The sequence below is a fragment of the Hemibagrus wyckioides genome, linkage group LG12 (genome assembly GCF_019097595.1).
Source record: "Hemibagrus wyckioides isolate EC202008001 linkage group LG12, SWU_Hwy_1.0, whole genome shotgun sequence".
In the NCBI taxonomy this organism is placed as follows: domain Eukaryota; kingdom Metazoa; phylum Chordata; class Actinopteri; order Siluriformes; family Bagridae; genus Hemibagrus; species Hemibagrus wyckioides.
Window position 1 is genome coordinate 3297451 of NC_080721.1, and position 72089 is coordinate 3369539.

General features: G+C 39.7%; 3 protein-coding genes and 3 non-coding genes across 7 annotated transcripts; 3 read left to right on the forward strand and 3 right to left on the reverse strand.

The window, feature by feature from the left end:
• Nucleotides 1–19371: 19371 nt before the first annotated feature.
• Nucleotides 19372–19444, reverse strand: trnaf-gaa (transfer RNA phenylalanine (anticodon GAA)). The gene has a single exon. It is a non-coding gene; the product is annotated as a tRNA-Phe (tRNA).
• Nucleotides 19445–22745: 3301 nt separating this feature from the next.
• On the reverse strand, nt 22746–22818 carry trnaf-gaa (transfer RNA phenylalanine (anticodon GAA)). The gene has a single exon. It is a non-coding gene; the product is annotated as a tRNA-Phe (tRNA).
• Nucleotides 22819–30792: 7974 nt separating this feature from the next.
• Nucleotides 30793–30865, forward strand: trnaf-gaa (transfer RNA phenylalanine (anticodon GAA)). Its single transcript has one exon. It is a non-coding gene; the product is annotated as a tRNA-Phe (tRNA).
• Nucleotides 30866–34216: 3351 nt separating this feature from the next.
• si:ch73-109i22.2 (SH2 domain-containing protein 7) lies at nt 34217–46367 on the forward strand. The gene is made up of 9 exons (XM_058404588.1): nt 34217–34393; nt 36437–36642; nt 37894–38057; nt 38194–38283; nt 38365–38545; nt 41022–41270; nt 41376–41709; nt 44977–45173; nt 45251–46367. The coding sequence occupies exons 1-9, from the start codon at nt 34366–34368 to the stop codon at nt 45383–45385; spliced, it is 1584 nt and encodes a 527-aa protein (XP_058260571.1). The 5' UTR covers nt 34217–34365; the 3' UTR covers nt 45386–46367.
• On the reverse strand, nt 46014–49896 carry ssr2 (signal sequence receptor, beta). The gene is made up of 6 exons (XM_058404590.1): nt 49775–49896; nt 48569–48729; nt 47530–47628; nt 47087–47195; nt 46703–46780; nt 46014–46462 (listed from the first exon to the last, which is right to left on the reverse strand). The coding sequence occupies exons 1-6, from the start codon at nt 49838–49840 to the stop codon at nt 46352–46354; spliced, it is 624 nt and encodes a 207-aa protein (XP_058260573.1). The 5' UTR covers nt 49841–49896; the 3' UTR covers nt 46014–46351.
• A 2206-nt stretch (nt 49897–52102) lies between these two features.
• LOC131362539 (uncharacterized) lies at nt 52103–55760 on the forward strand. 2 transcript variants are annotated; one of them, XM_058404591.1, is made up of 6 exons: nt 52103–52679; nt 53401–53524; nt 53948–53994; nt 54194–54582; nt 54681–54814; nt 54918–55760. In XM_058404591.1, the coding sequence occupies exons 2-5, from the start codon at nt 53481–53483 to the stop codon at nt 54810–54812; spliced, it is 612 nt and encodes a 203-aa protein (XP_058260574.1). In that variant the 5' UTR covers nt 52103–52679; nt 53401–53480; the 3' UTR covers nt 54813–54814; nt 54918–55760. The 2 variants fall into 2 exon arrangements, with proteins under 2 accessions (XP_058260574.1, XP_058260575.1); XM_058404592.1 differs by having other exon boundaries at nt 53480–53524.
• Nucleotides 55761–72089: the final 16329 nt, after the last annotated feature.

The following is a 72089-nucleotide window of genomic DNA, read 5'->3' on the forward strand; positions in this document are numbered from 1 at the left end:
TGCCAGAGGGTCTGACGTGCGGGGTAAGAGTGGTTCCGCAAGGTAGGCCCGCATCTCCATCATAACTTCTGATATATTTGAAGTGGTAGCAGAAGCCCTCAAGCTTGCTACCCTCTCATCAAAGTCTTCCCAAAACACTGCACCAGAATCTGGAAGAATCTCCTCTTAACTTTGAGTTTGGTTAATGCCTCCTGCAGCTGCTGTACCCCTCTTTTCTGTCTCTTCTGCTGCCTGGTGGTTGACAAAGGCATGCTTTTTGCACCTCAGGTCCAAGCAAGTAGCATCGCCAAGTTTCTCAATGAGTTCCACTCTGCCAAACCTTCTACTGATTTCTGACATCAGGGTATCCACGAGTTGTTTTTTTTTTTTAACAGTTTCAAAGATTTTTGTGATACTGGGCAACAATCCTCTGAAGACTTCTTGTCATCATAATGACTTTAGAAGAGGTCACAAACCTATAAAAATTAACAGTTCATTATTACACACACTTCATTTGTATGTAGATCATTTTAACTCACCTGTTTTATTTAAGCTGAAGTTGGGTTTAGCTAATATTAATTACTAATATTAATTATTTAAATCCATACTGTTATTTGCTTTTATCTTATGCAGCTGTGTCCTTTATGACAAATCTTTTTTACACAAATGTTAGACCAATATGTCCAGTCTGCAAAGAAAAATCAATTATAGCAGCAAAATCACAACTGGGGTCAAAATGAACAAACAGTAGGTACTTTGTGTTTGTAGGCTCAGTTTATTTTAGTAAGTAATATTTGTTTACAGACAGTCAAAGGCAGCGAAAAGGCAAATTAATTCATTTATATTTTTAAATATGGAATATTTTACCATTATTTAATATTGCACAATAAAACGAGACTGAGAGGAACAAGAACAGAACTCCCCCAAACGACCTATAGGGTGTTGCGCATGCGCAGTGGGTACCAAAACGAACGAATCGCTCTCCGAGACGACTCGTCGTTACCGAGTCATATTAAGGAGTCGTTCCACATGAACGAATCCTTAACACATCACCAGTAGAATAAACATATGTGTCTTTGTGTTGCTGAAAATCTTTCTCAGCCCTGACATAAATCTATTACTTTCTCTTTTTAGAGCTATAATTTAATCCTTTCTATTCCGCTTCAGTGTCGTTATGGATACGGATAATATCTTAGCCACATATTTAGTGTTCATCAGTAAGACCTTAGGTTAGAGCTACTGTACTTTAAAACATAGATATCGAGGAAGGAACTAATTCTACAACACTGTATAATAAACAGTATATCAGCTGTTCGATTTTTCACTAGATAGATAGATAGATAGATAGATAGATAGATAGATAGATAGATAGATAGACAGAGACAGACAGACAGACAAAAAGATAGACAGATAGACAGACAGACAGACAGATAGACAGATAGATAGACAGATAGATAGATAGATAGATAGATAGATAGATAGATAGATAGATAGACAGAGACAGACAGACAGACAAAAAGATAGACAGATAGACAGACAGACAGATAGATAGATAGATAGATAGATAGATAGATAGATAGATAGATAGATAGATAGATAGATAGATAGATAGATAGATAGATAGATAGGCAGACAGATAGATAGATAGATAGATAGATAGATAGGCAGACAGATAGATAGATACATAGATAGATAGATAGATAGATAGATAGATAGATAGATAGACAGAGACAGACAGACAGACAAAAAGATAGACAGATAGACAGACAGACAGACAGACAGATAGATAGGCAGACAGATAGATAGATAGATAGATAGATAGATAGATAGATAGATAGATAGATAGATAGATAGATAGATAGATAAACAGAGACAGACAGACAGACAAAAAGATAGACAGACAGATAGGCAGACAGACAGACAGACAGACAGATAGATAGATAGATAGGCAGACAGATAGATAGGCAGACAGACAGATAAAAAGATAGAGAGACAGACAGACAGACAGACAGGCAGACAGATAGGTAAAAAGATAGAGAGACAGACAGACAGAGATAGACAGACAGACAGACAGACAGACAGACAGAGAGACAGGCAGACAGAGACAGAGATAGATAGATAGGCAGACAGATAGACAGACAGAAAGATAGATAAAAAGACAGACAGACAGACAGACAGACAGACAGACAGATAGATAGATAGATAGATAGATAGATAGATAGATAGATAGATAGATAGATAAAAAGATAGAGAGACAGACAGACAGACAGGCAGGCAGACAGACAGGTAAAAAGATAGAGAGACAGACAGACAGACAGACAAAAAGAGATAGATAGATAGATAGATAGATAGATAGATAGATAGATAGATAGATAGATAGATAGATAGATAGGCAGACAGACAGACAGAAAGATAGATAAAAAGATAGAGAGACAGACAGATAGATAGATAGATAGAGAGACAGACAGACAGATAGATAGATAGATAGATAGATAGATAGATAGATAGATAGATAGATAGATAGATAGATAGATAGATAGATAGATAGATAGATTACTCTTCTCAGTGGGAAATTTACAATTTCCAGCAGTATCCACAAGCACAGGTAATAAGGTATTAAATAATAAAATAAACAACACTTGGGTACTCTGAGTGTGGGAGTTTTTCCACAACCTCTAATCATGAAAATGATAACAACCCAAGGGCGAGGTTATTATCTTATCTTGTGTGTGTGATCCCAAATAAGGTCCCTGTACAGCTTTGTGTGAACTCAGAGTGGTTCTCCACGGGCTTGACTATTATTCATAGGCAAAGTTTGTCTGTTTTTCATTTCCCTACAATTTGCCTTTGTTACCTGTTGTTTCTGAGAAAATGTGATATTCCATTAAAACTATGTATCTGTTTTAGTTAAGACATGAAATTCTGACCTTGAGGATGGACAGGATGTGGTCCAACTCGAGACTAAAATGTTGTGTAGGCTGCAGGCTGATGTCTGATTTCATAAAAGTGACTCCATTTGCTTTCCATTTAAATTGGGTTGAAGCAGGATGAGTGCAGGTGCCTGGTCATTCCTAGTCAAATGACCCACCTCATGATATGGGGTTATTCCAACAGCATGTCTTTCCTTATAGTAGATTTCAGCAATGTATTATCATAAAAAACATTTTAAATGTTAATGTCACCTGGATTCATGGGATCATAGCAACTATGATGGGTATACTAAACATCCATTCATCACATTCAGCACTTGACAGTATACAGTTGGGGGCAGTGGTAGCTCAAGTGGTTAAGGGTCTAGGTTGCTGACCGGAAGATCAGGGTTCAAGCTACCACTGCTGGGCCCTTGAGCATGGCCCCAAACCTCCCCCTGCTCCAGGGGTGCTGTATCATGGCTAACCTGGCTCTCTGAGCCCAACCCACAAGGATGGGATATGCAAAGAAAGAATTTCACTGTGCAGTAATGTATATGAAAAATAAAAAGAACTTAACTTCAAAAAGAGGATTTTGAGTCTTCCAAATGTCATATTACCTTTCCGTGCTTGCTTCTGGATTTTGTTCCTAAGGATTTAAATATAAATCAACATCTGGATTTCTTTAAAGCTGCTTTGTGCCAATGCTTAAAGTGTACATATTGTCATGTGTAACACTACTGACACCTAGCGGTTAGTTTTAGTACTGGCATAAACACATAGGGGGAAATTCCTTTGCCATGTTACAGTTGCTCTAATAAAAATAAAAATAAAAATATAAGAGAAAGAAAGAAATATATACAATATATATAATATTAATATATAATGATCTACTGTAATATTGCACACAAGGATTGTAAATTGGTGATAATTTTAACAGGTGATAATGGAAAAGTTGTATTGTACAATATAGAAAATGGTGAAATTGTAATGTGCATGAAAGGTATATAATTACTATAGCACCCATTATTATTTATTGTGCATGAAATTGCACATGAAAATGTCCCAACACTTAAAGGGAGGAATTGTACAGTTTAATTGCCACAGGGATGAAAGATCTCCTAAAGGGCTCTGTGCTACACTTGGCAGTGGTCAGTCTCTGGCTGAATGTGCTCTTCTGATCAACCAGCACACGGTGTAGAGGATGAGAAGGGTTTTGACAGCATTCTTCTCTCAACAACAACATGAACGGGGTCCAGCTCCATGCCAAGTACAGAGCCAGCCCTCCTGATTAGTCTGTCCAGTTTATTTCTCTCTGCCACCTTCATGTTACTTCCCCAACAGACTGCTGCATAGAAAATGACACCAGACACCACAGACTAGTAGAACATCCGCAAAATGGTGTTGCAGACGTTGAAGAACCTGAGCCTCCGCAGAAAATACAACCTACTCTGTCCTTTTTTGTAGAGCACTGTTGAGTTTAGTGTCCAGTCCAGTTTGTTGTTAATATGGACTCCCAGGTATTTGTAATACTCAACTTACTCTCCAAGGACAGACAAAGGAGAGGCTGGGGTTCTGGATTTTCTAAAGTCCACTACCAGTTCGAATATACATTCGATCACTACATCCCCTCCTTTCCTTTAGATGTGAAGAACAAACGATTCCAACGAATGATGTAAACTCATAGGTTAAATTAGATCATTATACAGCAGGCACTGTACTAATGATAACACTTTATACAACTTACAGCCTCAAGAATTGTTTACATTGTGCAGTAATAAGCAACAGATTACATTTCCCCATACATTTATATATTTAACTCAAATGCTTATGTAATGCTTAAGTCTATCAGGAGGCTTTGTTCTGAGTTTTTGATCTACGCAGTATTAGTGATTGCAAATTTTTAGCCGCTTCCCTGTCATCCATTACTGGAAGCGTTTCAGACGTTTTTGGTGATACTGCACAGTCTGTGGCCTGCGGAAGGTTTGTCTCGTTTTATTTACTCTGCACTATGTTCACATTAACAATTTTAAAAGGAGGTAAATAAAATGGTATTAATTATAATCTGGAAAAACAGACGATAGAAGTTCTTATCCAGAGCGACGTACAATAGTGCTGAGTCTCTACCACTGAATACATTAACACTGGTTCAGTAGGTCACAAAATGGATGGTGATGAAATTTTAGAAATCTAATTCTAATCTACTTTAATCATGAAATCAAAAGATAATTTTTCATTCTTTAATTTACTCATTTGAGCTAAATCAAATCTAAGACTATATTCATTTAAATCTTTACTTATTTTGATTTACATATATTAATCTCACTTATCTTAATTTGTACTTAAGCAATATAAATTACGAGCTTTCAGCTTTGGCAAAAGTTAACTATATAAGAAGAAGTGGTTAAAAAAAAAGTATATATGATGACCACATCTAATGTCCATGTTTCTAGCAAATTTGAGAAAGGAAAACAGGTCAGAAAGGTATGCATGTATGTCCTCACTAACTAGATAGGGAGATAGGAACAGAGTGTGCCTTGAGCATAGAAGAGAAGGTCGTAACAGGCCGCAGAGATGACAACAGTAAGATATGAGACTCATAGGACAGTATGAGGGTGCAAACGAACTGGATGTAAAATCTGAAGCAAAATTCATATACAATATACAAACATTAGAAGAAGCACAGTATAGGCAGACATCACAGAGTGATGAAAAGCTGAAGAGATATGATGCTTATGTAGGCCTGTAAGCTGTGCATGAATAAAGAACCATTCTAATGGCTGGTAATAACTAAAACCAGTGAGATTGATGTCAGTTCAACGCTGTTTGCCATTCCTTCAGTCAAATGTGGATCATAGTCTGGGCCACTCCGGGAAAGGGTCATCCGTGTCGTCCTCTTGGGAAACAATAATGCTCGAATTTCTTCAGCATTCATGAACTGACTACCTATGCAGTGAACTATCGCCTTTCTTGACGATTGTTGGTGCTCAGAGTGCGGGCACGCCCTAGACGCACTCGTCCCACCTCACAAGGCTTCAAGACACTGCTTGAGAATCGTCATTGCCGTCTTATCTCGCTTAGGCTCTGGAAGTCGTTTGCAGTGGCTCTCTCGGCGATCTTCACACAGTTTCTTCTTCTAAAATAGCTGAGGCACCAAGCAGGTGGTGCTCATGGAGTTAAAGGTACCCTGGGAAGAAAGGATGGAGGAGGCTCATGAGCGCAAGCTTAAGAAATATCAAGGCCTTATCCTCGAGAGCCAGCAAAATGGATGGAAGGCCGGACTTTACTAGCAGAGGTCGGCTGCAGAGGGTTTGCGGGGCAGTCACTCTGGAGAACCCTTGGGCTGCTGGGGATTGAAGGGATGGCCAGGAAACAGCTGGTAGGCAAGGTCACAGAACAGGCAGAAAAGGCATCTCAGTGGGTTTGGATACAGCAGGAGGTGCGGTGGCAGAGCCAACTTGTCATGCTTACCGTGGTTTAGATATTTAGCTCTAAGCCCATGCTGACCATATCTTTGTGCCATGACTGTGCTGTCATTTTAGCCCAGTGAGATGGGCCCCCTACCTCTAGAGGTAGCCTTGATGAAGATGGTGTCCAAGCCGTCTTGTTGTAAGAACGTGGTGGAGCTGCTGGAATGGTTCGAGATGTCCAGTTGGGTCATCTTGGTTCTGGAGCGACCCAGTCCCTGCATGGACCTGAGTGAGTTTTGTAGGCGGAACACTGGTCTATTGTCTGAACCACTGGTTCAAAACATCATGCATCAGGTGATTCAGGTGGCTCGTCAATGCTGTGACCGTGGAGTTCTTCACTGCGACATCAAGCCTGGGAACCTCCGGATCAACACTGACACACTGGTGGTGAAGTTGATCGACTTTGGCTGTGGGGACTTGTTGAAGGCCCTACAAGACTTTTACAGGTAATTTTGCTATACATATGTGATAGAACCTCCAGTTTATTTTCCTCCCGAGTGGACACGTGATGGACAGTATCTGGGATGTCCTGCTGCTGTCTGGAGTCTGGGTGTTCACCTATTCTACTTGGTCTGTGGACACTTGCCCTTTAAGACCACGGATGAAATTACAGATGGGAGCGTACCTACAGATCGTGCTCTGTCTCCAGGTGAGATAATGAAGAAGCATCACATTTACACCTGGATAATAAAGCTGTAAAACTTGGACAACAAAATGGTTTTGACCATCATGGTTTTTTTTTTTTTTTTGGTCACTGCACACACAGAATGCTGTAAGCTGATATTGTGGTGCCTGCAAAAAGACCCTCGCTATCGGACGACATCATCAGACACGAGTGGCTTACCGTGGAACTTCAGGAAGTCCTGGTTATACCTTAAGAATATACCTAATTCTAATGAATTAAAAGGCACACAATAATAGTGTACATTACATAGATTGTATTTGATCTCAATGAGTTCTTTAACAGAGATCACTGTGATAATGTATGTATGAAAAATTACTTAAATGAAAAAGTTTAAAATAAGGAAATATGGACTGATTTATATCCTAGTTTATTTTTTATACCTAACTGCATGTTGCAGTTGCTCCCCTAGTGATACTCCTCCTGTGGTCAGGACAAAAACTAATAAAAAATAAAAATAAAAACAAATAAAAATTCCCTGATAAAATAAGACTATTCCCTAAAGTCATCTCAGTATTTCAGACTGTTAATTCTATGAAAGATGAACAGAATGGTTAAAATTCTGTGAGAAAAGAAAGTGGTAGAATTTTAGGAGAAAATAAGCTCAAAAAAAAAAAAACCCTCAGGAAAATTATAAACCAGAGACGTATTAAATATCAATAATGTACAAAATAATTCATAATAGATCAATTAAATAGGTCAAATTTGTTGCAACATTATAAATAGTAAAAAGAAAAATATTCTAAATGTATCTGGTAACAAAAGTATGACCTTTTTTCATATTTTGTTAATCTGTATTAATTATAATTATGTATTAAAAAGTAATTTTTTAATAGAAATCTCTGTACCACCTTTGAAATCTCTTTAAAATGACTTTTGTTTTTAAAACAAAACTAACACCAATGTGGTATTCTGTGTGCAGTTTTTTTCTAAAAGTCTACTGGCTTCTGGATTGGTTGAAGGTCAAAGACTGACTTTAGATCAGAGATTTGTTCGCATGCGTCTTACCTGTTGCGAGTATTATGTTCTCTTGGGATTTTCAGGAATCACCAGAGACCATATTTCACTCTAAACCCATAGTGACCATGTCTTTGTGCCATGATCTATCATTTTAGCCCGGTGAGATGCGCCCCCTGCCTCTAGAGGTAGCCTTGATGAAGATGGTGTCCAAACTGCCTCGCTGTAAGAACGTGGTGGAGCTGCTGGAATGGTTTGACATTTCCAGTTGGGTTGTCTTGGTTCTGGAGCGAACCAGTCCCTGCATGGACCTGAGTGAGTTTTGTAGGCGGAACAATGGTCTACTGTATGTGAGACATCATGCATCAGGTGGTTCAGGCGGCTCATCACTGCTGTGACCATGGAGTTCTTCACCGAGACATCAAGCCTGGGAACCTCCGGATCAACACTGACACTCTGGTGGTGAAGTTGATCGACTTTGCCTGTGGGGAATTGTTGAAGGCCCTACATGACTTTTACAGGTAATTTTACTATACATATGTGAGAGAACCTTAGAGAATCATTTTCATGAAGGTTGCTGATCTTTATGGAGGCACTCCAGTTTATTGTCCTCCCGAGTGGACACGTGAAGGACAGTATCTGGGATGTCCTGCTATTCTACTTAGTCTGTGGACACTTGCCCTTTAAGACTAAAGATGAAATTACAGATGGGAGAGTACCTACAGTGATAAGCAGTCTACTACTAGGTTTTTAGCCTTTTAGGATTAGGTGATGCTTTGAATAAGTCACTTTAGATCGATGTCAGTTCAAAGATGTTCACCATTTCTTCAGTCATCCATGTCGTCCTCATTGTTGTGGGAAACAATAATGCAGTGAACTGTCGCCTTTCTTGACGATTGTTGTTCTCAGAGTGCAGGCACGCCCTATACGCACTCGTCCCACCTCACGAGGCTGCAAGACACTGCTTGGGTATCATTATAACCGTTTATTGTGGTCTTATTTAGGCTCTGGTACTCGTTTGCAGAGGCTGGTGTGAATCCATGTGGCTCTCTTGATGACCTTTACAGCAGTCTGTGTTGTCAGTAGAATCTGGAACGGTCCCAGCCACCTCTTTGCTTTCCAGCTCTTTCTCCTGAAATCCTTCACCATGACCCAATCTCTTGGTTTCAAATCATGCAGGTCAGTCTGCTTGGGCTCTGGAAGGGCCTCTTTTACCTGTTTATGTACTACAGACAGAGCAGAGGACAGGTTTGCACAGTAAATCAACATTTCATCTTCACATCCATCCTGTACCTGTATTGGGTGGTCTGAATGGGCCCTCCGCATGATCTGGGGATTCCCAGTGTTGGTGTGTTTTGCAAAGCTCTTTTAAGTTTTTCAAATGCCTGTTCTGCTTCTGGGGTCCAACTAAGTGCACTGTGGGCTAGTAAGCCCTTCCCATGAGCTATAGCCTCGAGGATTGCATAATCTAGGATGAACATCCTGCAATATGAGCACATTCCAAGAAAAGACAGCAATTGTTTCTCTGTGATTGGTTCTGGAATGTTTTGGATGGCTTCAACTCTACTAGTTTCCTAGTTACTAGTATCTTTTGCCATCTGCTGAGATTAAATGTCCTAGGAACTTCACTTCTTGCTGTACAAACTGCAGTTTGGATAGGTTAGCCTTGTGTCCCTCTTTAGCGAGGTCACAGTAGTGCGATTGTGTCGATTTCACCATGTTCTTTCGTAGGGGCTGCTATGAGACAATCTTCCACATATTGAAGGAGAACTGAGTCCTTAGTTAAAGTGAGAGACTCTAAGCTGTTTCTAAGGGCTTCATTGTAAATCGTTGGATATTCACAGTAGACTTGGCAGAGGCACTGAATGGTGTATGACTTGCCATTAAATGAGAACGCAAACCAAAAATTGATTGTCAGGCTGAACAGATACGCTAAAGAATGCGTTGGCCAAATCCACAACTGAAAACCATTTACTCTCAGGTGTTAGCTGAGACAAGATAGTGTAGGGGTTAGGAACATTTTTGGCTCTTTGCGCTACTGCATCACTGACAGCTTGTAAGTCTTGGACAAACCTCCATTCTTCAGGCTCACCTGCTGCTCTGATCTTCCTAAGATAGGTATGAGAACTTGTGGACCAGGCCTTTTATTTACTCGAGTTAATCCAACTTCTACTGCATAACGGTGTTCATCCCAAAACAACCTTTTTAACATCAACATCTCTGGCTTATCTAACTTTCTAAACCATTCTGTTTCATATTTATCATCAGGTCCCCGTATATGTAAGTGTGCAGTACAAGGTAAAATCCTCAGGACACATGTACTTTGTCAGTGGTCTAATGTAATGAAGTACAATTACTTCGTTACAGTACTTAAGTATTTTTTGAGAGTTTTTGTACTTTACTTGAGTTTTTCCATTTCTGTCAACTTTTACTTCACTACTCTTTTGAAACAAATTCTATCCTTTTACTCCGATACATTATCTGTTCAGCATTTTCGTTACTTACTCCAAAAAACACCTGCGTCCAAATTTGTTGTAAAGGACGTTTGTGGTCAGTGATGACTTTACTCTTGGCATGTCTGATACAAGCAGGTCATGAGCGCATAGCTGCAGCATGGCAGCCACAACATCATGTAGCAGTAGTGACACTGCCCCAGCACTCAGTACTGCTTCTCCAACGCCTCCGCTATCAAATAACTTGGAGGAGGATCATCCATGGCCATACCTACAAGACATGTTTCCCTTTGTTGGCGTGAAGGATTCTTCATACCGAATGAAGTGCCTCTTATGTGTGCCGAAAGAAACCAAAATACTGGCATTCAAAAACTCACCGTCAAACCTGAAGAAACACGTTGAGGTAAGTTAAGACAGTTTTAGTTTAGCCAAAACAGTTTTAACTTATAAAATAAGTTATGTGGTTAATATGCTGTATTTAGTACTTATTAGCTAATGTGTCTGTGTCTGCCTAGCCATGCTGTATAGGTTGGTTGATGTTAGCTAACATTGTCTTTAGCTATATTTGTTATATTACCGTTACACAAAGCCGACATCACTTGTCATTTGGCTAGTGTGGTATGTAACATGGCGTGAGTTAAATCGTCACTGGATAGTTGTGGTTTCTGTTTTTCTGTCACAGACAGCCCAAACCATTGTCGATGCATTTGTATAGTTGAGCTTTTCTCTAAAACATCTTTCAGTAAATTTTTAAATAAGGTTGAGTTACATGAATCATGTGCCCTAACACAAGTTGGGTAACGTTTTGATTTGAACATAATGACATTGATATTCCCAAGGTAGAGTGTACATACCTGTTAACTTTACACACATTTAGGATGATGAGTAAAAAAATCTGAATTCACTGATCAGTATATGAGACTTGAATGGATATTGTTAATCTCAGTAAAGGAAATGTGTTGCACAACTTAATGCATTGAAAACTTATTTGAACACCAATAACTGGCTTTGGAATTGGGAAGGGGCTGGTTGGTCATCATGTCTGCACAAATAAAAATGGCAATTGACTGTTATAGAATAACTTTTAAAAACTAGGTGCTAAGTTTTTTATGCTTAAAAATGCCTTTGTCATTGTTTCAGAGAAAGCATGCACACCACCTAAAAAAATATGAAGAGCTAACATCAGCAAAGAGAAGAAGGACCCTTATGACTCCCCCCACCTGCAGGCAGACCACATTAGTAAACACCAGGGCCATGCCTGGTGCATTGAAGTCCATTGACAAAGCTGTGGTGAAGTAAGCGGTCTTTGGGCTCCAGCCATTCTCTGTTGTAGAGCCAGAATCATTTAGAGAGTTTGTGAAGGAACTCTAGCCTAATGCAAACATTTTATGGAGGCCAACCCTGTGTTCCATGATTGAGGATGCTTCTAAGGAAATGAAGAGGATGGTGATTGAAACCATGAAAGTAGTTGACCATATCGCCACAACCACCGACTGCTAGACTGCAAGAAGGCGTAGCTTTATTGGAGTTACTGCCCACTGGATAGATCCTGAGAGTTTGAAAAGATGCTCAGCTGCCCAAGCCTGCAGACAACTTAGAGGTTCACACACATTTGATGTGTTGGCAAGCGCCCTAAACGACATTCACTCTGAGTTTGAAATTTGGGGGAAGATTGTCAGAACAACAACAGATAATGGTGCAAACTTCCTTAAAGCTTTCCAGGTGTTTGGGGAAGATGAGAACAGTGGAGTCAGTGGTGATGGTGATACAGGAGACGAAGAAGAGGATCAAGAGGTGGGTGAAGATGTGGACTTTCAGAGCTTCTGAATGAGGATGATGGCTTTGAGTACCAGCTCCCAAAGCACCAGCGCTGTGCTTGTCACTTGCTCAACCTCATAGGTACTGTTGATGCAATAAAAGCAACATCCAATGAGGGCTACAAGAAACTGTACCATTCAACATTTGGCAAGTGTAATGCACTATGGAACAAATGTGGAAGATCCACACTTACAGCCGAAATAGTGGAAGACATTTGCTCCATTCTGCTGCTGCGCCCAAATACCACAAGGTGGAACTCCTTGTTTCTGGCAGTGGAAAGACTGCTAAGGATCATTCGAGACAAGGGAGAGGCAGCCATCAGAGTCATGTGCACAGACTTAACTGTTCCAATGTAAGTAAGAATTTTGTACGTTTTCTTATTTCACTATGCACTTGACTACTCTTTCTTGGGCATACTTTCTTTCACCTTGTCTTATGATGAGTTGCATGAAACGGTTTTATTTTTATAAAAGCATACATTTTGTTTTTATCACAGGTTCAATCCGGCTGAAATTGCATTTCTCACAGAGTATACTGCTGTCATGACTCCCATTTCCCAAGCAACCAACATCTTGCAAGCAGAACAAATGTTCACATGGGTTGGCTGCTGCCAACAATCAACCTGCTGACCACCAAACTTGAACGTGTCAAGTTACCACTGAAGTACTACAAGCCTCTGATGGATGCCCTACTGGTGGGAATAGAAAATCGTTTTGGCCACATGGAAGAACCAACCCTAGGTGATGCAACCAGGTCCAGCTCATCTGATGAAGATGACGACTTCTCTGCCCTGCAAACACAAGACAGCTCCAAAGAACTGGATGGGTACTTGTCCTGCGTAGCAGACCACACAGACTTGCTGAAATCCTTCCCAGCTGTCTGCAAGCTATCTGTGAAGCTGAACACACCTCTGCCTGCCTCAGCAGCCTGTGAAAGGTTATTTAGCTGTGCAGGACTTGTCTTCAGACCAAGGAGAGCGAGGCTGGATTCTCACAAATTTGAAAACCAACTTCTTTTGAGGTTAAACAGGAAGTTTTTCAGCTTCAAATAAGGACTGCATTGTTAATGTGGGGAAGAAATGAAACAGAGGACTGAATGGGTTTAGGAGTAAGAGGGAGGGGTTTAACAGATGGACACAATGCAAAGACAAGAAAAACTGGATATTGAATTTGCCAAATATGATTATAATTTCTAAATGTCACAGGCAGTGTTGGGTCCAAGTTACAAGGGCACATGTATGAAAACACTGATACTTTACAGTTCATTAAAATGCAGTTCACCAAGTTCCTCTTCTTAAAATACAGTTCACTAAGTTCCTTTTCTTTCTCTCATGCAAGTTTTATTTTTTAGGTGGCGCATGTATTGAGAAGTTTAAGAAAGAAAGCACTACAGAATAAAATTCATAATTCTCCAAATTATTAGTCTTGCTTTTTTATTAATGTCATTTACTTCTACTTTTACTTCCCATACTTGAGTACATTCATGAAAATACTACTTTTGATACTTAAGTATAGTTTGTTTCAGATACTTTAAGACTTTTACTCAAGTAGAATTATAATGGGTGACTAACTTTTACTTGAGTCATTTTTTAACAAAATACCTGTACTTTTACTCGAGTGTGGCTTTTGGGTACTTTATACAACACTGCTTTGTCTTTACTGGGTTAGTTAGAGCTTGAGCTTTTTCAATGAGCTTCTGGTTTTACTGCATTCACTGTGAGACGCACAGTTTCCATTCATACACATGCTTCAGGAGACTGGGATCATGTTTAACACCCTGAAATTCACTAGCATCATTAAGTTTGACAGCCAAATCTTCATGTCTTCATACACATTTGCCATAAACGCATATTACAAAGTACAGCAAAAATCGGAGCTTTGTAGTATCAGGGTCAAACTGGATGTTTTTATTTACCTCAGGAGTTCTGGAGTTCACATTTTGAAGTTTGATGGACGTCTGAAACACGTGATGTGTCGTTCATGAACGAATCGTTCATTTGAAAATGAATCCTTAATACGACTCGGGAACAACGAGTCGTCTCAGAGAGTGATTCATTCATTTGGAAACGAATCCTTAATATGGCTCAGGAACAACGAGTCGACTCAGAGGGCGATTCGTTCATTTGGAAACGAATCCTTAATCTGACTCGGGAACAACGAGTCGTCTCAGAGAGTGATTCGTTCATTTGGAAACGAATCCTTAATATGACTCGGGAACAACGAGTCGTCTCAGAGGGCGATTTGTTAATTTTAAATGAATCCTTAATATGACTCAGGAACAACGAGTCGTCTCAGAGAGTGATTCGTTTATTTGGTATTGACTGCGCATGCGCAACAATCTATGGGTTTAGTACGGGAAACATGACGTTCGGCGATGCGGTCTATACCGGAAACAGAAATTATTCGGTTTTTTAAATTATTATTATTTATTAAATCAAGAACAAATACAAACACAACAGCAGGAGGCTTAACAACAATAACATATAAGGATACAAACAAGCCACAACAGCAATGGGGCACAAAACCTAAATAAATAAATAAATAAATAAATAAATAAATAAAAAAAATTAAAGACCTTTGTCATAACACGGAGTATTTTTTGAAAATTGTATTTCTCCACTCAGTTACAGGAGAATTCGGTAACCCTCCCTGATTCAGCCTTACGAGAACAAATTAAAGTGAACACAATTAGTCACTGCAATTAACAAGAGTTTTGTGACACCACAACAAATAATCCCTTACCTGTATGCCAGTGAAACAATCCTCTATGGTGGTTTGATAAGGGAATCCCTGCAAATGACAAAAAGCTGAAGCTCAAGATCTGTTTCACAAACGTGTGCATCTAATAATCATCAAGACAGGGGTTTATTATAAAATAGCAAATTAACAGACACTGGAAAATATTAGGGCAAACAGAACAAAATGCTGAACCAGAAACAGAAAACAGTGAGTAACAACACAGCACCCAAAGCCTGGGACTCAGCAAACAACACATGAGAAACAACCATTTGTACAAAGTTACCAAGCAGCTGCTAATGATCACCAATTTCATATGTAGGTTGAAACCCAGTCATTAACTGAAACAGAAACAGCTGTGTAGGAGCTAAAAATTGGGTGAGGAACATTTACCTCTGCTATTAAGGTGAGGTTGTGGATGACAGTTTTATGTCACAGGTCATACATCATGGCAAGATCAAGCACAGCAACAAGACATAAGGTAGTTCTACTGCAGTAGTGATATCAGCAAGGTATATCAGCAGACTGGGGTTTCAAGATGTGCTGTTCAAGCTATTCTTAAGAAGCACAAAGAACGGGTGATATTGACCACAGACGCAGGGGCCGGCCAAGGAAATTTAATGTGGCAAATGACACATCAACCTTACTTCCCCTCGACATCAGAAGATGTCCAGAAGTGCCATCAGCAAAGAACTGGGGAAACCAGTGGGAGGTACACCCATCTGCTCTCCAGAGAAGTCAGGTCAGAAGTGGTCTTCATTGAAGAATTGCAGCCAAAAAGCCATACCTCCGACATGGAAACAAGGCTAAGCAACTCAACACTTATACACAAAAACATAGGAAATGAATTTCAGCAGGTCTCTAGACTGACGAGGCATAATTTGAAATATTTGGCTGTGGAGGTCCCTTGCAAGCTTGGAGCTGCATTTCTGCAAATGGAGTTGGAGATTTGGTCAGGAATAATGGCATCCCCAATGCTGAGAAATACAGGCAGAATGTTTGGCTGAATGTTTGGGGATGTTGTCCTGTTGCAGGATAAATCGGGAGCCAATGTCATTAAGAACTATCTTCAGCATAGAGATGACCAAGGAGTCCTGGAAGTGATGGTTTGGCCCCCACAAAGCCTTGATCTCAGCATCATTGTGTCTGTCTGGGATTACATGGAGAGACAGAAGAATTCAGGCAGCCTGAATACACAGAAGATCTGTGATTAGTTCTCCAAGGTGTTTGGAACAATCTACCTCCTGAGTTCCTTCAAAAACTGTGTGCAAATGTACCTAGAAGAATTGATGCTGCATTACAGACAAAGGCTGGTCACACCAAATATTAATTAATTTAATTAATTATTTTTTCTTCTGGTCATTTACTTACTATTTTGTTAATTGATAAAACTAATAATACTTCTATTTTTGAAAGTATTCAGTTTTTTGGCAGTATTTTAGCACACCTACCCAAAACCTTTGCACAGCATCTTTAATAGAAATAAAAACAAGAATTTGGTGCACAGGTTTTTAACTTATTTTGCGTTTTCTGAAATGAACATGTGATCAGAATTACCCACATTGATTATGAATATGGTTAAATGTCCCTTTAGCAATCTTTACCTTGACCAGGCGCTTTTGGTAGCCATTGAACAGCTTCTAGCATTATTGCAGTTGGTAATTTGATCTTCTTGGCAATTTTAACTTCTCCATAGCATGATGCTAACACCACCATGTTTAACAGATGGTAAAGTGTTCTTAGGGTTAATGTAGTACTTTGGTATACTGATTGTAAAAGTTTTCCAAATGATTCATATTCTATAAATGACCATTTTAGAGACTGGTGACATGGAGGATTCACAAGAAGATATTGAAGGTTTGTGTTTACGATTGTTTTGTAAATTGGTTTTCGGTTAAACGATCTGGTATTGCACGTGAATAATTCTAACTATTGCATGGGAAATTTGTCCGTACCATTTATTGTCTGCAGGTTTCCCTACTGTTGTAGTTATGCAAGAAGCACAGGGATTAGGAGATGAGGCCCCTGTTAGAAGGTACTTCATATTTTAATACAAAATTTCATATTTTAAGACACTTTATGTTAAGGAGCCGCACTTAATAGCAAGTAGCTGTTAGCTACTAATAGTAATAGTTTATTGATGATTGGTAATAATTATTAATGTATTTTATTGTTATCAATATTATTAATAATCAGGAAACTATCAATTAACAGCAATGTTGCTATTTTTGATCACTCCTTATTATAAAATGGTCCCCAAAATTTCTATCTTGTATCTTTGTGTAAACTATTTTCTGTACCCAGCTGTCCGTATGCCAGAAGGACATGGGTCAGGAGATGAGGCCCAGGCAGACGTTACCTCCGCTGCCCAAAGCAAAACCAAATAATCAAGAAAGAGAGGTGAGTTTAGAAGAGTGAAACAGATTGATGGTCAGTTTTCCTGTCCATCATTAAGATGCGTACATGCAGTACACCAATGTAAAACCCCAAACCTCAGGAGCCAGTTTACATTGAGTGAGTGGTACAGAGTTTAGCCTAGATGAGTGCTATAGGATTCTTTTATCTTTTACAGTGATAAGAAAATAGATGAAAAACAGGCTTACAGAGCAATGGGGAGTGTTAGTGTGTTTTCATTTGGGATAGCATGAAGGAGAAGAGGCGATGAAGAGACTTCTGGAGAGATTTTGAGCATGTGGTGTTTGTTCTGCCATTACAAGACCCCCCTCTGTTCCCTTCTCCTCAGAGTGATATCAGGTCAGGTTGATGCTAGTCGGTGATAGCTAGCCACCATCTGTAAATCAGGGGACTATCAGTGGCTAACTGGCCATTGATATAAAATGCCTAAAAGGCACAAATACAGAATCAATCATCTGACTCAGTCTAATCTAGTAATACTAACAGTCACTACCCAATTTTTAATTTTTTTTTTAATTATTATTAATGTTCAGTCATGGGTGGAAATTCTGGAATATTCAAAAATGACTTAAACATATTTATTTTGCTGCTTCATATGTATGCTTCAGAACATTTCAGAAGCAAATATTGTGCTAATAGCAGGATGTACATTGAGATAAACATTTCTCTTATAAGCCATATGTCAAGTTTATAAAACATGGTTACAATATCACTCACACTACAGACTCCGTTGAAAAATTGGACAAGATTATCTTCCAATTAAAGCATAAAAATATGATAAATATATATATGAAAAATATATATTTTTTTATTTTGTCCTGTGTAGCCACATGTACATAGAGTCTACACACCAAATTATGTGTGTCCCTCTGTTACAGAACAAATCTGTGGGGATTTACCTTAAACACCTATTTTTGGTGGTTCTTCAAGAATGGGTTTAGATATTCTTTTTTCCCTACCTGGGTAAACAACCTGTTACCAGACAAAGCTGGTCAATAGAGGAATGTGCTGCAGTTGAAAGGCATTTGAGAAGGTTCTTAGTGATGAACCAAGTAGCAGGTAAAACAGACTGTCAGCAGTGCCTTGCTGCAGAACCTCAAGCCCTTGGAAGCAGAGACTGGAAAACCACATCGCTTCCCACACGAGAAAATGTCAGTAAAAGATCAAAACTGACCACGTTACTGGTCTTTCTTTATTTTGCATTAGTATTGTATTTCTCAGGGTTGTTCTGGGACCTGCAGTTTTTTTTTTCTTTTGTCCTGAAAGTTGTGTATGATGATAGGTGCATCCAATATACTCTGGAGGTGAATGTTCACACCAGTTAAAGCTTTCAAGTTTGGTGAAAACGCACTGTGTGAATGGTGTTTCTCTATTATTCTATATTAGAATTGTTGTTAAAATCAGGCACCTAGGAATACAGACTGCTTTTACAAAAATTTCTGAAAGAATGGGTCGCTCTCAGGAGCTCGGTGAATTTCAGCGCGGTACCATGACACCCAATTGAAAATCTATGGAAAGAACTAAAGGTCAGAGTTGATAGAAGAGGCCCATGGAACCTTCAAGATTTGTGTGGAAGAACAGGCCAAAATCACACCTGAGCAATGCATGCTACTAGTTTCTCCATACAGGAGGAGTCTTGAAGCGGTCTTTACCAACAAAGGCTTTTAAATAAATTGCAGTAAGTGTTCCCCCTCTGTCATTTCACATTATTACACATCACTTCATTTATGGACATCTATGGTTTGATTTCTTTGCATGGGTTGTTACCAACATCTGGTGAAAATTTCATGTCAACAGCACCTTTAGAAATATATTTACTGAGAAATATGATACAACACCCCTGGAGAAGAGAGGGTTAAAGGCCTTGCTCAATTGCCCAACAGTGGAGCTTGAAACCCAATCTTCTAATCAACAACCCAGAGCTTACCACTGATCAAAACATCCACCCTCAGCTGCCGAAACCCGGGATCGAACCAGGGACCTTTAGATCTTCAGTCTAACGCTCTCCCAACTGAGCTATTTCGGCACAGTGCTACAGAAAACATGTAACTACAGTGTTCCTGTATGGAGAGCGGCTTCAATGCTATTTGCCGGCTTTCAGGACCTTTATGCATTCAACAGCATTAATATAACAAATCATGTCAAATCCTATAATAATCTTTTAGTTTACTGCCATAATGAAAATCATCCTCTTACAAATTCTATACATTTTAATCCAATCCAAAACTGCAAAAATGTTCCTGTTAATTTGGTGATTTTTAAAGTCATGCAGTTTGTACTTCATAAAGCTGTAGGTCCTGTAAAGGACATTCTCTTAAAGAGGCTAAAAACAACAATGGTTCATTTAACAACAAAAAGGCAGATATTTGCCTATATTATATATTATAGTATATTTATCATACTCTAATTCCATCCTTGGTGTAAGCACATTGTCTTCAGTTTTGCACATCTGTATTCGCATGGCCTTAGCAAACTCACATAACACATATAGTGATATTTATGATATAGTTAGTGGCACATTCTTGTAAGACAAATGTATATATTTATATTAATTTGTTAAAAAAAATTTGCTTTGTTTGGATCATACAATTATTTCTAATATTTTTTCTTAAAGGCAGACAAGGTTACAAGTTTTTTGCCATATGAATAAACCAGAGGGGTCTAGAATATTGCTGAAAATGATTCATTACTTGAACAGAAACAGGAGATTTATAATATCCACCATTAACTTTTACATTTCTTCAAATAGCACAAATAAATAAAAACATGTATTTGTTTCTACTGTTTTCTGTTTGTCGTCACCATTTTTTTTTTGTTACTACTTTTGGCAATATATATATAGCCAACATATTATCATATAGCCAATATTATTAATAATAATAATAATAATAATAATAATAATAATAATAATAATATACAATAATCTATATTATACTTGCACCTCTAATTTCATTGTTTATTTTTTTACAGCTTCTCTTCTCTTCTCTTCTCTTCTCTTCTCTTCTCTTCTCTTCTCTTCTCTTCTCTTCTCATTCGGGGCTAGATTAAAATCATTCATGGCTCGAGCCCTGAAAGATTAGCCCTAGCGACGCCCCTGTATATGACTAATATATATATATATATATATATATATATATATATATATATATATATATTAGTCAGATCACAAGCTAGAGGTAAGTTGACTTTCCTTGTGCTGAGAAATGATTGTATAATTTGACATTTTTCTTGAGGAAAATTGTGTTTATAAATGAATCCACACTAAAATTTGATCTGAAAAACACTCTGTGAATCTTTCATGGACCCCACGCTGTGTGTCAGTGTCCAGCACACTGTGTTTAACTATAGTGATGCTAATGCTAATTCCGGGAGGATTGTAGGCTAAATAACTGCTTTTACAACTTTAAATAAGGAAGAGTCAAGAATGAAAATGTAAGAAGAAGATAAAAGACGAGATAAACACACAGTTTAAGTAACAAAATCTCTCAAAAAGCTTCACCGTCATTCCGCGATCCTGTCGCCATTTTGAATCCCTCCGCCGCCATTTTGTGGTATTTCGGTATAAGGAATGGAAATGAAGCTAAAATGGGGGAAGGTAATTAAACCTCACACAATACATCATAACAAACTTATTTTATTTTAACAAACTAATATACATTCTGGTGCAAGTGACCTCCGGTGGTGAGAACTGGTATTGCTTTATCTCTCCTGTTGAAGGTTCTGTTTTAGAGAGAAGCGTAAACATTAAAAATAAATCATGAAATAATTGTAGAATTTACTAATGTTCCTGTTTTTTTGTAGAACGTGACTGAAAATGACGGACATTATGAAGAATACCGACGAACAGTTTCCTGTTGTAGATTATTGCAGTCCAGGTAGGACACACACACACACACACACACACACATTATTCATCATTTAAGGAACAGTGTTGAGTTCTGAGGAACGTTATAATATGTAAGTTTGTAGTTTTCCATCAGGTATGGAAACTGTACAAATATATGACATTCACATGAGCACAGAAGTCGTGTAATTCCTCTGTAGCCCTAACTGAGGTTTTGATCTGCAGGGAACAGCACAGTGCACGAGTGTGAATCCTCCAAAGACGAGGCTGATTTTCCTGGCCCTCTTATGAGGTGAGACTCTCTTACTCCCCTTATATAGCACACAGAAGCTGAACAGTAATTGTAAGCATTAAACCGTAATATCAGGAGTTTAATACGTGTGCTCAGTAAATGGCATAAAGCAGCCATTCCAACGTGTGTTGCAGCAACCAGATGCAGAAGGAGGAACTGAAGAGGTTCATCCAGTGCAAAGTTGAGGGGTGTTTCAGAGAAAGACATGAATGCAACCAAGTGGAAGCATATTTCTTCTGGCAGATCATGGAATTGTTCTGTCGTAAAAATGGAGTAAGTGTTATAGTTCATTAAGCTACACCCCCCCCAAAAAACCTACAATAGATGTGTTACCTAATGATGTTTCTTTTACAGGAAGTGATGATGCGTGAAGTGGCAGTACTCCTCTTAAAGGGCTACAACTTGCTTACGAAGTCAGTAAATGTAAGTATATTACACATCAGTATCAGCATCTGTCTGTATATGACGGTGTACTTTTGCATGGTTTTTGCCGGTATCGTGATGACTAACAGGAACATTTGTGCTACAGGGAGAAAATGCTATGACATGGAGGGAGTGGTGCCTTCCTCTGGCGAGACTCCGTCGCACCGGATGATGAGCAAAGAGAGGCTTTGATTAAGATGGGGGATGATCTTGGTATGGATACAAAATAATCCTAACATGTGTCGTGTAAAATCCATGGAATTCTGCACTGTGTCACGTGTCCTGAGCCTCACATGCATGTTTGGTGTTTTATCTGCAGCCAGCAGATATCTGACCTTCGCAGCACATATCTGCTATGTGGTGGCAAAAGTGGAGCTGGGGTCGCGTAGTGAGTTTGAATTTATCGGAAGTGACAGGTATGTGTGTGTGAGAGAGAAATAGAGATGAGAGATATGGAGAGAGATAGAGAGATGACTTGCTACTGACACATTATTCTGTTTCCTCCAGTGTGCCATTTGGCACGTCAGTTCTGCCTGGCGCCATAGAAAGAACTGAAACTTATGAATACGTGCTGTCGCTGACCTCAGGGCAGGCCCAGCCAAACTTCCAGGTTAATTTGCAAATCGGGCTTAAAATCCTGTAGTGTGAACGAGGCTTTAAAGGCCTTGCTCAATTGCCCAACAGTGGAGCTTGAACCCTGATCCTCTAAACAACAACCCAGTGCCGTAACCACTTGAGCCACCACTGATCAAAACATCCACCCTCAGCTGCCGAAACCCGGGATCGAACCAGGGACCTTTAGATCTTCAGTCTAACGCTCTCCCAACTGAGCTATTTCGGCACAGTACTAGTAGAAATGTAACTACAGTGTTCCTGTATGGAGAGCGGCTTCAATGTTATTTGCCGGCTTTCAGGACATTTATGCATTCAACAGCATTAATATAACAAATCATGTCAAATCCTATAATAATCTTTTAGTTTACTGCCATAATGAAAATCATCCTCTTACAAATTCTATACATTTTAATCCAATCCAAAACTGCAAAAATGTTCCTGTTAATTTGGTGATTTTTAAAGTCATGCAGTTTGTACTTCATAAAGCTGTAGGTCCTGTAAAGGACATTCTCTTAAAGAGGCTAACAACAACAATGGTTCATTTAACAACAAAAAGGCAGATATTTGCCTATATTATATATTATAGTATATTTATCATACTCTAAATCCATCCTTGGTGTAAGCACATTGTCTTCAGTTTGAACATCTGTATTCGCATGGCCTTAGCAAACTCATAACACATATAGTGATATTTATGATATAGTTAGTGGCACATTCTTGTAAGACAAATGTATATATTTCTAAATTTATATATTTATAAAAAAATTGCTTTGTTTGGATCATACAATTATTTCTAATATTTTTTCTTAAAGGCAGACAAGGTTACAAGTTTTTTGCCATATGAATAAACCAGAGCAGGAAATGAAACCTAGGGGTCTAGAATATTGCTGAAAATGATTCATTACTTGAACAGAAACAGGAGATTTATAATATCCACCATTAACTTTTACATTTCTTCAAATAGCACAAATAAATAAAAACATGTATTTGTTTCTACTGTTTTCTGTTTGTTGTCACCATTTTTTTTTTGTTACTACTTTTGGCAATATATATATATATATATATATATATATATATATATATAAAAACAAGGGCGTTTCTAGGATTGGGAAACATCAGGGGCTAATTAGGGAGAGAGGGTAAGCAAGAATAACACGTTTGGCAAGGGTTTTCCCATCCTCCAATCATTTCAGCGTCTTGCTACTAAAAAAGGAGTAAAATTCATTACATTTTCTAATCATCTAACATCACCTCTAATTTCATTGTTTATTTTTTTACAGCCTCTCTTCTCTTCTCTTCTCTTCTCTTCTCTTCTCTTCTCTCCTGCTGCTTGTATCTTGTCTACTTCATGCTCTTGGTGATTTTTCTATCCTATTTCTTTGAGGGTGGAATCATCAGAGACCATCTCCGAGACCGTGTGTGTGTGTGTGTGTGTGTGTGTGTGTGTGTGCGCGTGCAGAGAGTAAACGGCAACAGTGCCACCAGGTTCGCCGTAACTCATTATTTTGAAGAGGCCTTTAAATACTGTGAGGTCATAATTACGGCAGTTACCACTTTCCCCGACAAAACCACATCGAGCTTAATTGAGCAGCTTGTTTTGGTAAATATGATGATTTCTAATTGTTGAACGGTTTCTAGGTTTCAAATGCAAAATTTCTTCATCAACGATTTATTTTCCGTGTCTGTCTTGTAGCTGACTCGCAAAGTGCAAGAAGAGGTTGGTCAAGAACCTGAGTGCCTCCAAGAGCTTTTAGAGCTGCACAGAACTATATTAGAAGAAGCTTCTCATCACTCGGGGCTGCACATGGTATCTATCAGCCATGACATGGCTTCTGAGATTCAGCACTCAGAAGATTGCTCGGTGATTCCTGATCTCCAGTCTCCTGATCCGGAGCAGCCCTCTGACGCTAAGGGTATGTTACACTCCACCACAAACACCAAACTGAACCTTTTACACAATTTGAAGTGGATGGTGTAATCTTTAAGCACCCTTCTGGGTAACAACGCAGTCCCAACATTTCTAATAATTTGTCTCATGAATAATTTTTACATATTAATAAAGTATTCTATTTAGATTTAGTTGAAGACTGTAATATAATTACTAGGCACTTATATTCAAGTACTTTAACTTACTCAGTGAAAGGATACCATAATAACGACGCTGTAATATAGAAACTGCAGACAATACAAGTCTGATTCTTTACTGCAAGAGAAGACACTGGGTGTGATGCTCTTTCATTCCTTATTCAGTTTTAATTAACCAAATTATTGTCTGTTTTTCAGCTCGGTTTTGTTCGAGTTACAAATTGGGAGAGCTTCTGGGAGAGGGAAGCTTCGGCTCTGTCCACGCAGCAGTCCGGGTTGCAGATGAGAAACAGGTAAACGTCCTCCCCCATAAACCCTCAAAAACCATCAAATTCCATAGAATTTTACTGGAAGACTGAACTTTTAATTAGATAAAGGACTTAATAAAGGATTAAATAAGGAAAGGTTTTTGCTGACACATAATATAATGGCTGTGGATTTGTATTCGTTAAGCTAATCGCAAAAAGTTTGCCTTTTAGAACGTACTGATTATGTCTTTGTGTTTGAACAGGTCGCCATTAAGTACATTAAAAAGGATGAGGACTATAAAACCATGACCATTGTAAGTAAACCTCTTCGTATTCATTGTAATGAAATTTGTGTCTGGTCACATAAAGGGAGTTATTTTATAATCTGTCTTTCATAACAGATATTAGACCAACACCGCTGATGTAGCATTGATACCATTTCTGTTGAGCGTAGCTTGGATGTATTCACATCAAATCTGTGCTTGTTCACATTTTAGCCCAGAGAGACACAGGAGCTGCCCTTAGAGGTGGCACTAATGAAGATGGTGTCCAAGCCACCTTGCTGTAGCAGCGTGATACAGCTACTGGAGTGGTTCGACATAGGCGATGAGATCGTCTTGGTCCTGGAGCGGCCCAGCCCCTGTATGGACCTCTGGGATTTCATTGACCTTCAGGGCGATTACCTGTCTGAAGCTCAGACTCGAGAGATCATGGTGCAGGTGCTCCGGGCGGCTGTTCACTGCTGTGACCGCGGAGTGTTACACTGTGACATTAAGCCTGAGAATCTCCTCATCAATCCCAATACCTTGGAAGTTAAACTGATTGATTTTAGCTGTGAACAAACATGAAGGACAAACCCTACACTAAATATTTCGGTAATTTCATGGGATAGAATGGAGTAGAAAATAGTTTTTAAAACAATGATTTTGTGACATTTTGCTGACGCTGCTCCTTCACTCTTACACTCAGGCACTAAAGCATATGTACCTCCAGAGTTTATTGTCAGTAGAGAGTACATGGGAATTCCTGCTACAGTCTGGGGTCTGGGCATACTCCTAGTTAAAATGCTCTTTGGAAGATACCCCTTCGAATCAGTGGCGGCCGGTCAATAGGGGGCACCGGTGCGCTACCCCCTTAAAGTAAGCCAGACTTTCACCAGGGGGATCGGATGAAGAAAAGAAAAGAAGCAAGGAGCTTGGAGCAGATGGAGCCATATTTGCAAATTCAGCAGCAGTCAAGTGATGGAGGTGGAGCTTCCACTTGGTGCAATGGAAAAGAGACTGGTCACTGAGATGACTGACCTTTAACCAGGATCTCATTGAGAAATGTGCAGGCCTGAAAAAGGAGCAACATTTCTTTTCACTGGACTGTGATTAGGCAACTTTCCTGTGTGTGTGTGTGTGTGTGTGTGTTTAATGATTACCTCCATTATGTCATTACTGAAAATAAACCCACATTAAACTCAAATTCACTGATTCATAGAACATTTATTGCATGCTTGACTTTAACAGAAAGGTCTTCAGTATTTTATTTTAGCAGTAATGATACATAATCTCCTGATAAATGGCTAGTTACTGTCCTGCATTACAGTTTGACTGGAAGTTTCTTTGCCTCCCCAAAAATATTTTATTCCCAGCTGCTACTGCTGTCATGCTTCTTCAAACAGGACTGTAGGCTAGATAGTGGGTTCTCCAACATCATTAACCAATTAAAAGTTGTGAGACTCAAAGTGTTTACAGAACATCAACTAAGGTTAAAGTTACCTAATGTAAGTAATAATTTGGAGAATACTGGATGGATTATTTGATTGAGAGAGAAGATTGCTTTGAAGAGGAAGGAGAGAATGGAGAAATTTGTCAGTTTTTTGTGTCGACCTACTGCGAGTGACACTGATGTCGGTGACAGGGAGGTTTTGTCATCAAATAGCAGTTGCACGTCTGTGGATGGGAACAACAATAACGCAGCTAGCAGCTCTATGACATTTCGAGAGTCAGAGAGTGAAAAATCAGCCATAGACGAGCCAAAAGTTAGAAAAATTCACCAGGAAACATATCAGTGAATTATCCAACAGATAAAGGAAACTACCCAGACACAATAACAGATGGGCAAGTAAAACGTTTTATTGTGTCCCAAGGTTCATGCAAACCCCCTGGCCCATTCCCTCGAGATCCACTGCAAGGAGACCGGTGTTTTTCAGCAAGTTTTTACTCCACAACAACAAAAGCTGGAATTCAGCTAGTGAGATCTTGGTTGTGTTACTCGCCTAAGCTTGACGCTGCATATTGTGAACCATGCTGGTTATTTGCAAACCGCAGTCACAAATACTACAACGTGGCATGGACACAAGGAATACGAACATGGCAGACCCTTTTAAATAAAATTATAAAGCATGAAGGCGCAGTATGCCATGTTACAGCTTACAGTGTTTATGATCAGTGGTGTCTGCATGGTACTATCGAACAGCAGTCAGAACAGCAAATCCATGAACAGGCTGGGTGATTCTCACAAAACCACTGAAACACCACGGCACTAATGATTTTAAATAAAAAAAGTGTAATTTAGTAATATAAAAAAGAATCAGAATAAAGACAATACTGTTCTCTACCTTGCACAATGTGTAATTTCAACATGAGAATGAATTATTTTTCTGTTTTACTGCATTTTCTGCTGAAACGCGTCTGGCTGTGTCTGAATGTGTGTTATGATTTAATTTAAACAAATTAACATCAAAAAATGTAGAAAAAAAAATAAATGGATGTTCTACTAGATTATTCTAGATGACAGAAATTTTTTTTTACTGAATATTCATGTATAATATTAATGAAAAAAAGTAGGAAAATGATGTGTCCATGCCTGATGTTCTCATCCTCCGCAACACTTTTTGAGGACCGTTTAAACACACATACAGAATGGAAATAAAGTTTGATTATGAGTGATGGAGCACATGGGACAGTTACTTCAAGATGGTGACCAGGTAAGATCATCTCTTTATATCTCTCCAGTTAAATGTTAAATATTCTATTGTCAGAATGTTAACACCACTTTTTGATTCTCATTACCGAAACAGGAAGGTTTCTACATTTAGAAAATTTTTAGATTTACAATTTTTTTTTATGAAAATGTACTTTATTGAGATCTAATTATATGCATTGAGAAAAAATGAGTAAAGCCATCATGGCTTCTCTATTGTTAACAAAACATCCTGAGGCACCTCATCCTCCGCAACACCATTCTCATACACCAAAACCATTTAAGGCCAGTTGTGGTAACGAGAACTTTAAATATCTCTTATGAATTTAATATTAATTTCAAATTTCCTAAATGTTGATATTTTGCTTTATGATTTGTTTCATTGTAGACAATCAGCAAGTGTGAAAAAAAAAAGCTTTAGCAAAGGCCAGGGCGACAAAGTTCAGGCAAAAATTCTACTAGAAACCCAGAACTGCTGGAGGAGTACAGAAGAGGAGGTTAGGAGAGAGAGAGAGAGAGAGAGAGAGAGAGAGAGGGGTTAGGTTTGGAGATGTTACAGCAGGGGTAATTAGCAATAAACACCCTAAAGTGTTAGGAAATGTACATGAGAGTATACACACACACACACACACACAACCCTTTAGCCACTACTATAACAGGACTTTGGTGCTGGACTGAATGTACTGGTCATACTGTGGGAAATTCCCGCCACACTAAGGCATGTAGGTCGTGTGATTCTTAATGTGACAGCAGCCTAATAAATTTGCTGCACAATTTTGTTATAATTTAGTAATTTAATTACATAATAAATAAACAGTTATTTGTTCTTCTGTTAGTAATTTGTTTTGTTTATTTTCTTGTTTACTTTACTTTTCAATTCATTTCAAAGACTAAAATTAAGCTCTACCCCACCCCACAACTTCAGGCCCAGTATAGAACACACACACACACACACACACACACAGAGTAAGCATCAAGTCTATACTATATGATGATGTATACATAAAATGTTTTCCCCCCTTGTTATGAGACTAATTTAATGTAATGCTTTCTTTCCGCTTCCAGGAATCAAACTGGCAGAATAAAGAAAACTGAAGAGCTGACTAAGAAGGAACATGAAAAGGAAAAAAGACAGTGGTCAGTTATTTTTTAGTGCCATGGTAAAATGCTTCATGTTTTTTAGGCACATGTTGAAATGTTGTCCTGTTTATTCCTGTTTTAATGTTTTTCTTAATTTTTTTTATTTTTGGCTTTTGTATTTTTGAAGCACTGGACAATAACACTGTTTTGAACTTGAATGCATGATTGTGCAAATATTATCTGTTTCTTTCTGCATTATCTCAGACTAGTGTACAAGTCTCAGTATAAATCTCAAACTAGTATACTTATTATCATTACCGAAACTCATGTTTATTAGATGTTAAATTAATTAATAGAAATATAGTACTTTGATTTTAAATGCATGTGCAGAATATTAAAATGATGTTCTCTCAGGTTTGACACGTCATTTTGAAAAAATCTCAGGTTTCTTCAAAATATAAAGAAAAAATGGTTGTAAATTGTGGAAGGTGTTGCGGTAATGAGAGAAATCAGTCAAAATTGGAAAAACTGTTAAATTAAAAATAAATATTATTTCAGAACTTGAAGTCACTGTGCATGATTATTAATAATCCATTTTTAAAACTGTGAAAATGTATTTGCTTTTCTGACAGTGTTAATGTTTTCACAGTGTTGCGGTAATGAGATTTTTAAGGACTTATTTTGGAAATTATGTTCATTTAAAGGTGTTGTTAGAGGTGATATTGTTAAAGGTGTTAAATGGTAAATAAAAGTTTTTAAATTAATGTTCACAAACACTCCAGACTTTGTTGCTAATGTCTGAAAAAAAAGAAAAGTTAATTTAAGCATTTTTTAAATTTTCATGTTTGAAATTTTTAAAACCAAGATTTCGTGAGAATCACCCATATATATACATTTGTCTTACCAGAATGTGCCACTAACTATATCATAAATATCACTATATGTGTTATGAGTTTGCTAAGGCCATGCGGATACAGATGTTCAAACTGAAGACAATGTGCTTACACCAAGGATGGATTTAGAGTATGATAAATATACTATAATATATAATATAGGCAAATATCTGCCTTTTTGTTGTTAAATGAACCATTGTCCAGTTTACACATGGGTTTACACCTGAGCATACACACCTGAGGTGGGGTTACACATTTCTTAATGGTTAAATACATGTTTTCTTCGATCCTGATTTAAAGACTAGGACTATATGGCACTGCAGTCACACCACACCAATCTGCAGCTACACATCACACCAGAGTAGATTTTTATGTTAGCATGGACACAGTACCAGGTGTGATGTTAAAAGAATAACCAAAGCAGCACTGTAATTTCTGGACGACTGATGAAAATGGTCACTACTGAAAGAAAGCTGACCGCTGGCTTTGTGATAATATGACGCATGTGCACCCGCTCTTCCCAGGGTCAGTGTGGGTCACTAATTTTAGGGTCACTAAAATTCCAACCTGGACGAAGAAGGAACATGATGTACACAGGTAGAAGCTTCAGCACCTTGTTGTTTTTAGCCTCTTTAAGAGAATGTCCTTTACAGGACCTACAGCTGTATTAAGTACAAACTGCATGACTTTAAAAATCACCAAATTAACAGGAACATTTTTGCAGTTTTGGATTGGATTAAAATGTATAGAATTTGTAAGAGGATGATTTTCATTATGGCAGTAAACTAAAAGATTATTATAGGATTTGACATGATTTGTTATATTAATGCTGTTGAATGCATAAAGGTCCTGAAAGCCGGCAAATAACGTTGAAGCCGCTCTCCATACAGGAACACTGTAGTTACATGTTTTCTGCAGCACTGTGCCGAAATAGCTCAGTTGGGAGAGCGTTAGACTGAAGATCTAAAGGTCCCTGGTTCGATCCCGGGTTTCGGCAGCTGAGGGTGGATGTTTTGATCAGTGGGGGCTCAAGTGGTTACGGCACTGGGTTGTTGATTAGAGGATCAGGGTTCAAGCTCCACTGTTGAGCAATTGAGCAAGGCCTTTAACCCTCTCTTCTCCAGGAGCGCTGTATCAAATTTCTCAGTAAATATATTTCTAAAGGTGCTGTTGACATGAAATTTTCACCAGATGTTGGTAACAACCCATGCAAAGAAATCAAACCATAGATGTCCATAAATGAAGTGATGTGTAATAATGTGAAATGACAAAGTGGGAAAAGTATTGAACACACTTACTGCAATTTATTTAAAAGCCTTTGTTGGTAAAGACCGCTTCAAGACTCCTCCTGTATGGAGAAACTAGTAGCATGCATTGATCATGTGATTATAAATCACACCAAGAAATCAAGATTTTTATTCTTCCACATAAATCTTGAAGGTTCCATGGGCCTCTTCTATCAACTCTGACCTTTAGTTCTTTCCATAGATTTTCAATTGGATTCAAGTCAGTTGAATTTGAACTTATTGTACAGGTGGAAACCTATCTAGGTACCATTTTGTACTTGATTCATAATAACTCATAAAAATAAAAAAAAATGGGTAGTGACTGTTAGTATTACTAGATTAGATGGAGTCAGATGATTGATTCTGTATTTGTGCCTTTTAGGCATTTTATATCAATAGCCAGTTAGCCACTGATGGTGGCTAGCTATCACCAACTAGCATCAACCTGACCTGATATCACTCTGAGGAGAAGGGAACAGAGGGGGGTCTTGTAATGGCAGAACAAACACCACATGCTCAAAATCTCTCCAGAAGTCTCTTCATCGCCTCTTCTCCTTCATGCTATCCCAAATGAAAACACACTAACACTCCCCATTGCTCTGTAAGCCTGTTTTTCATCTATTTTCTTATCACTGTAAAAGATAAAAGAATCCTATAGCACTCATCTAGGCTAAGCTCTGTACCACTCACTCAATGTAAACTGGCTCCTGAGGTTTGGGGTTTTACATTGGTGTACTGCATGTACGCATCTTAATGATGGACAGAAAAACTCTTTTTACTCAGATTAAAAATATTGCAAGATTTCATACCATTCACATTAATATGAATTTGATCCAAATGTTTTCCTTTGTATTGTTCTAGCCGTCCTTGTTCCAAAGCCAGTAGTACTTTACTTATTATTGCTATTTGAAGAGCGCCCTCTGAAAGACGCTAGTGCTTTCTATGGACATCAGTGTTATGCCCAAGGAAATCTGCTAATTGTTCTAGTTCATTATTCTTAAGATTCAGAACGGTCGAGACAGTTGCGATGTGTTTCCTGAGCTTTGTGGAAGTTAAAACTCTTCGATTTTTTAGATTTTAGTTTAGATTAGAAAGTACATTTAAAAACAACCGGAGTTGCAACCAAAGTGCTGAACAACAAATATAAAACAAGATAAAAACATTCCCAATCAAGACAAACAAAGGGACAAATAAAATCTTACACCCTCAATACCGAATTAAAACATACAGAATAAAAATGGGATTTCAAAGCAGATTTTAACAATAAGAAATAGAAGGGGAAAATATTATGTTATCTAATATTATCTTATAGAACCCGGATCTCCGTGGGAGCCCTGTGCACCTGCACACCATGGAGTCAGACCCATATGCAGGATTGAACAAGTGCTGCTTTATTCACAGGGGTAAGATGAAACAAACATAAAGCAAACTAAACATACAAACAGACAACACCAAACAATGACTGACACCAACAGGTACACAAGGGCAGGACATCAGGACAAATAGGGAACAGGTGACAAAGGCGGGAAATCAGAACAATGGGATGGGCGTGGCACAAAATACATGGGAAATACAAACACCAAAGCAGGCTCTGACGAGTCACCTGCCAGCACCCCCTCTAGTGGTCTGGCAGGGAACTGTCCCAGTGGTTCCTGACACTGGCTTGCTATATCAACTTTCTTGGTCAAGCTGGATGAAGTCTTCAGCATCTTGGACAGTTTGTGTATCTTTCATCTTCAATCCTTCAGATCTAATAAACATCACTAAAGCATGCAAGCTGCAGCCAAGAGATGGATGCTGATAATTTCATCACTGAATCCAGCTAGGTGTCTTGCAGCGTCTGGTTTTTTTGTATCCAGTACCAGTCTGGCAAGCTCTCTCAGTTTTTGACGAACATACTGGTGTAGGCTCTTAAATTTTTCATTCTTCTTGAACAGCCTATAACCATACTCAAGAATGTGATGATCTTGCTTAAGTTACTCCAGGTATTTCAAGGTTATTCCAAAATAAAAGCTAAGACACACAGACACACTTGTGCATAAGTATGTACTCGTACTTTGGTACCTGATGCCTCCTACTCCTTTTCCAGTTCCTTTGTTCAGTTAATTCAACTCTCAGAGTTCATTTGAATGATTTCCTGGGTATTTGTTGTGTACAGATGTTTGCAGTATCTTCGGTCGTTTAGAAATTGATCCTAAATAAAAATCCAGACTTGCGGATGTCAGTAAGATGATTTCCGAGATCTCGGACGAGTTCCTTGGATCTCCTTGGTGGTAGCTCAAGTGGTTAAGGCTCTGGGTTGTTCACCATAAGATCAGGTTTCAAGCCCCAGCACCACCAAGCTGCCACTGTTGGGCCCTTGAGCAAGGCCCCCAACCCCGTCCTGCTCCAGAGGTGCTGCATCATGGCTGACCCTGTGCTTTGACCACACTGCTCCAAGGATGGGATATGTGAAGAAAGAATTTCACTGTGTAGTAACATATGTGACAAATAAAGAAAACTCTGGTTTGAAATCCACCCCCAGGAACATGTCGAGTTGACCTGACAATCTGAAGAAATGATGGCAGAAGTTTCCCCAGAGTGTTCAGAGAGACGGTCAGCTCTGTGTACGAAACCACTGGATATTCTGGAATCACGAATTAAACCTGGAAGTATTTATTCTAATATGTGTTGGCATGAGATGTGTAGAGTAGTGAAAAACAAGAGAAACCTTGGGTCTAAGCTGTACTTGGTAATGAAGCGGTTTATTTTGAAGAATCTCACTGACGCACTCGAGCAGAAGTTCTAGTTTGAGACACTGTGGCAAATGTCTTTTTCTGCCTTCCCTTTTGTTCTCATTGTTCTCTGCTTTCACTCTCTTTCTCTTCCTGTGTGGCTGTTAAAGGACACAGGTCTCTCTCTCTCTCTCTCTCAGGAAAAACTCATTCTCTTGACTACAAGCAGGTGTCAGTGGCTCTTAAAGTGCTGTAGCGTTGACTCATTTGGCCAGGTTGCTTCTTTAACTAATAAACAGTTTAGAGAATTAACGTTTCCATTAAAACAAGAAAAATTGGTAACAAATTACAGATACAGAGTACAAGACGAGTTATTTTCCTTCTCTCTCTCTCTCTCTCTCTCTCTCTCTTTCCTCCACACCCACAGTCTCAGTGACGTAAAAACCTCTCATGAACAGTTGACGACTCGACAATACCCCAGCATCCTGTCTCTGAAGATGGACTTTGATTATCAAAAAATTAAAGGTTAGTCACTTTCCATTTCTTTACACGGACAAACATCTAGTCACCGTATTCGTAGCGCACCAGTGTAGCACAAAGGAACTTCTAATCCCTGTTCTTTTGTGAGATGTTTCATTTTTTCAGATGTCTAATTGTGCTCTAGGTCAGATAATGCCATTCGGTACTGTGGTAGTCACTTTGTTCTCTGTTCAGCATCAACAGCATTAAAATGAACTCACGTGTTCATGTACATTATCCAGCATAGCATGCGTTTTTTTTGTTTTTGTTTTTTTGTTTAAATAACAGGAAGAGCATGCAGTGAGTGCGCTCTAATTGATCAAACCTTGATAAATATGTTTTTGCATGCTCTAAATGTAGTGTTACTGTGGTTACAGAGAGATTTGGCACTTCCGCTCTGCAGGCCATTTTGAGATTTAGGTCATGTGTGAATATATGTCTTTAACTTTAAAAGAGAGAGAGGAGAAACGTTCATGCAGTTTCGAACTAAAAAGCTGGAAAGGTGTGCAGGAGATTATTATTATTATTAATGTTATTATTATTACTATTATTATTATTATTATTGAAGATGTCTCCTTGAACATAAGAATCAATTGGTGGTTTTTTGGAGAAGATTTTTCATGCCAAAAAGCTCACTATACAATCATTTCACAAAGCTACAGGTATAACACATTATTTAAGACGTCCACTGTCATGAAGCGGACCATCGGATTGATTTTTCAGCAAGATCATAGTCTGTTTATATTATACACTGAAGTTGAACTTATGTGAAATGTAAAAAAAGACATTTTAGAGTATAGAAAGCGTGTTATTGAATGTCCGCTAAACATCAACAACATCATATATTCTCATATAATGTATAAATTACTCATACACGGGTCAGTGCAGTCACGAGACAGATTGCTGATTCTTTCTAGAACGTCATAGAGCATTATTAAACCTCAACTATCAGGAACTATAGCGTTTCGGGGTTGTTGTTTTTTTACTCAGCACAAGCATGTGCCAATAACATCCGTGTGAAAATTCTTGTCTTGTATCATGGTCCTTAAAAATGATTATAGGTCTCTGTGGTCAGCTTTTTAACCTGGAGAAGCCATTATAGCGATTCATTACAGTCTTTTTAAGGACACTTTCTATGTTGCTATTATTATATTCATCCAAAAAAAAAAGGAACTTTACAAGACAGCTGCACTCGCGTTACTCTTTATTTTGGAACATCGCAATCTTCCGGCTCAGAATTTCCGCATACTGTATGTAGGAAAATGTCCCACTGAATGGAAGATGGTGTAGTGAGAATATTTTTGAAATGGCTTTGATTTAAAAAAAAAATAAAAAAAAATAAATTAATTAATTTAATTAAATTAATTTAATAAATAAATAAATAAATAAAAAAAATATTGTGTGAATTTAAACTGTGATCAGTTTACATTACATAATTTTTTGGTACATACCTCATTTGAAAACTTTAGCTATTTCAGCTATTTTTTATGTTAGCAGAATATAAATTCTCATTATTTTCGATTACAGAGAAAATGTATTTGTTTTGGTAAAATAGACGATATAAAAAATATGAGAACAGTTGTGACGAACAATTGCAGCAATTAAATATCACCCCACCGTACATATCGTTTAATGTTACTGTAACTGAAAAATCAATCAATCAATCAATACTTTATTTATATAGCACTTATTAACAACTACAAATTGACCAAGGTGCTTTACAAAACAAATAAAGAAGTCAAACACTAAGAAAGAGAAAATTATGAAGCTGTTAGAGTAAAAAAATAAACCTGTAAAATTACGAAAATTCAGAAATAGATACTGATAGACAATAAAGCAGAAAGCATAAAACATCATATTAAGAATATAGTGCAAGAGCATCAAGAATATAGCTCAACATCGGATAAAAAGTGTGTCTTATAACTGAAAGAAGAGCCAAGATCCAGATGCATGCATATGCAAAGAATCATATTGTCTAACTAAAAGCTAGTGTAAATAAGCACTGCAATTAAATGAAATTCGAATTGAAACTCTTTGATTCACATGCAGATGACGAATCACGTCAGAGGGAAGAGCGAATCAGCTCTTTCCCGGTCCTCCAGCCGAGACCCGTTCCTCGGGTAACTACTGCTACAGAAGCTCCATCGTGTAAACAGAAGCCTCCAATCAAACCCAGACGCAGCATCAAATGCCGGGCCAACCCGCAGCCCGAATCAGGACAGTCGCATGGCCAGGACAATCAGACGGAGAACGTGGCAAGTACTACACCATCATGCCTCATGAATATCAACAGCCTTCATCTAAATCAAGCTTTAATGAGAGCAAGAATGATGACTAGATTTACTTCCTATAGATTGTTAGCTTGGCGCTTTTTCAGTCCCAGCTGATGATGATGTTCAGTGTCAATAACATAGAGGGGGGCTGAAATAAATCAACCTCAAACTCTGATTAAATCTAGAGGGACTTTACTCACCTGATATGAGCATCACGTTCACGCTACATGAATGTATGCATTGAGCTTCAGGAGAAATCTTGCTGTATTTAATCACCTTGGAAGTGTGACATAATTCTTAACCTCCGAGCTACAAAGTGGGACACCATGCTTTGTTAGCAAGACGCTAGCTAGCTAATTGTGATGAGTGGTGTGTATTTACCTCGTCAGAATGGTGTACTCTATAATTAGTGTTTCTTGACTGAGAAAAATCAGATACAGTACAATATCCTACCAGGAATTCCTTCTAGGCTGAGGGGCATTTTCTTTGCAAAATTATAACCTTTAGGCTAAATGCAGCATTAGCCCAGGTCTTGATTCCTGATCACTGGCAGTGGTCATTTGGAAGTGAAGAAAAAGGTACTTTTACTTAATAAATTATTATTGTTCTGATTTTCTATTGGAGCGAGGTCTGAGCTTTGACTCAGTCAAGTCAAATTTATTTATTTATTTATGAGGCAATGATGGTCCATCCAAAGTGCTATACATAACATCATAAGACAACAAAACAATATAAATCCTGTAAGTTCCAGAGTTTAGGACTGACCACAGATCACCCTTTGTCTTAGTACAAGAACATGGGACAGATAGAACTTAGATCTTAAGGTTCTAGCAGGAGTGTAAGGGTGAAATAGGTCAATAAGATACTGTGGAGCAGGGGGTTATATACTCACGCAGGTCTCTGTAGTGCTGTATAGAAATCAGAACATCTCCTTTTAAAAAAAATTAAACAGATAAATCAGGCTTTCTCGAAATTTACTATCGTCATGCGGTCTTTGGGAATCGACCAGACCTAAGATAAGTGGTTTAGAAAACAAATAGCAGAAGCAAAATGTTGAGTTGTGAGTAAGATAGTGAGGGTGCAAAACCACTTGACACTTTATAGAGATACCCTGGAAGCCACTGCTGCTCTATTCCTATTTTTAGACAGATTAGGCCTTCTAACTTGCCATTTAAAGTGCTTTACAGGAAGGGAAAATGTTCTAAAGAACCGGTGTGTGTGTGTGTGTGTCAGGAACGGAAGCGAATTGCACCATCACAGGTGCTGAACCCTATAGTGTCCCTGGATGCTCAGACTCCATCTCTGCAGGCTCATAATCTGCTGTGGTTTCAGAGAACGCAGCTGCCTCGCCTGCCAAAACCCGTGCCTAGCTGGCTCCATGGCTTTGCCACACGCAGGTTCTCTCTCAACTCATTCTCAAAACACACATACACACGGTTTCTCTACATGAATGTCACAGCTACTACAGGTGCAGGCATCCAACCACATGTCAGACGTCCTATTTTAAACTGCTGCCTTGTTTCTCTTTCTCAGGGAAGCCGAGCAGCTACTGCAGGATAAACCACAGGGCTGCTTCCTGTTGAGGCTCAGCGAGTCGAAGGTCGGCTTTGTGCTCTCTTATAGGTATGTATACCTATATGAAAGCATGCTCTTTACAGCTACACACTTACACACGTACTTACACGCGCTCAAATGGAATTCCAGAGGTGCAGATAAGTGCCGTCACTTCATCATAGACGAAGAATGTGATGCGTCTGGGACTGAAGGTCGATACGTCATCGCTGGCGAGAACAGCAAGCATTGCAGTCTTGAGGAACTGATAAACTACTATACCCACAATCCAGTGGGGCCTTTTAACGAAAGACTCACTGTGGCTTGCATGCAGGTATGATCGACATGCTAACGCACACACACACGCACCATAAAGTTACTATCATTACATTTACTAGATGATCATTAAAACAACAAAACAAGACAGTGCTGTCTACTGACTTTTTATCTCATTTTAACATTCTGACTGGTGCGTACCAGCCATCAGGTAGACAATAGAATTGTTTCTCAAGTGTTTTAAGCCTTCTAATTGTCTCAGTCTGGCAACCCCATTAACTGTTGGGTCTTTTGTGCCACTGTCTCAGCATGAGGCATGTTTTTTGTCCTGTGGGCCTTTATTAATGCTCACTGTGGTTCCAATATTGACCACTAAGTTACCTTCAGTAACTCAGACTGTATGGATGTTAAGTGGGGAAGTGGTCAATCTGTAAAATTGAGAAAAGCACTGCCCCACTTAACATCCATACAGTCTGAGTTACTGAACTTAGTGGTCAAAATTTTGTGGCAAGTGCAAACTCGAGAAAGGTGAGCAAATCAGTAGGTTTATACTGTATCTCTGAAATCATTGGTCAATCAACAGCGGGCATTTAAAATGTGTGGTATAGTGAAGGAGTACTTGAAACAGCATGAAATGGTGTATAAACATACTTGAGTCATACAGCTGATTTGAAGAGAGTTAGCCATCATAAATACAAATCATAAATCATAAATCAGAATTTATATTTCTTAACCCCTTGCTACAGTGATATACACTATATTTCCAAAAGTTTTGGGACGTCTGCCTTTACATGCACATGAATGTAATATGGAGTTGTCCCGCCCTTTGCAGCTATAACAGCTTCAACTCTTCTGGGAAGGCTTTCTACAAGTTTTAGGAGTGTGTTTATGGGAATTTTTGACCATTCCTCTAGAAGCGCATTTGTGAGGTCAGGCACTGATGTTGGCTCGCAATCTCTGCTCTAATTCATCCCAAAGGTGTTCTATGGGGTTGAGGTCAGGACTCTGTGAAGTTCCTCCACACCAAACTCACTCATCCATGTCTTTATGGACCTTGCTTTGGTCACTGGTGTGCAGTCATGTTGGAACAGGAAGGGGTCATCCCCAAACTGTTCCCACAAAGCATGAAATTGTCCAAAATGTCTTGGTACGATGCTGAAGCATTAAGAGTTCCTTTCACTGGAACTAAGGGGCCGAGACCAACCCCTAAAATCAATGATTTTGGACGGGGTGTCCCAAAACCTTTGGCAATAGTGTATACAAGGTGCTGAAATACTACACTTTTCAGCGTTCTCAGACTAAAAAGTGAATAAATTCACCTAGGGGAAATGTCTAGTCAAGTAAAGTGGATTCCAGAAGAACATGTAAAGTGACTGGTTCATGTGGATTATGTAGCGAAATGGCTTTCAGGCAGATGTGTTTAGTGACCTGTGAGAGAGATCCTTCCAGTTGTGGCAGACATTCCTTATACACCACTCGGTGTTGATGTACAGGACTGACAGAAAAAATGACCCAGTAATGGACTGTTCAGTGTTCACCAAATGCTGCAGTGCTTTTCTGCCTGAGATGAAGAAGTTTCCTTACCAGACACTGAACCTACAGAAGCAGAAGCAGTCAAGGATAGGCGTATACCTGCGGTCTTCTTCAGTCGCCTCAGAAATAGAGGTTTTGTTGGGCCTTCTTCTGCAATGACAAGGTGCTGAGTGACCACGAAAATAATATTGCTGTTTATTCTACTGCAGCAACACCGTTGTGTCGAAATGTGTGAGCTGCTTGAGTCATTCTGAAAATCTGCAGACTGTCAGAATAAGGGTGGTGTGCTTTCACCAGACCTCCGCAAGCTCTCATGCACTTCCTGTCTGTTGGACATCTCGCCTTTGTTGGTGATGAGTCTCTTAACAATGGTGTTATGAGTAAGCTTAATGATGTGGCTGAGATGTTTGGTGACATGGTCATGAATGGGCAGAGTGTACAGAAGAAGACTCACAGCACACAGCATCTAGAGGTTACTGGGTTTCAGCCAGTTTAGTAACGAGAAAGGAGGCTGGACAGAAAAGACACATTTGCTTCTGAGTATTAACAAACCAAAAAGACAGGCATGTGGGCTCCTCGGTCAGTGCTTATTAATAAATAGTGGTCACTTTGCTCTTTATTTGCTGTTCAGCACACATCTGGATTCCTCAAGCTTCCCAATAACGGCAGTAGACAAACTGGTATGAATGTGTACCAGCTAGTCTGTTTAGCACCAATAACCAGAGATCCCATTATTTCCCTGTTCTAAAATTTGATGTGAATATTACCTGTAGCTCTTGATCTGTACCTGCATGTTTTTATGCACTGCTGCCACCTGATTAGATAACTAAACAAATGTGCAAGTGCACAGATGTTCCTAATAAAGTGCCTTTAGATAGCCTTGTAAACAGATATGTTGTGTCATACTGTATAACTAGCTATTTTATCCCAAAGTTACATACATGTCTATAAAGTGAAAAGAAAATATACATAGCTTAACTTCCTTTTACCTCCTCTCCTAGTCGAACAGCAGCTCTGAGGATAAAGCACAGCTGGATGTGAGAACCAAAGCAGAAACAGATGAAGAAAGAGTAGCCACTCCACCATGTAGTAAAGAATACCCTCCTTTCTCCTCCGATGTCCAAACTGCCCCGGAGTCAGCACAGTACGCTGTAGTGAGGAAAGCTCTGAGGAAGTCTCACTCTGAATCCGAGTGTGTGACCATGCTGCCACTGGTCCAAGAAACTACAGATACAGGAACGGAAACTGAGGTATCCCTTTACACCAAATAAATATCAGTGTTTTACTTAATACAAAGATCATAAAATAAGATTTTATAATATAATAAGAATACAAACTTTATTTCCTCCTTCCAGAACAACACACCCGATTCTGTATTTGACAACACAGACATATGTGTAGGAGGAGACGTAGCCCACCCTGTGGATGCCCCCTACGCACGGGTCAACAAACCCCATCGACCAACACAGCCTTCCTCCATCGACCACACGGATACCAGTGCATGGGGTGCATCAGCGGCCACTGAGTCTCAGTCTTTCCCAAGTGTTGCAGCTGTAGCAGAGCAGAAATACTGCGAACTGGAGCCCATGCATACGTATGAGGAAGCTCAGCACACACGCACTCGCGAAAACCAGATCGATTTCTACGCAGTGGGACGTCACGCAGTGGGAGAAAACACAAGGGATCAAGGTGAGGAGGAGGACGAGGAGGAGGAGGGAGAAGAGAATTATGAGTTTAATGTGATAATATTGGATTTTATTTCTACAGATTGGACTACATGGAATTTCTATATTCTAAATTGTTCAGCATTAAGAGTGTAAACAAATCGCCTCAGCCCTTCTAAATGAGGAAGAAAGTTTAGAAGTCTGTTAAAGGAAGTTAAGTACCAATAGCTTGTGCACTACACAAAGTACAGACATTCTATATATAGTTATCGTGTCATGAAGCAACCGTCAGCGTCACCGTTGAGCTTGATGTGTAAAAGGAAATCACACAGTGCTGCTCAAGGAAAATGATCAAGCACAGAAATCTTCCAACAGTTTTATTCCTCAACAACAAACCTACCAGCATTTGCATTCTTTTTACATTGCCTTTCAAATGTATTCACCCCCCTTGGCATTTTTCATGTTTTGTTACATTATAACCTGTAATTTCAATGTTTTTTTAATCTGAATTTTATGTGATGGATCTACACAAAATAGTCTAAGTTGGTGAAGTGAAATGAGAAAAATATATAAAAAAGAATTTTTAAAAATTAAAAATCTGAAAATTGGCATGTGCACATGTATTCACCCCCTTTGCTATGAAGCCCCTCAAAAGTTCTAGTGCAACCAATTACCTTCAGAAGTCACATAATTAGTGAAATGAAGTCCACCTGTGTGCAATCTAAGGGTCACATGATCTGTCAGTATAAACACACCTTTTCTGAAAGGCCCCAGAGGCTGCAACACCACTAAGCAAGAGGCATCACACCATGAAAACCAAGGAGCTCTCCAAACAAGTCAGCGACAAAGTTGTTGAGAAGTACAAGTCAGGGTTGGGTTATAAAAAAATATCCAAATGTTTGATGATCCCCCGGAGCACCATCAAATCCATCATCTTCAAATGGAAAGAACATGGTACCACAACAAACCAGAGAGGCAGCACAGAGACCAAAGGTAACCCTGAAGGAGCTGCAGAGTTCCACAGCAGAGACTGGTGTATCTGTGCATGGGATCACAATAAGCCGTACACTCCATAGAGCTGGGCTTTATGGAAGAGTGGCCAGAAAAAAGCCATTACTTGGTGTTAAAAATAAGAAGGCACATTTTGAGTTTGCCAAAAGACATGTGGGCGACTCTCCAAATGTATGGAGGAAGGTGCTTTGGTCAGATGAGACTAAAATTGAACTTCTCGGCCACCAAGGAAAATGCTATGTCTGGCGCAAACCCAACACATCCCATCACCCCAAGGACACCATCCATCCAACACCATCATTTTTCAGCAGCAGGGACTGGGAAACTGATCTGAGTCTAGGGAAAGATGGATGGTGCTAAATACAGGGATAGTCTTGAGCAAAACCTGTTTCAGTCTGCCTGTGATTTGAGACTGGGTCGGAGGTTCACCTTCCAGTCTTCAGTTTTGTCCTATTTGTTGTTTGCTTCACAATAAAAAAAAAAAATCACATCTTCAAAGTTGTAGGCATGTTCTGTAAATGAAATGATGCAAACCTTCAAACAATCCATTTTATTTTCAGGTTGTGAGGCAACAAAACATGAAAAATGCCAAGGGGGGTGAATACTTTTGCAAGGCACTGTATATATTAATAAGCAAGACATTATACACCGGTCAGGTATAACATTATGAGCACTGACAGGTGAAGTGAATAAGACTGATTATCTCATCATGGCACCTGTTAGTGGGTGGGATATATTAGGCAGCAAGTGAACATCTTGTCCTCAAAGTTGATGTGTTAGAAGCAGGAAAAATGGACAAGAGTAGGGATTTGAGTGAGTTTGACCAAAAGGGCCGAATTGTGATGGCTAGACCACTGGATCAGAGCATCTCCAAAACTGCAGCTCTTGTGGGGTGTTCCCGGTTTGCAGTGGTCAGTATCTATCAAAAGTGGTCCAAGGAAGGAACAGTGGTGAACCGGCGACAGGGTCATGGGCGGTCAAGGCTCATTGATGGACGTGGGGAGTGAAGGTCGGTCCGTGTGATCCGATCGAACAGACGAGCTACTGTTACTCAAATTGCTGAAGAAGTTAATGCTGGTTCTAATAGAAAGGGCCCAGAATACACAGTGCAGGACGGGTCAGCAAAAGGGGGACCAAGACAATATTAGACAGGTGGTCATAATGTTATGCCTGATCTGTGTGAGTTTCATCTATTTATAATTACCTTTAAAATTATGAAACGTCCAGAAGGTCTTATCACCTATTCATAGCAGCTATTTTCAGTCTCAGTTCTACATCCTGAAAACATCTGTGATCTAAATGATAAGCCTTTTCTTTTTCTGTATATTATCAGCCTTAGGTTGTGTAGAATCAACAAGTGAATGAGTTGTTGCTATAGAAACAATAATGTATTAAAAGGAGTGTACTAATCTAAACCCGTGATCTGAATTGTAGCCATCACTTCTCTCAGAACCATGATGTTCTTAGAAATTAAGTTTTTTTTATTTTTAATATTACTATTTTTATCTTTATTTCTCACATATACATCACTGCACAGTGAAATTCTTTCTTCACATATTCCATCCTCGGGATTGGGGTCAGCCACGATGCAGCAACCCTGGAGCAGGGTGAGTTGTGAGCCTTGCTCAAGGACCCAATGGTGGCAGCTTGCCAGTGCTGGGGCTTGAATCCTGATCTTTTGGTCAACGCCCCAGAGCCTTAACCACTTGAGCTACCACTGCCCCCTATTTCTGTTTTTAATAGAAAATTAACCATATTAACCAAACATCACCACCTTCTGACCAGTCCGATTCAAGACTCGACAGCGCTGCGGTAAATTATAGCTAAAGCATTCAATTCAGTCTAATAAGATGATGCTCAGAAGGACTGGATCTAATCCTTAACCAAAATTCAAGACTGTAACTCTAGATATATTAGTCAGTCCCTCCTGGATTTTGTTATTTTGCAGTTGTAGGACTTGATGCAAAATTTAAAATAAAACTCCACTACATTCAAAGGAACTTGAGACTTTTCATAATTACTGATTCGGGCCAAGATCTGGAGTATGACATCAACTACACACACTCAGACAAAGCCCTCTTCAGTGTTGAGCAGGACTACAGCTATCATAGAAGTGTGTCTCCACTGGTAGGGGTTTTAAAAAAGAATCTTGCATTTGGAATTTTCCCAATTCAAGTAGAAAAAAGCACAAAAATCTCACAAAACATGCACAATTTCGAGGAACTCCTGGAGGAACTGATGATTGTTTCTGAGAGCTCATCTGTTTGTGATGTGCCAACAGATTTGCAAGCCAATCACGTCTACTCAGAGGTCAACATTAAAGGATCCAGAGATGACCCCATGTCGGCTTCTCCGCCGCTCTGGACGGGTACAACATTCATCTCTACCCAGTCTTCCACAAGGTCTATTCCTAGACTGCCCCCGAGATCTAACTTTAGACCTGCACCTACCCCAGCGAGAGGCGAGAGCAGCACTCCGGTATGAACTTATCACTTCATACTAACTATAATACACTGAGTGGTTTCCAGAAGTCTAAATAACCATTTTCCTTAAAGAACGTTGGTGCTTCGGCGATGAGGAACCCACCCCTCATGGCGGCAGAAAGCTCGGAGTTCTCCATATATGAGCAGATTCCAGAAAGACCCAATAAATCCAGACCTCCATTACCACCTCTGAACTCCAAACGCTGACTCCAGGTCATCTCTCCCTGACCTTCAACCCTTTCTACTACCAAATGCATCCGTTTCAGGTTGAGTACTAGATCTACATTCAATAATACAGCGAAAAACATACAGGAATCATTGGACTTGATGCATATGGTGCTGTACATCGCAGTGCTTCCTGTTATCCTGTTATCCCCCCCCCCTCCACAGATGTGTTATGTTGGATTGCATGTTTAGCTGCATAAATATGACTAGAAGCTACCATTGTCTTTGTAAAAGAACTGTATATAAAGAGGATTTAGATCTACTAGAGCATCAGCTGGAATATCAGATTTATGTGTAGATTCATTAATAAAATATTCTATATAAATATTTGTTGTTTTGAGCTATAGAATGAACATCAGCTAGTTTAATTTTTTTCCCTTTGAGTATTTTAATGTGTAGACTGAGGAACTTGATACCACTTGATACCGTGATGCAACAAAATGAGCTCACTGTCCTATCACCTTTGGTCATTTTGAGAACTTCAAGTCTATTACTACTACTACTACTACTACTACTACTACTATTAATGATAAGTGCCACAAACTCCCTTAAATAAAGCAACTATGCAATTACGGTCACAAAAACAGGAAAACCAACCACATCTCAGGTGTATGTTTTTGTAAAAACCCACTTTTATTTGTTCCCACTGGAGAAAAAAGACAATAATGACCCAATTTGTCTTAACACTTAATTACAAAAAAAAGAAGGAGGAATAGATTGCTCGAGCCTGGGATGGCAGTTGAAGATGAGTTGAAGTTGAAGATGGAAAGGTGACTTCAGTCATGCGCTGGCACGGGTGGGAAAAAAAAAAAGAAATACAGCCTGTCCAAACTTGCATACTTAGTCATGTTACCCCAATATGGGTAATAAAATTACTGAAACTCAGAAAAAACATTTCTGTCCCAATCCATGACCCCCTTTTTAATGCTTTAACAGTAAACTTCTCCTTTAGTTCTTCTTGCTTTTGGGAGAGTCGTATTTCCTCTTGCTGGAGTACCATAGGAGCAGCGGGATGCCGATGGAGGGCAGAGTCATTACACCAAAAGCTGCCCAGTCCAGCTATGAAAACACACACACCATTTAATCTCACTGTGGAACATGACCTTTTCCACTGAACTACTTACACAAAAGGATGATCTCACCAAGTCCATTTTAAGCAGATTTCCTAAATTAATTCATTAGATCTCAATTACACGTGAAAGCGTTTGAATAATCCAATATATCCAAATTTACAGCTTAGACAATTCTTATCTGAAAATATGGTCAAATATGTGGACTGGGACACAATTAAACACTTACATAATGTGGAGAAAAGCGTCTGTCAAACTCCCTCTGGGCCAGAATGCCTCCCTGACCAGGAGCGCTGGTGTAGCCAACCTACCAAGAGATTAAATATCGTGATTATATATTGTTCCTTCAAACATCTCATAAGCAAAGCCTATACATAATCTAAAAAGCAGTACATTTACACATGCTGTTATGAAATGTCACAGTACTAACATTTGACTACTGATAAAGAATTTGGACACATACTTCACACTTTCACAATGGTGTTCTGCTAAAAATATTCTGTGGTTAAACCCCACATGGTTAAGGCATATCCTGTTTTCAAGCACTGTGATCAAATTTTCCACCTGAAAAGCTCAGATCACACACAAGTAGCTGCTAGTAGGAAACACTCACCACGACCTGCCCGCCTTCTTGTGCCAAATAGCTGACGGTGGCTGAGGTGAAGTTGAAGTAACCGGCCTTTAGAGGGCGCAGAACTACAGTATGAGACACGTTACTGGCGCTGAGTGAGAAAGAACGAGTCAAGGAACATGACTGAGTATCAGTGGACTAAATTCACTTCACCTGTCAGTGGTCATAATATTATACCCGATCGGTGTATAAATCCTGATCTACTTTTCTTACATTACAGTGTACTGATATTGCAGGGGTTCACATTGTTGTCGCTACAAAAGAAATGCATTTAAATGTAATCATTTGTTTGTGTTAATACACTGTTCTAATAAAGCCTGTATCTAGATTTCTTTTATCATGGCTTTAGTACATCATCTAATACTCAGAACAAGAGAAAAACAAAATAGCTGATCATCGTTAAAGCTTGTGGAAAGAAAGGATACGGGGCGATGCGATCCCACTTCACGTTAAGCATCCCAGAGACGATGCCAAAATCCTCCGGAGGGAACGAGTCGTCAGAGAGCTCCACTTCCAGCGCAGCACTAGGAACACAGAGAATATGGAATATAACATGGGTTATAGAAATGAGGAAGGTGTTAATGATATGAATCAGGAACTCTAGTAGTTAGCAGAACTCTAGTAAATGGTGCACTCTGTACTATTATCAGGTGTCTGTAGAATTAACACAGGTTGAATAATAATAATAATAATAACTACTAAGTTTAGCTGGTTTGCATCCACATCAAATGCACATGCACTGTCCACTATATTAGGAACACCTGCACATTCATGCAGTTATGTAATCAGCCAATCATGTGGCAAAAAAAGTTTTAAAAAAATAATTTCATTAATTAATTAAGTAAAAACAACAAACAAATAAATAGTACAAGTAACAAACAAAACAAGTAAATAATAATAATAATAATAAATGAAAACAAACAAATTAATAATAATTTAAATAAATAATAATAATTTAAATAAACGAACAAACAAACAGGTACATGTTGAAGAGCTTCAGTTAAAGTTCATATCAAACATCAGAACAGGAAAAAAGTCTTGATTTGAACTGTGGCATGGTTGTTGGTGCCAGATGGGCTGGTTGGAGTATTTCAGAAACTGCTGATCTCTTGGGAATTTCACTCACAACAATCTCTAGAGTTCACACAGAACGGTTCTGATGGTTGATGTAAACATTAACATCTTTGCACCGTGATGCTGCCACATGATTGGCTGATTGGGTAATGGCGTAAATGTGGAGGTGTTCCTAATAAAGTGGACAGCATGCATTTTAAAAAATATATATAATTTCTGTGCATACTTGTGTGTATGTTGGGGGGGGGACGACAACATCTTTTACATATTTTAACACGTTATAAAAGTGTGTGTGTGTTAGTATCCAACCTAAAATTTATCACAGTAAAATGTCAGTTTACAACGTGATGGTCAAGCGTCCGGACCGTAGGGAATGTAATCCAGTCATACCTGGTGCCCACATTATAGATGTTGTACTGCAGCGTGAGGTCTCGGCCCTCCACGGCGTAGCGGTTCAGCAGGGACTTGGAGGCCAGCAGACGAGCTCCTTCCTCCCCCGTCACTGCCAGAGCCAGCGAGGCAAGCAAAGCAAACACACACAGCACCCTCATCTGCGGAGTAAGAAACACACACACACTCGTAAACACACAACCTAGACAATGTAGGGTCAAAGATCTATAATCTAATACCAGAAGTTCTCAGATCAAGGCTGCCTGCAAACCTCAATACTACTATTAAGGGTTAACTACTAATTAACTACTATTGAGGATTATTATTAGTGGTGTTTAAGAAGCTATATTTTAATTACCACTAATCATCCAAAACGTGTACGTTTATTCACACTACCAGCGCTCAAATCTGATTGGTCAGAAGATGTTGATTCATTTACTTTCGACCCTAATCATATCTCCGGTTTGTATTAAAACTCTTTCGGATATAAACGTTCAGACTCTGCAGAGTGACGTGGAAGATCCAGATATGTAATAAAACACAGGATAAACACATGCACTCGTGTACTCATTAATAAGGAGAAACTCTTCTGTAAGGAGACAGTGGAATGGAAGGAGTCTCCAGTGTCTGAGCTTTGAAATGATAAAGTTTGGCTTTCTTGTTGTTTATTCATTTTCTAACATCATGACGTGTTGTATATTCCTGGTAACTGGTCACTACTTTTAGACTAGCAAAAGTTAGAAGCCCATGAGGTTTAGAATTAAAAATACAAATAAGATTTTTAGATATTAAAAGTGTATGCTTTTCAAGGTCGCCAGGTTTATCATTTTAACTCCACAGACACAGAACCTGCACAATAAAAAAAAAAACCCTAAAATAAGAAACAAGAAATGAACAATACATCTACAAAAACAAAAGATGGTAATGTTGTTTACATTTCTGAGATATTTAATACAATGCATCATTTTAATTAAAAAGGACGGAGGTGGAGAAAGCTACACGGCTCATTATCAGCGCTTACGTGTACTTCAGCTCTTTGCTAATCTCTGCATAGCACCATTTAGGAGCATTTTTTCATCGTATTACTGTAACAAAACCCACAACATTTCACACAAACGTGCTCGTAAACATATTCTTAGTTAAACCGTTGCATTAGTTTAATCGTGGATATAAATATGTATACATTATATGAGGAAGACCCTGTACCTTCTTTCGGTTCCCCTGCTCGGCGAGTTTGTGAAGGGTGAGCGGCGCATGCGCAGTCGTATTCATCCGCTCACTGACATGACGTGTCTATTTCTTTGGGGTTATTATAGGGCAGTAAGAATAGTGCACTGCTGTCTAGTGTTCAGGAGGCCACCAGCACCACTAGTTCATCTCTCACACACACACAAAGGAGGAAGAACAAACAAAACAAAAATTTCAGACAGTTCTATCGGGAAAAGCAGTTAATTTTAGATGTTTCTGGACATGTGAATGGACTCATGAGACTCAAAAGCTTGCACACTTTCTCTGGGGACAGACCTCGTCCAACATCACCTCACAAATGCACTTCTAGAGGAATGGTCAAACATTCCCATAAACACACTCCTAAACCTTGAAGAGTTGAAGCTGTTATAGCTGCAAAGGTTCGGGGCAACTCCATATTACATTCATGTGCTTGGAAAAGCTCGCAGTCTCCTCTCTAATTCATCCCAAAGATGTTCTATCCGGTTGAGGTCAGGATTCTGTGAAGTTTCTCCACACCAAGCTCGCTCATCCATGTCATAATGGACCATGCTTTGTGCACTGGTGTGCAGTCATGTTGGAATAAAGCATGGAATTGTCCAAAATGTCTTGAAGCATTAAGAGTTCCTTTCACTGGAACTAAGGGGCCAAGCCCAACCCCTGAAAAACAACACCTGAATTGAACAATTCGGAGGGGTGTCCCAAAACTTTTGGCAATATAGTGTATGTATGACTGCTATTTGTTAAACTGGGATGCTGCCTATCTTAGCCAGGATGCTCTTGCAAAAGGTGCAATATCTGGATATTAGATGGTAATTGCATTGTGTGTGGGGCAGCACAATGGCTTAGTGGTTAGGGTTAAGGTTAGAGTTCAAATGGGTTCCAATCTCGGGTTTGAACAGGCAGGGGCCTTTCTGTGTGGAGTTTGCATGTTCTCCCCGTGCCTGTGTGGGTTTACTACGGTTTCCTCCCACAGTCCAAAACATGTACATTAGGTTGATTGGTAATTCTAAATTGCCCATAGGAGTGTGTGTGGTTGTCTGTCTATATGTGTGGCCCTGTGATGGACTGGTGACCTGTCCAGGGTGTACCCAGGGGCGTATCTAGGATTTCAAAACATCAGAGGCTGAGCCCGAAACATAATGTAATATAATGTAATATTGTTTAATAATAAACACAAATGAACACAAACAGTATGCAACTTTAGAAAATTTCATTCAATCTTTTTTCTGACTCCTCCCATCATTTCAGAGTCTTGCTACTAAAAAAGTTCATTAAAGTCATTACATTTTCTCTCTCACAGGTACGCCATGCAATATTATCTCTTTTCCAGCTTTTGTGTGAAGCAGTGCCGTGTCCTTACAGCTTCTCTTATTGTTCTCTCATCTCTCATTCTCTCATCTCTCTTGCTGCTTGTATCTTGTCTACTTCATGCTCTTGGTGACTTTTCTATTCTATTTCTTTGAGGATGGATTTATCAGAGAGTATCTCTGAGACTGGAGCAAAATAGTCAATCACCATATTAGTATTTATAGTGCTGAGAATTCCTTTATCAATAGACAGAACAGCCGAATGATGGAGTCTGTTCTGGTCCATTGTTCACCTAAGCCATGTCTGTATTTTAACTTAAATATTGCATTAGTGGAGTAATAGAAAGTCATGATGCCGACTTTTACCATCTGTGTTAACATTAAATATTAGAAGTTAGACTTTTATCTGAATAATAAGATCGATCGGACCGCAGATGTCTGCGCGGCCCAATGGACAGAGCAGCGCGACAGTCCGGATAGCTCAGAGATGAGCTGGTTTAAGGCCTGGTCACACCACAAGACTTTAACCGCGGGCAGATCGCTTTGCTGTTCAGACTACATGACTTCACTGTATGTCTTTTTGTCCTTGTGGTGTTCACACTACGCGACGCTTCGTAAATGATCCACAAGAGGGCGTCGCACACCACACCATCTGACAACAACTCTTGTCACTCAACGCCGTCCCCAAACCACGTTTTGTCACGAAAACACCCGCGACAGGTGGATCCGGAAATGACGCGAGACTTTTGGTAGAGGTTTGTTTTGAAAATGGACGTCGGCAGGAGTCTCGCTCTAAATAAATGTTAATTTATTAACATAAATGTTGTGTCCACACTATTTATGAAGCCATGTTGCTGCTGCTTTTCTTCCGGTGACCTCAACTCTGTTGACTTGCTCTCTCATTGGCTGGAGGTCGCAGCTACAATTGACACCACGTGATGTCCAGTCGGCCGACCGTCCCAGATATTTAACATGCCAGATATCTGGATTTTGTCTGCGAGGCTCTTTGATGCGTCGTCACACATAAAGATTGCCGAGCGCTGATTTTCCCACGATCACAGCCCGAGCTGTCGGCGAGCTCGTTAATTTGCAAATCGGGCTTAAAATCCTGCAGTGTGACCGAGGCTTTACTTGCGCAGCCCAGTGGATCGCGCAGTGCGGACCAGTTTCAGTCGAGCAGCTTGAACCAACTTGAGCAGCGCTGCTCGAACCACACACCTGCGTGACTCTGATGGAAATAGACCCCGACCACCATTAAAATCACCATGTAACAAACAAAAAAAGTACAGTAGTCTATAGATGGCACTGTGTTGCTTAAAAAATGCTTTCAGAATCACACTAATACCTTGAAGGTATACAGAAAATATTTAGATATATGTGATTATTTTAGGATCCCATCCTAATCAAGCCTACATTGAACGGAAGCTTGACTTAGACGTGCTGTGTGTGTGATTATAAATAATTCCGAGCAGGTTCAGTGACGTTGAACAGATTAGGGTGTGGTGTGTTTGTGCTTTTCGTGAGCTGAGTCAGGGTTACTTCCTCAGAGCAGACACAAAGAGAACACACGTCGTGTAAGTCTAAGCTTCTTGCCTTTCTTGTTTTGTTTTGTTAAGTTGGATTTTTTTTTTTTTAAATTTAACATTAAATGATGTTTGTGTGTCCTATTTCATTTATTTAAGTTTGTATGGGGATTTTAGTGTTTTAGATTTGACAATGATTTCCGTGAACGTGAAATAAGCTTTTAGCTCTGTGCCAGGCTGCTCTTGGCTGCTCTTGGTCAAGGTTAAATCGAGGAAGAAAAGACGAAATATTTGTAGAATATCTGTAACTTCAACACCTTTTTTATTATTATTATTATTATTATTATTATTATTATTATTTATATATATATATTTTTTTTACAACTTATGAAATGTTTTAGTCTTAATGTTGAAGTTAAAAAAAATTTTTTTTTAGTATTTATAGTATTTTTTTTTTTTTAGTATTTATAATATTTTATTATGAAACTTTTTTGAAGGAAAATATGTTGGGGTTTTTTCCGCCATTTTATAAACTACAGTTTTTCATATAATTATATCAGATTAATCACGAATATTCTAGGGAACGTCACTGTTTACACCACATTCAGTAAAAGTATTGCTTTCATTATGAACGCTACAATTAATCAGCTGTTGTCATAATATTAGACTGAAATGTTTTTAGTTGGAAAGCAGGTTTGGGATTTGTTCAGTGTCAGTTTATTTTTCTGTGTAGCTCAAACTCTCCCTTTTCCCTCTTCTCCTCTCTTAACAGCCTTGTTCATCAATCTGTGCATTTATCGTTGTAAAAGTGTAAGAAACCCGTTGCCTTACAAACTTTCTCATACTTTTAGAATGGCAACTGCACTGCAGTATGAGTTGGTCACAAAAGAAAATAGGTAAGTACAGTCCATATACACAAAAGTTGTATAATTAATGATGTTTATTTACTAATTATATATCTTCTAAGGCATAGAAATGTTTTCTAAACCTCTTATGAATCAGGTTATCATAATATTAATAATAATAATAATAATAATAATAATATTATTATTATTATTATTATTATTATTATTATTTTGGGGCGGTGGTAGCTCAAGTGGTTAAAGCTCTGGGTCGTTGACCGAAAGATCAGGGTCCAAGCTGCCACCATTGGGCCCTTGAACAAGGCCCCTAACCCATCCTGCCCCAGGGGTGCTGTATCATGGCTGACCCTGTGCTCTGACCCCAACCCACAAGGATGGGATATGTGAAGAAAGAATTTCACTGTGCAGTAATGTGACAAATAAAGATAACTTAACTATTTGTATATTGTTTTGTAGAAATCCTGTGGATGTGAAAGGTGAATTATCTAGACTCTGTACAAAAGGTATATGAAACTACAATATTTTGTAGACAGATTACATTTAATGATCTGGGTTTTTTTTTTTCAATATATCCTATATTCTAGTATTAATCAAATAGAAAGTAAATTTTTATTGTTTATTCCGTTCTTTCAATAAATGACGTGGTGTTTTGTGGGTCTGGATGCTAATGTGATCATTCACACTTTCACTTTTCTTTCATAGATGGCCGTGTGGATCTTGGTAAAGTGGCCAGAATTGTAAAAGATAACACTGGTAAACTGATTCCTCTCAAAAAACCAAAGGACTACAGTGTTAGGGTGTGTGGGCAGGTTGACACGGTCTACAGTGGCAATGAGGATCAGCTGGAAGCCTGGAAAGATTTCTACCTACCAAAGAGAATGGAGATGGTGGTGATGGGTGCGGTTGATGATTTCCCGTGTGACGCGTTCAGCCTGCAGTTAGTCCTCTTGCTGTGTGAAGATGGGAAGATCTACGCCTACGAAGATGAAGTTCTGCACCTTGTAGCCAACAGTCTAAAGGAGCTGCTAGACAATGGCTTGACCTTTCCCGGATTAGAATGCTACAAAGAAGGCGAATGTTTCGAGGACTACGTAAGTCTTCACAGTTTTCCAATAAAATGTTTAGTGACCTGCACTGGTGTTAAACCTTTTCCTGCAGGATATTCACTGTACCCTGTTTTGATTTTCAGACAGAGGAAGAGTACAATAAAATCATGCAATCTGGCGAAATGAGTAAGATAATAAAAGCGCACAACTGTTACCGTGAATCTTTGGAGAGTGATCTCTTGAAATCTCTAGAGGCAATCAAAAAAGTCAAATGAAGGTGAATTGGAGGAAAAAAAATACCCAGTTTCTTTTATTTCTGGATTTCACTGTGGTGCAATTATTTTTTTATTAAGCTCCTTGTTTTAATTTGATTTTTTCAGGGTGTGGAGGATGGCCGGCCCAAGAAGAATTCCGGGATGATAAAACAGTGCTCGAAGACTAATTTCTACAGAATACAAAATGCTCCATCAGACAAAAAATTATTGACCGTTCATTAAAGAGAGCTTTCAATACTCTCTTTTAACAAAGGGAGTTCATCAACCGATAGTAGTGGTCGAGTTTTTAAGGGTTTTTACTATCAAGGGTTTTTACTTACAGTTTTTGCTTGCTAAAACATCTAAAATTGAACTATTAGAAAAATAAAATTAAAAAAAAAAATAATTGCACTATACATTTCTGCACATATCAGCCTTGGTGATATATCAGTCTAACACTAATGTAAAAATTCAGAGGTAATACCATTTCTATTCCAGTGTGAATTATTAAGTTTCAGGATGTTTGGGTGTCTGTAATCTTTTCTTTCATTTTTAACCCTGTAATGTCCAAAGCAATGGAAAAATTCTTACTTTGCATTATTTATTCGGTTAATAATAACAATATATAACTCTTTTTTTTTAATAGACCCCATAATTATTTAATTATTGGCCTCTATCAAACGGCTGCCCAATCAGCTTGGGTTAAGTTAAAAACAAATTTGTTAATGCAATATCATGACTACCAAACGGTCACACAATGTATGTTGTGCAGGACTGAATGGATTTTGAAAAGCAGTCTCAGACACACTGTTAGTTCAACAGGAGATTTAATCAGTACTGCAGTGAGCCTGCAGAATGTTGGAGCTGCTCTGTGTGAGGCTCTTTTTTCTTTGCAATGTCTGTACACAATGTTGAATATATTGTATGATACATATGAGTATGTTATTTTAATACAATTCTTATGATGTATATTTTCTTAGTTTTAGTTTTGTCCTTGCTTTGTTGTCATTGATCATTTGTCAAATTCATAATTTCAGGCCCCTGCCTGTTCAAATCCAGGATTTGAACCCAAGACCTTCTTGATGTGAGGCAACAGTACTAACCACTAAGCCACCACGCTGCCCTACCTCTAATCAATAAATCAAAAATTGATATTAATCCTGAAATGTACTCATTTAAATTCAATCAATTCTAAAACTATTTTAATCCATAATCCAGAGTTAAGTTTAATTTTAATCTTAATTTATTTTGCTTACATATATTAATCTCACTTGTTTTAATCTGTGCTTAAGCAATATAGTAACAGCTATCAGCTGTGGCAAAGTCAAAGTAGTTTAAAATAGTATATATTATGTCCATGTGTCATGTCCATGTTTCTAGCAAATTTGGGAAAGTAAGGCAGGTCAGTAAGGAAGGTCTGTCAACCAGGCCAGTGTGTGATATGTCCTGGCTAAATAGATAGGGAGCCAGGAACAGAGTGTTCTGGAGCCTTGAGCATAGTGCCAGGAGAGAGCAGCCCACAGATGTGACAACAATTAGATATGAGACTCAGATGGCAACATCAGTGAGAAAAACAACCAAATGTAAAATCAGAAGTAAAATTCATATACACTTTACAAACATTATGCATAAGCAAGTAGAGGCCCTACAGTAGAGGTAAAGGAATGCAAACACCACTTCAAGCTTCTCACTTAATTAATCCAATTAAAAGTTCAAGATACAAGATTCAAGATGCTTTATTGTCATTTCAACCACATATAGCTGACGCAGTACAGAGTGAAATGAAACGTTTCTTCAGGACCTGGTGCTACGGAAACATACAACATAAAGATCAAAAACAAAAAAAAAACAACACAGAGCTATGACAGAAGTTTTAACAGTCTGGTAGGGGTCCTGATGAGATACTGTAAAGAGCATGTGGCTATTACTGCTGATATACAGCACATGCTCCATTGTTTTCTGGTTAGGGAAGACCATAGGGATTATCATAGATTCCTTTGGTATAAAAACAATGACCTGGACAGTGAAATTGTGGATCACAGAATGCGTTCTGGAAATAGTCCATCACAAGCAGTGGCTATCCATGGCCTACGGAGAGCAGCTAAAGAACATTAAGAGAGTTTTGGCAGTAGCACTACTGAGCTGGTGAAGAAAGAGTTCTACATTGATGACATGCTGAAATCTTGTGCTACAGAGGCAGAGGTGATCAGCCATGTACACAGGAGATGCTTGTGGTGTCTAATCTCAGACTGCACAAGATCATCTCCAACTGTCAAAACGTGATTGAAGCCTTTCCTTTGAAAGACTGTGCTGAGGACATTAAAGATCTGGAACTTTTTTCTAATGACCTTCCCATCTTACGTAGTCTTGGTGTGTATTGGAATGTTGCAACAGACTCTTTCATGTTTCACAGATGGACAAGCCTTTCACTCGGAGAGGGTTTTTTTCTAACGTTAATGTTGTTATGACCCATTTGCTGCTGTAGGATATCTGAAGGTGACAGACTGTCATAGTCACACAAGTGTTAGCATTTTATTTGGGAAATGCAAATTAGCACCACAGCCAGACATTACTGTCCCCAGACTGGAGTTGTGTGCTGCTGTATTAGTAGTGGAGATTGCTGAGTTGATTCTGGAAGAGATTGACATGACCATATATGCTATTATACTGACAGTAAAACAGTATTAAGCAACATCCGTAATAAAACACGGAGGTTCTATGTCTACGTGAGAACATGACCCAACAGATCCAGATCTGTGCCTGCAGCATTCTTAGGTGTTGTGTTAAAGAATGCTTTACATGAGAGTTATCCAACAGAGATTAAAAGCATGATTGCAGCTCACAACCTAAGAGTGAATCTCCTGTCCTTGACAGCAATGCCTTACTTCAAGTAGGGGGAAGCATTGCGAGGTTAGGTCTGGAACCTTGTGAAGTCAACCCTATTATCATTTCAGGTACACATCATGTAGCGACGCTAGTTTTGGCTAGTTGGAGGTAAAAAGTGCATACGCAGTTTGCTTTTCAGGTGTGTTATCTGCAAGAAGCTGTGAGGGAAGACAGAATATCAGCAGATGTCTGATTTGCCAGCAAAGAGGATGGCAGAAGCTCCACCCTTCACTTATGTGGGTGTCGATGGTTTCTGACCATAGGAAGTGACTGCCCATAAGACCATGCATTCATCCCTCCATCCTCCCCGCCATCCATACATCCATCCATGCTTCCATCCATCCATCCCTCCATTCATCCCTCCATCCATCCATCCACTCATCCATCTATCCATCCACTCATCCATCTTTTAAAGCAAATCAGATCTTAATGAATGCACTTTGTAGACATATACAGATCATTAATTGTCTGATTACAACATGCCACTGTAGTGCAGGCAAGGGAACATCTGAAAACCTGTTTTGCAACATAACACAAAGCTGTTTTTGTTAAAATGTTCAACTGAAAGTTCTGGCTAAATTGTAATGATTTAGCTAGCTACAATATATTCGGAGTGTCGTTAGCGAGATTTCACCACAGTGTCCTATCCTCCCTCTATGTACTTGTTTTGTTTTTATTCTCCATCTTTGACCATTGTTCCCTGTGAACTGTTTTCCATAGAGGGAAAAAAACAGCAGTAATCAACTGCAGTGTTCCAAGGAAATAGTTGGGCCATACCAACTTCCACTCCCTGAAACTCCCTATCTGCTTATCAAATGTCATCCATGACATTGAAGTTGATACACAGGTTTACTCTTTTCTCTTTGGGACTGGTTTTACTCTCATGATTTGCCGTGAGGTGTGACTGGGCAGGACAGGACCTGTGAGCTTAGTCTGAGTAAACATTCACCCAAGCAAATTATATGATACGATGTGAGCCAAACAGCCAAACAACATTCAGGGTGAAACAGTCATGTGTTCATGGAGCACTCAGCCTGGGTGAATTTGCAGACAATTCCATTAAAATACAAGACTTTTACATTAAGAAAAAAGAAAAACAAAAGCAAAATATGCTGAGTTCTCGAATACACTAACTGGCCACTTTAATAGAAACACCCTTACCGCTCAGTCAATCAAGCACTCTTCTAAGCAGGTCTAAGCACATTTCCCAAGGGGACGATCCACTTTATCTGGGTCTGCATCTCTCAGGTCAAAAGTTGGTGTGTGATGATGTTTAAAGTGGATATATTTTTCCTTCCTATGAGATGTGGTAGCTTAGTGAGGAAGGTGTTGGATTACTGGTCAGAAGGTTGTGAGTTGGACCACCAAGCCACTACTGGGTCCCTGAGCAAGACCTGTAATGCTCAATTGTATAACATGAGATAGTTTGTAAGTTACTCTGGATAAGGGTGTCTGCTAAATGCCTGAAATGTGGTAATCAGGTCTTGTGTTGTGAAGCAACATTTAGGCAACTTGTGCAACAGTGGCTTGGGGATATAAACACTGATCAGCCATAACCTTATGAGCACTGAGAGGTGAAGTGAATAAGACTGATGATCTCCTCATCATGGCACCTGTTAGTGGGTGTGATATATTAGGCAGCAAGTGAACATTTTGTCCTGAACGTTGATGTGTTAGAAGCAGGAAAAATGGACAAGCGTAAGGATTTGAGCGAGTTTGACCAAAAGGACCAAATTGTGATGGCTAGACCACTGGATCAGAGCATCTCCAAAACTGCAGCTCTTGTGGGGTGTTCCCGGTCTGCAGTGGTCAGTCCCTATCAAAAGTTTTCCATGGTGTTGAAGTGGTGAACCGCAGACAGGGTCATTGATGCACGTGGGGCGCTGGCTGGCCCGTGTGATCCGATTCAACAGATGAGCTACTGTTGCTCAAATTGCTGAAGAAGTTAATGCTGGTTCTGATAGAAAGGTGTCAGAACACACAGTTTATGACAGTTTGTTGTGTATGGGCCTGCATAGCCGCAGACCAGTCAAGGTGCCCATGCTGACCCCTGTGTACTGGCGAAAGCGCTAACACCGGGCACATGAGCATCAGAACTGGACCACGGAGCAATGGAAGAAGGTGGCCTGGTCTGAAGAATCACGTTTTCTTGTACATCACGTGGATGGCCGGGTGCGTGTACATCGCTTACCTGGGGAACACATGGCACCAGGATTCACTATGGGAACATCCTATTTTGTTTCGTTGGACATTTCGTTGGTTTTTTGGTGCTATGTGTCTTGTCTTTGCACTGTTTGCACCTGGTTGCACACGTTGCTGCACTTTATGTAGCTAGGACAAACTTCTGTCCTAGCTCTGTGTTGTTGTTTCTGTTTTGTAAGTATATGTTTTATGTTGTTTAGGTAGCAACAGGGTACTGGAGATACGTTGAACTACACATTGAAAACATGTGCTGGGAACAAAATCATGGACAAAGAGGTTTTTCAGGACAGCTGCAACAGTTGGGTTTCTCTGTCTACCCTTTCGTGAGCCCAGACAAAGTCTACCCAACAACAAAGACTATGCATTCAAAGGTCTTCTCACTCTGTGGCACACTTTGGACAAGGGACCCCAAATGAGAGCACATTTACTGGATTTTAAAAATGACTTGCTAAAAAACACTTCAGCAAGGTCAGGAAGTGTGGTACTTGCCACTGTTTGGGTTTATCATTCTAAGAAACCTTTCAAAATTCGACTTGTCTTTGATTCAAGTGCACCATATGAGGGAGTTTCACCGAACAGTGTACTTCTCACAGGCCCTGATTTAAATAACAGTCTGGTAGGGGTCCTGATGAGATTCTCTAAAGAGCCTGTGGCTATTACTGCTGATATACAGCACATGCTCCATTGTTTTCTGGTTAGGGACGACCATAGGGATTATCATATATTCCTTTGGTAAAAACACAATGACCTTGACAGCAAAATTGTGGATCACAGAATGCGTTCTGGAAATAGTCCATCACAAGCAGTGGCTATCCATGGCCTATGGAGAGCACCTAAAGAACAAGAAGAGAGTTTTGGCAGTAGCACTAGTGAGCTGGTGAAGAAAGAGTTCTACATTGATGACATGCTGAAATCTTGTGCTACAGAGGCAGAGGCGATCAGCCTTCTCAAACATACACAGGAGATGCTTGTGGTGTCTAATCTCAGACTGCACAAGATCATCTCCAACTGTCCAAACGTGATTGAAGCCTTTGTCGGAACTCAGAGCCCCCTCCGAGTGGACATATCACAGGGTGGAATTTTAGATTGTGTCTATTTCTCTTAGCTTTCCATAATCTTACCCAATGAACTCAATAAACTATAAAAACTTAGCCAAAATAAAGGAGATCTCAGTCAGCAGATGAGAAGAAGCAGGTTTCTTTATTCAGCCATGCAGTCAAAAACATGCATTTCTGAAGAGAGCAGCTGGTCTGAAAAACTTATATTTTTTATTAACTTATTATTTTTTTATATTTTTTAACTACTTATACCTCAGGTGCCCCATGGCGCCTCCTTTTCTCTAATTTAAATATTTCCAGCAATTTCCCATTATATTCAGTGAATGGCTACTTTAATCCCTCCTTCCTTAATTTACATACGTTTTACCATTTCCTATTATTTTCTTATTTGTATTAAATTTGTACCGCCCCAATTTAATACCATCCTCCCCTCGATGATGTCAATTTTCCTCCTCTCCAGTTCCCCTAATTTTTAGGCTAAGTCAACAATTTTTAGAAAAAAATAGCGCTTACTTATAAGCGCCACTTCCTCATCGACTTCATTTGACTGCCACCTCCCAAGTTGCTTCCTCAGATCATCCTGACCTTGCACGTTGCCCTCCACAACAATGTGTAAGTATCCTGATCTCTGACTCTATGTCATTCTGACTTTTCTCTACCTGCTTGATCTAAGTTTTATTTTTATTTTTTAAAATAAGCCTTGCCATTATGCTGCCTCATATCCTTCCCTCTTTTCATCGCTGTTGGTTACTGGTATTCCAATGCTATTGTCTCCCCTAGCCGCCTACCACTGTCATGTCACGGTAACCTGGCCTACTCCCCACACTGTTTTTCTTCAGTTTCTCCCACTGATTACTCTCCAACTTCTCCTCAGGAACCTGAGGTCCCGTCTTCTACAACTGCCCCTCCGGTCCCACTGATTCCACTGGATAGGCTGACTGACTGAGCTGTAACTCCTAATGTTCCAATAAAGTTCTCTTTTTCTATTTCCAGTCTCAGTGTGGTTATTACCCTAGCACGCTACCATTAATAATTCTGCATGATTATTATAAAGACTATGATTATCATAAAGGTTATACCTGATTATTATAGACTTGTATTATTAATCAAAGCCAACTACTTAATCAATGGCTAAATAATCTTGATAGATACACACTACTTTTAGGCAGAATATTGCTAAGTCAGAACTTAGAGCATTAAGTACATTACTTTTTAAGCTACTTTTAAAGCTAGGTATATAATTCAAAGCTGGGTATATTATTTTTCTCCGACATCGCTCCCCCCTTTGAGACTCTTGAGTCTCACAATCAGCATGTACATGTCTTAGTTCCACTACTTTGTGTCTTTATCCCTCATAGTAGTTACATCATCTCTTGCGACATTACACACATGGGTTTCATATACAATGTCCTTTTAGATGAGGCACAATTTCTTCTGACCCAGGCACTTTGCGTGCCATAGAGGGTCCGATGGAGCTCCTGGGAGAGGTTACCAGCACTTCACCAGGGACTCATCACTACACTATGTGTCACGTGGACACTATCTATGTCGGGTAGACATCAGAAACATCTATGTCCACGAAAAACTCTAAGCTCCACATTATTATCCTCATTATTCCCAGACGTAAGCTTGGGATCTTCAATTGGACTGTTATACCAGGTTCACATCCATACTCTGACACACTGCAGGTTGGCATCACATTAACTATAGGGTGTGCCGCTTCCATTATTTTATCACACGATGATTTTGGTAAATCTCCTACATACTCTGTACCTCTAGAACGAACGCATAGTGGAAACAGTTCAAGAGGGTATGAGTGCACATGTATGCTATCAGTAGCCTGAGTGGCAACAGGGTGAAAAGTGCAAGAGGAGCTTAATTTGTGCATCCAGTCTGCACCATGAGTCCTGGCTACAGACCTTAGCAGACATACTGCAGGACATAAATAGCTTTCATTCTATGGTGGGTTAGCACATTCTTGGATTCCCCTTGTAGGCATCACAAGCAGAGAGCTATGCATACAGTTATGGCATACTATACATGTGCTGTCAGTAACAGTCTTGCGTGCTGTGTCGTGTAACCATTGGCGGTACAGGTTCTGTGGAGATTCGGAGCCATTTGTACTGTTGTACCGCGTGATCTTTGTGATGCTAACATACTTTTTTCTAACTTTCCTATGATCATATCACACGGTGTACTGATTCCACAGTTCTTAGGAATCTTTACCCCAAAGTCAATCCCAGCCTGGCGGATTTCTGTGTATGGGTGCCCCGCAGGCACAAACACACAAGCCTTATAGTCATCTAAAAGTATGGTCTTCTGAAGATTATGCTTAGAAGTAAAATTCCCAAAGATACTGTAACATCAGCGGATGAACTATTCTGCAGTACACCTCTTTTGGTTTTCCTGCTATAACCACACTGCTTGTTGGACTGCTTGCATTGTGACGACTAACAAAGTCTCTCCACTTTGGTCCTTTTCCTGCAGCTTTACAACAATGATTCAAGTGATACCAGTGTTCTCTACCTTCAACCTTGACCGCCATTGGCATTGCCAATACTACCTTGAATGGTCCCTCTCTCCTTGGTTGGCTCTAATGTTTCCTTTTGAACACTTTGATATACACATAGTCTCCTGCCTCCACCTGACGAAGCTCCTCCTTCTCTACCCTCACACCATGCGTGGCTTCGCAGACCTGTGAATACAGAGTTCTATGTATTTGGGTTAGGTGTCTTACATAGCTTGACATTTCGCCTTCTAGGTGTTCCAGCGATGGGCCCTTGTAAGGCCCCCGAATGAAGGCTACTGGCATTGGCCGTCCTGTAAGCATTTCATGTGGTGTCAAGTGAGTGTTTCTGTTGGTTTGAGAACGCATTTTCATCAGTGCTAATGGCAATGCTTGTACCCAATTTAGCTTGGTGCTCACACAGATCTTAGCTATTTTCTCTTTCAGCACTCCATTAGCTCTTTCTACAATCCCCTGAGACTGTGGGTGGTACACGCAGCCTAGACGGTGTTTCAGGCATAAGGCCTCTGCCATAGCTCTCATTATTTCATTCACAAAGTGGGGACCATTGCCTGAGCTCAGCTGATCTGGGATGCCACAACGAGGGATCACTTCCCTACACAGGAACTTAACCACTGTCTTGGTGTCATTTTTGGCTGTAGCTTGCGCCTCTACCCATCGGCTGAACCGATCTATCACTACCAGAATATATCTCTTTCCTTCCTTTCTTTCTGTAGTTCCCATATCCACAAAATCTATTACTAGGTGTCTGAATGGTCCCATGGGTTCTGGTATGTGGCTGATAGGTGCCGTGAAATGTTTTCTGACATTGCGTACTGCACAAAGTTCACACAATCCAACATACTCGCTAAGTATGGAGACCACCAGTTCGCTCGAATTGTTTCAATAATTTTCCTGCGATCGCAATGATCTATTCCATGTGCCTCTTTAATCAGCATTGGAAGAACACTCCAAAAACACGTGACACACTCCATAAGCATAGGCCGAATCAGTGTATATTGTACAGTCTTGCCTGCCCCCAGTTTGCAAGCTGCTGTTAGTGCTTTTATTTCTGCCAATTGGGCAGAGCACGGTTGTGGCACTGCCGCAGTCTCCACTGTGTTAAATACTCCTGCTTGGTCATCATATTGAATTACTGCGTAGCCAGCTTTGTTTCCCTCATTACTACGATAGCATGATCCATCCACAAAGAGGATACGCTGAGCAACAGGCAGTGGTTGTGATTCTAAGTCTGACCTGGCTTTTAAGTATTTTTCTGTCACTTCAGCACACTCATGCGGGGCTCCTTCCTCTGGGAGCACCAGCCTATCTGCAGGATTTATTGTGCGGCATTTCTCAATTGTTAGTTCAGGGGCTGACAGGATGACATCATAGCCTGTTTTCTGAGCATTAGTTATCACAAATTTTTGACTAGTCAGCAGTGCATGCAAGGCATGGGATGTGTACAGGGTCACTGGATGCCCCATTGTGACTGATGATGCCTTTTGATAGGCAAATGCCGCTGCTGCTAATCCTCGATAGCATGGTGGCATACCCTTCTCCACACTATCGAGTGCTGTGCTGAAATACACTACTGGTCTTTTCCCCATGCCTTCTTGTTCCTGTGCTAACACTGCTGAGGCAAACCCTTTTCTTTCAGACACATACAAATAGAATGGTTTACCATAGTCTGGACATGCCAATGCAGGTGCAGATGACAAGGCAGTCTTTAGCATATCAAATGCTGCTTTTGCTTCCTCTGTCCATGTTAATGCAGCACTAGACTTTGTTTGGTCTGCTGCTTTCACTATGTCTCTAAGTGGTTGTGTTCTCATAGCAAAATCACAAATCCACGGTCTGCTAAAACCCACCAATCCCATCTGCTGGACAATTTAAGGTCTGGGAGCTTTTTGGATTGTCTCTACATGTTCTGGTGAGATTTTTCATGTAGTGCCTTTGAGCATTCAAGTATTCTACCTTTTGCTGGCAGATTTGCAACTTTTCTTTATTTACTTTACGCCGTTTTGGGCCAGAGTTTTTAAAACTTGCACTGAATCTTGTACACATTGTTCTTTGGCTTGACTGCAGATCAGCAGATCATCCACACATTGCAATATTGTGCTGGACACATCCAAATTAGTCAAATCTCGAGCCAGAACTTGGTTGAAAACTGATGGGCTTTCACAATAGCCTTGTGGCAGTCTGGTGTATGTATACTGCTGTCCACCATAGGTAAAAGCAAACAGGAACTGTGAATCTGGGTGTAATGGAACACTAAAGAATGCTGAGCACAGATCAATTACTGTGTACTATTTTGTTCCTTCTGGAATGTTAGACAAAAGGGTGTGTGGATCTGGGACTACAGGATTTTCTGCTACCACCACACTGTTTACTGGTCGTAGGTCATGGACTAGTCGCCATTTGTCTGAATTTGGTTTTCTGACCGGAAATATGGGGGTGTTGCACTGACTTTTTGTTAGGACCAAAACTCCTGCTTGCGTCAGTCCCTCAATCGTTGGTTTTATCCCTGCTATTGCTTCTTTTGACAAGGGATACTGTTTCTGATATGGCAACCGTGCTCCTGGTTTAAGTTGTATCTTAACTAAGTCCGACATCTGTCTGATGTTTGGTCCATAATTGGTCAGGTACTTGTGCTAATGCTTCCTCCCTTTCTTTCTCTGTGAGCTCCTGCTCATCTTTCATCTTCTTTCATCTTGCTCTTCTCTATTCTCAAATTCTCAGCCTTGCTTATCAGTACAGTCTGTGGCCTTACCTCATCTATCGTTACCTGCTCTATTTTAAGAAACTTTCTATCTGGGGACACACTGACTCCCTGTCCTACCTGTGTCCACTGTATCCCCTGACTTGCTTCCCTCACCATTGGTCCTAATACTTTTGATTCAAAACCTTGCCCAATCAGCAGGGAGACATGAGGAGCAGCATCAGGAATCTGGTACCACTGTTCAAGTTGTGACGGTAGTTGAACTGTCACAGCTACCCCTTGTGGTCCAATTAAGTTTATAGTCTTCAGAGTGTACTGTGTTTTTGCCACTCGTTCGTCCCACATGCCCTCATATTCTTCATTTTGTCCTTCCTCATCATACATCATCGTGCAATGCCATGGTTCTCTGCTTTCTTGACAATCTGGCCTCATTCTGATAAACCAGGATTTCCACTGTGTGTACAGATCCCTTATCCCACTGTGCATGTCGTTTAGTTCCAACCAATACACCTTGTCCATTGTACATAGTTCAAGTTTCGTCTCCATCATGACATACTGTTGAATTAGATGCTCTGGGAGCTCTACCCATACTCCTCTTTCTCTGCAATGTATTTTAGCTCCTAACTTACAGAGCACATCTCTTCCAAGTAGATTTGCTGGAGTTTCTGGGGAGAACAGTAATGGTGCTTGCACTGTCACCCCTTGTATATTCAGGTCTTGAGGCTCACTAAAGCGTAAAGTCTGTGTTTTCCCTGAGAAGCCTACTGTTTTTACTGCTTTACTGGAGAGGGGGAGCTTTGAGCCTCCAATAAAACACGGAGGTTCTTTGTCTACGTGAGAAAATGACCCAAAAGATCCAGATCTGTGCCTGCAGCATTCTTAGGTGTTGTGTTAAAGAATGCTTTACATGAGAGTTATCCAACAGAGATTAAAAGCATGATTGCAGCTCACAGCCTAAGAGTGAATCTCCTGTCCTTGACAGCAATGCCTTACTTCAAGTAGGGGGAAGAATTGCGAGGTCAGGTCTGGAACCTTATGAAGTCAACCCTATTATCATTTCAGGTACACATCATGTAGCGACGCTAGTTTTGGCTAGTTGGAGGTAAGAAGTGCATACCCAGTTTGCTTTTCAGGTGTGTTATCTGCAAGAAGCTGTGAGGGAAGACAGAATATCAGCAGATGTCTGATTTGCCAGCAAAGAGGATGGCGGAAGCTCCACCCTTCACTTATGTGGGTGTCGATGGTTTTGGACCATAGGAAGTGACTGCCCATAAGACCATGCATTCATCCCTCCATCCTCCCCGCCATCCATACATCCATCCATGCTTCCATCCATCCATCCATCCATCCATCCCTCCATTCATCCCTCCATCTATCCATCCACTCATCCATCTTTTAAAGCAAATCAGATCTTAATGAATGCACTTTGTAGACATATACAGATCATTTATTGTCAGATTACAACATGACACTGTAGTGCAGGCAAGGGAACATCTGAAAACCTGTTTTGCAACATAACACAAAGCTGTTTTTGTTAAAATGTTCAACTGAAAGTTCTGGCTAAATTGTAATGATTTAGCTAGCTACAATATATTCGGAGTGTCGTTAGCGAGATTTCACCACAGTGTCCTATCCTCCGTCTATGTACATGTTTTGTTTTTATTCTCCATCTTTGACCATTGTTCCCTGTGAACTGTTTTCCATAGAGGGAAAAAAACAGCAGTAATCAACTGCAGTGTTCCAAGGAAATAGTTGGGCCATACCAACTTCCACTCCCTGAAACTCCCTATCTGCTTATCAAATGTCATCCATGACATTGAAGTTGATACACAGGTTTACTCTTTTCTCTTTGGGACTGGTTTTACTCTCATGATTTGCCGTGAGGTGTGACTGGGCAGGACAGGACCTGTGAGCTTAGTCTGAGTAAACATTCACCCAAGCAAATTATATGATACGATGTGAGCCAAACAGCCAAACAACATTCAGGGTGAAACAGTCATGTGTTCATGGAGCACTCAGCCTGGGTGAATTTGCAGACAATTCCATTAAAATACAAGACTTTTACATTAAGAAAAAAGAAAAACAAAAGCAAAATATGCTGAGTTCTCGAATACACTAACTGGCCACTTTAATAGAAACACCCTTACCGCTCAGTCAATCAAGCACTCTTCTAAGCAGGTCTAAGCACATTTCCCATGGGGACGATCCACTTTATCTGGGTCTGCATCTCTCAGGTCAAAAGTTGGTGTGTGATGATGTTTAAAGTGGATATATTTTTCCTTCCTATGAGATGTGGTAGCTTAGTGAGGAAGGTGTTGGATTACTGGTCAGAAGGTTGTGAGTTGGACCACCAAGCCACTACTGGGTCCCTGAGCAAGACCTGTAATGCTCAATTGTATAACATGAGATAGTTTGTAAGTTACTCTGGATAAGGGTGTCTGCTAAATGCCTGAAATGTGGTAATCAGGTCTTGTGTTGTGAAGCAACATTTAGGCAACTTGTGCAACAGTGGCTTGGGGATATAAACACTGATCAGCCATAACCTTATGAGCACTGAGAGGTGAAGTGAATAAGACCGATGATCTCCTCATCATGGCACCTGTTAGTGGGTGTGATATATTAGGCAGCAAGTGAACATTTTGTCCTGAACGTTGATGTGTTAGAAGCAAGAAAAATGGACAAGCGTAAGGATTTGAGCGAGTTTGACCAAAAGGACCAAATTGTGATGGCTAGACCACTGGATCAGAGCATCTCCAAAACTGCAGCTCTTGTGGGGTGTTCCCGGTCTGCAGTGGTCAGTCCCTATCAAAAGTGGTCCATGGTGTTGAAGTGGTGAACCGGAGACAGGGTCATTGATGCACGTGGGGCGCGAAGGCTGGCCCGTGTGATCCGATTCAACAGATGAGCTACTGTTGCTCAAATTGCTGAAGAAGTTAATGCTGGTTCTGATAGAAAGGTGTCAGAACACACAGTTTATGACAGTTTGTTGTGTATGGGCCTGCATAGCCGCAGACCAGTCAAGGTGCCCATGCTGACCCCTGTGTACTGGCGAAAGCGCTAACAATGGGCACATGAGCACCAGAACTGGACCACGGAGCAATGGAAGAAGGTCTGAAGAATCACGTTTTCTTGTACATCACGTGGATGGCCGGGTGCGTGTACATCGCTTACCTGGGGAACACATGGCACCAGGATGCACTATGGGAACATCCTATTTTGTTTCATTGGACATTTCGTTGGTTTTTCGGTGCTATGTGTCTTGTCTTTGCACTGTTTGCACCTGGTTGCACATGTTGCTGCACTTTATGTAGCTAGGACAAACTTCTGTCCTAGCTCTGTGTTGTTGTTTCTGTTTTGTAAGTATATGTTTTATGTTGTTTAGGTAGCAACAGGGTACTGGAGATACGTTGAACTACACATTGAAAACATGTGCTGGGAACAAAATCATGGACAAAGAGGTTTTTCAGGACAGCTGCAACAGTTCGGTTTCTCCGTCTACCCTTTCGTGAGCCCAGACAAAGTCTACCCAACAACAAAGACTATGCATTCAAACATCTTCTCACTCTGTGGCACACTTTGGACAAGGGACCCCAAATGAGAGCACATTTACTGGATTTTATGAATGACTTGCTAAAAAACACTTCAGCAAGGTCAGGAAGTGTGGTACTTGCCATTGTTTGGGTTTATCATCCTAAGAAACCTTTCAAAATTCGACTTGTCTTTGATTCAAGTGCACCATATGAGGGAGTTTCACCGAACAGTGTACTTCTCACAGGCCCTGATTTAAATAACAGTCTGGTAGGGGTCCTGATGAGATTCTCTAAAGAGCCTGTGGCTATTACTGCTGATATACAGCACATGCTCCATTGTTTTCTGGTTAGGGACGACCATAGGGATTATCATAGATTCCTTTGGTATAAAAACAATGACCTTGACAGCAAAATTGTGGATCACAGAATGCGTTCTGGAAATAGTCCATCACAAGCAGTGGCTATCCATGGCCTATGGAGAGCAGCTAAAGAACAAGAAGAGAGTTTTGGCAGTAGCACTAGTGAGCTGGTGAAGAAAGAGTTCTACATTGATGACATGCTGAAATCTTGTGCTACAGAGGCAGAGGTGATCAGCCTTCTCAAACATACACAGGAGATGCTTGTGGTGTCTAATCTCAGACTGCACAAGATCATCTCCAACTGTCCAAACGTGATTGAAGCCTTTGTCGGAACTCAGAGCCCCCTCCGAGTGGACATATCACAGGGTGGAATTTTAGATTGTGTCTATTTCTCTTAGCTTTCCATAATCTTACCCAATGAACTCAATAAACTATAAAAACTTAGCCAAAATAAAGGAGATCTCAGTCAGCAGATGAGAAGAAGCAGGTTTCTTTATTCAGCCATGCAGTCAAAAACATGCATTTCTGAAGAGAGCAGCTGGTCTGAAAAACCCAGAAAAGTTCCCCTCTACTTATACCTCAGGTGCCCCATGGCACCTCCTTTTCTCTAATTTAGATATTTCCAGCAATTTCCCATTATATTCAGTGTATGGCTACTTTAATCCCTCCTTCCTTAATTTACATACGTTTTACCATTTCCTATTATTTTCTTATTTGTATTAAATTTGTACCGCCCCAATTTAATACCATCCTCCCCTCGATGATGTCAATTTTCCTCCTCTCCAGTTCCCCTAATTTTTAGGCTAAGTCAACAATTTTTAGAAAAAAATAGCGCTTACTTATAAGCGCCACTTCCTCATCGACTTCATTTGACTGCCACCTCCCAAGTTGCTTCCTCAGATCATCCTGACCTCGCACGTTGCCCTCCACAACAATGTGTAAGTATCCTGATCTCTGACTCTATGTCATTCTGACTTTTCTCTACCTGCTTGATCTAAGTTTTATTTTTATTTTTTAAAATAAGCCTTGCCATTATGCTGCCTCATATCCTTCCCTCTTTTCATCGCTGTTGGTTACTGGTATTCCAATGCTATTGTCTCCCCTAGCCGCCTACCACTGTCATGTCACGGTAACCTGGCCTACTCCCCACACTGTTTTTCTTCAGTTTCTCCCACTGATTACTCTCCAACTTCTCCTCAGGAACCTGAGGTCCCGTCTTCTACAACTGCCCCTCCGGTCCCACTGATTCCACTGGATAGGCTGACTGACTGAGCTGTAACTCCTAATGTTCCAATAAAGTTCTCTTTTTCTATTTCCAGTCTCAGTGTGGTTATTACCCTAGCACGCTACCATTAATAATTCTGCATGATTATTATAAAGACTATGATTATCATAAAGGTTATACCTGATTATTATAGACTTGTATTATTAATCAAAGCCAACTACTTAATCAATGGCTAAATAATCTTGATAGATACACACTACTTTTAGGCAGAATATTGCTAAGTCAGAACTTAGAGCATTAAGTACATTATTTTTTAAGCTACTTTTAAAGCTAGGTATATAATTCAAAGCTGGGTATATTATTTTTCTCCGACATCGCTCCCCCCTTTGAGACTCTTGAGTCTCACAATCAGCATGTACATGTCTTAGTTCCACTACTTTGTGTCTTTATCCCTCATAGTAGTTACATCATCTCTTGCGACATTACACACATGGGTTTCATATACAATGTCCTTTTAGATGAGGCACAATTTCTTCTGACCCAGGCACTTTGCGTGCCATAGAGGGTCCGATGGAGCTCCTGGGAGAGGTTACCAGCACTTCACCAGGGACTCATCACTACACTATGTGTCACGTGGACACTATCTATGTCGGGTAGACATCAGAAACATCTATGTCCACGAAAAACTCTAAGCTCCACATTATTATCCTCATTATTCCCAGACGTAAGCTTGGGATCTTCAATTGGACTGTTATACCAGGTTCACATCCATACTCTGACACACTGCAGGTTGGCATCACATTAACTATA

Excerpts from the sequence above, each read along its gene's own strand:
- si:ch73-109i22.2 (XM_058404588.1), top strand. The coding sequence starts at position 34,366 with ATGGACTTTGATTATCAAAAAATTAAAG. Across the intron at positions 34,394-36,436 it reads TGATTATCAAAAAATTAAAG|ATGACGAATCACGTCAGAGG; the intron begins GTTAGTCACTTT and ends ATTCACATGCAG. Across the intron at positions 41,271-41,375 it reads ATACAGGAACGGAAACTGAG|AACAACACACCCGATTCTGT; the intron begins GTATCCCTTTAC and ends TCCTCCTTCCAG.
- ssr2 (XM_058404590.1), bottom strand. The coding sequence starts at position 49,840 with ATGAATACGACTGCGCATGCGCCGCTCACCCTTCACAAACTCGCCGAG. Across the intron at positions 48,730-49,774 it reads AGCAGGGGAACCGAAAGAAG|ATGAGGGTGCTGTGTGTGTT; the intron begins GTACAGGGTCTT and ends CTTACTCCGCAG. Across the intron at positions 46,781-47,086 it reads AAGAAGGCGGGCAGGTCGTG|GTTGGCTACACCAGCGCTCC; the intron begins GTGAGTGTTTCC and ends ATCTCTTGGTAG.
- LOC131362539 (XM_058404591.1), top strand. The coding sequence starts at position 53,481 with ATGGCAACTGCACTGCAGTATGAGTTGGTCACAAAAGAAAATAG. Across the intron at positions 53,525-53,947 it reads TTGGTCACAAAAGAAAATAG|AAATCCTGTGGATGTGAAAG; the intron begins GTAAGTACAGTC and ends ATTGTTTTGTAG. Across the intron at positions 54,583-54,680 it reads GCGAATGTTTCGAGGACTAC|ACAGAGGAAGAGTACAATAA; the intron begins GTAAGTCTTCAC and ends TTTGATTTTCAG.